The 72,089-nt window shown below is 40.3% G+C and overlaps 1 protein-coding gene across 1 annotated transcript; it reads left to right on the forward strand.

Annotated features, from left to right (window-relative positions):
• The first annotated feature begins 3,380 nt into the window (after nt 1-3,380).
• LOC136873766 (cytochrome P450 4C1) lies at nt 3,381-59,195 on the forward strand. Its single transcript, XM_067146973.2, has 2 exons — nt 3,381-4,512; nt 58,718-59,195. Exons 1-2 carry the CDS (start codon nt 3,424-3,426, stop codon nt 59,123-59,125), a joined length of 1,497 nt encoding a protein of 498 aa, XP_067003074.2. The 5' UTR covers nt 3,381-3,423; the 3' UTR covers nt 59,126-59,195.
• Nucleotides 59,196-72,089: the final 12,894 nt, after the last annotated feature.

The following is a 72,089-nucleotide window of genomic DNA, read 5'->3' on the forward strand; positions in this document are numbered from 1 at the left end:
TTAGGTACTATTGCACAATAAAATACCACCTAATGCAAATTCCTTGTGGTCTCCTCTGCATCTCATAATTATCAACGTATTATCATTGTTCTTTGACCATGAACAGAATGGTTCATTATATTAACAGTATGCACGTTCGTAGCTGACAAAGATTTCAGCCCGCCTGGTGGTCAGGATGGTTAAGGTCTGACACTGTGGTAAGCCCGTCCGAGTCCCGTTGGTCGAAAACATTTTCACCGGCACGGCATGAGAGGTGGTTATATTATTTCTAATCACTAGATTGAGTGCAGAAACCTAGATTCGGTTCCAAACTACTCGTCTGACGGTGTTGATGGTGATTCGTCCGTCGGATGGGGACATTAAAACTTGAGGGTACACTTAGGTGCTATTCAGCGGGGTTATGCTGTGTGCGGGCACCGGGTTTCACCCTCTCCTTTTCTATCATCAGATATCACTTCATCTTATATCAGACGTCAGAAGGGTATCCACTCGTAAAAGATGAATACGAAGATTCATCTCACTTCATACACAAACCCGTAGAGAAACGGGCCAAGTGCTGTACTGAACACACAGTATTTTAGCTTGCATTGTAATCAATTCACATTAAAACCCTGGCAATTGCTGTACTGTACGTGTTCGTACTGTAAAATAAGTTTGGAGAATGTAGAATTATATTCGTGATGTCAACATCCCATTTCCGTTGAAGGACTTTACCATGCACACAAACATCATCAGCTAACTTCTCCGAGCAGCCCAGATAATTACAGTCGAACCTCGGTATCTCGAACCTCCATTAATCGAATTTTCAGTATCTCGAAGTAACTTTCGAACTTCTCGAATCACATAGGGAACTACATTTTATTTCGAGTTATCGAAATTTCGAAATATAGAGAATACCGTTTTTTAGCATGTTTAGCTCATAATTGCGGACATGTGCTGAATACATTATTTAACAGTATTTAAAAATATGCAAGCAATCTCTATTTTATGACATCACTTTAATGATAACCCTTATCACAGTAACTTTTTAGAAGACAGGATACAGTACATACAGTAGTGAAACAAGAACTATACCTCGATTAACACCTTTAGAAAAAATCCGTTACTCTCTTCTGATTTTTACTGTTAACCTTTCCTCCCTTCACGTTGAACCTTCTCGTCAATACTACGCAGCCGACATTCGTAAATGGAGTTTGTCATCCACGACTTCGGGGATTGCTTTCGTACGTGACCGGTAATTAATTCACACCCGAGAAACAGCGAGGCTTCGTCTATTTTCCGATCATTAAAAGTTTTTCGATTTCCGTCATATTATCTGCCAGCATCACTGTGAACCTTTCTTTACTTGTTAACTGTTCCTAACAAACCACAAATGCCGTATTGCACAGTTAATGTTGCACAAAATTCGAGTTACAGAGTATTTTTTTACTTCAAGGGAAGAAATGTTTGCTATAAGAAATCGAGAAATTCATGTACGGTAACCGAATTTCGAGTAATAGCGAAATAAATACACGTGAAGAAAAGGACAAATGGCCGGGAAGTTTAAGTTACTAACAGACAGACATAGTCGTTATCAGCACAATAAATTTTATTTCAGAACCGGTTTTCGGAATCTAAGCTCCATTAGCAGTGTTGTAACATTTTAAAACATGTGAGTTCAAACGAGTTTAAATAATTTTTAAACAGCTACAATGGAGCACTGTTGAGATCAACATAGGAAGGGCAGGCTTATTCTCGTGCTCAGGCTCTTGATCTAGTATTAGACAAACGTTCAGCTTTAAGTACGGGGCTCACTGCAGCACATGTTAATACGTCACCTCAAGGTGGCCTTTCAACCTTGTCAACCTCTTCGTTCCAACACACTCATGTGAAATCAAATGTGTTAAAATATTTCAACACTGATAATGAACCTTAGAGTCGGAAAACCGGGTTTGAAATAAAATTTAGTGTACTGATACGACTGTATATGATTAATTATAATTATGCATTTGGTGTTTTCCCAGAAAAATTACAATGTAAAACTCCGCCATAGTTCACGCAACAGAAGTACGTTTTACTTCTGCATCTTCTGGAGTATATCGGGACGAAATTGACACTGGAGCAGCCTAAATGGCGTTACATCAAAAACCCTCCGCGAGGTAGGTGAGGTCAAAATTATTATTATTATTATTATTATTATTATTATTATTATTATTATTATTATTATTATTATTATTATTATTATTATTATTATTATTATTATTCCAAGAATAACGGCCGAGAGGAAGCGTCGTGCTGACCACACGACACCTCGTAATCTGCAGGCCTTCGGACTGAGCAGCGGTCGCTTGGTAGGCCAAGGCCCTTCAAGGGCTGAAGTGCCATGGGGTTTGGTTTGGTTTTATTATTATTATTATTATTATTATTATTATTATTATTATTATTATTATTATTATTATCTCTTATGCTTCGTTTCAGCTGGATGTGGACCACGTTGTTTCAACGTTTGAATCCTTGAGCTTTAATTATTCCCCAGTATTCCCGCATTCTGCTTTCTGTGAGCCCCACTTCTTGCCTGTTTTCAACTTGGGCTTTTCTTGGAATCGCTGGTATGTTCGAACTTTCTTCTGGAAAGGAACACGTTTCTGGATGCCTTCATGAGTGGTCCTTATTTCTTGAGGGTCTTTTTCAACTTCGGTGTTTACGAAGTAAGAAAAAAGATCCGCTTGGTCTTTCTCTGCGAGATCAAATTATTATTATTATTATTATTATTATTATTATTATTATTATTATTATTATTATTATTATTATTATTATTATTTTCTCAACCCGTTTAATCTGCAGCCTCTACAGCCCCCTGGAGCGCGTGATTTTGGATCGGGTTTACAACTATGGAGGAGGACCAGTGCGTCACCCAGGTGGCCTCACCTGCTATGCAGAACAAGGGCCTCGTGGCGAGGATGGGAAGATTGTAAGGGATAGACAAGGAGGGGGGAAGGAAGCGGCCGTGACCTTAAGTTAAGTACCATCAAAGCATTTTCCTGTAGGAGAAGTGGGAAACCACGCAAAACCAGTTCGATGATGGTTGAGCCGAGAATCGAACCCCCTCTACTCATTTGACCTCCCGAGGCTGAGTGGACCCCGTGCCAGGCTTCGTACCACTTTTCAAATTTCGTGTCAGAGCAGGGAATCGAACCCGGTCCTCCGGGAGTGGCAGGTAATCACACTAACCACTACATCACAGAGGCGAACGTTATTCAACAGGTAGCAACACTGGGTGTCACTCCTTCATTGCTGAAGGCGTGTTCTGAAGCCTTCAAAACCCGCGCGCCTACTGGCAATCAGTTCCCCACTCTCTTCTTCTCCAGTCCCCCGTTTATACAATGGCTTAGAAGCCTGCTTCCGCTTCATTCGTAACCAAGGTGTAGTTGACTCGACCGCAAGATGAGTATTCTCCTGCTGTTTTTGTTGACTGTTTGCGTGTGGTGTATCAAATTCTGGTGGTCGCGTCGACGTCTCCGTGAATTAGCGGCTCAAATTCCAGGTCCTCCCACAATACCTCTTCTGGGCAACATCCATTATTTATTTGAAGGGCCGGAGAAAGCATTCTATCTTATTCGCGATTTAGTTGACCGATACGAACGCAAAGCATTTCGATTTTGGATGGGACATTCACTTTACATATGCACTACAAATGCAGAGGATGTGGAACAAATCTGCGTAAAAGAACGGTTTCTAGATAGAGACCGTATAATCATGGGAGCTTTAGAGAAGTTTTTCGGGAAGGGGTTATTAACCTGTGAAGGTGAATACTGGAAACATCAACGTAAGGTCGTCGCCCCATCCTTCAAAACATACGTATTAGAGAGCTATTATTCAGTTTTTAATATACAAGCTTGCAATTTGGTCAATCAGTTAGAAAAGTTCATCTGCGGGGATGTGTTTGATATCTATGAGGTGCTTTCCCTTTGTACTCTTGATATGGTTTGTGAAAGCACTTTGGGAATTAGTATTAAGGCACAGGAAGGAGAAAATAAGGATATAACGCATTTTATTTTAAATATATTAAATATTGGGTATAAACGTGCTACGAGACCTTGGCTAATGTTAGATACAATCTTCCATCTGACTGATACAGGGCGAAAACATAAGGAAGTGGAAAAAATTCTCTACGACCTCAGTGATAGCGTAATTCTTAATAAACTTCGAGAATCACGCAAGAATAAAGAATCCGAGCAGAATGATGAGAAAATAAATAAAAGATCATTTCTAGATATCTTAATCAATTCCTCTGAAAGTGAAGGTGCTAATCTGTCAAACAAACAATTAAGAGATGAAGTGATTACTATACTATTGGCTGGAATTGAAACGACTGCCAACGCCATGTCCTTTACTCTTCTGCTGCTGGCGTATCATCCCCAAATACAAGAAGACGTATATCAGGAGCTGAAGGAAGTTTTTGCTGACGACTGGGAGCGACCAGTGACACCAGAGGACGCGAAACAGCTGCAGCTTCTGGATCGAGTTTTTAAAGTAAGTAGAATTTTGTTAAATGTGTTTATATTTATTTACGGTACAAGACACAAAAGTGAGGTTTTACATCCGAAGTTCGAACGAATACTTGAAACATTTTCGCCTTTGTAACACCCAGTACTCTACTCTACCGTGTTGAATTTAACTTTTTATTGAAACAACATTTAATGAATTTGTAATAATCAGTTCAGTGTCAACCATTGAATATCATTCAAGAATCAGTATCGACTCGCCTGCATGACGTAACGTAGCCATCCATAGAATATCTAAGTAACAGTTTTATATTCTCTGTAGAAGGGTTCTGGTAGTGTGTTTTAGTTTTGGTAGAAGTTTAGTGACGTAAGTAACTGCAGTATCTTACATCTTTACTTTCCGTGTTATTCCGAATAACGTTAACATATAAAATTCGACTCGATGTGAAATAGAACCAATAGGCACATCGACATATCCGTTTTTCATGCTGAGACAGAAGAGGTATGGAAAAGTGCATGTTTTTAAACCTTCTTCTCGACTGCTCTCGTTATTAGACATTCAACGAAGTGAGGGAATTTCCCTGCAGTAAGGATTTCTTTAAATTACTAGTACGTAAATCGGCCATGGGTCACGCTCATCTACGTCGAGAATCGATCCAAGGAACGTGAGCGGCTCGAAACCTTACACTACACAGCCCAAAGAAGACTCCCGTTAAATATAAGCCACGAACTTGCATGACAAAGTGCAGAAACTCCCTATATCCACTTTTTTGCTAAAATTACTTAAAGGTAGTTTTAAGCTTAGTATACGAAGGCGTACAATTTGTGCAGAAAAACAGTAAAATTTTCACGGAATTCAGAGACACTTCATGTCCTGGGTATGAGAGATTGCTGCACGGTACAAGGCAAATGTTGGCAGGCATGTTATTTATGTCAGCTGAAGGTTTCGTCCGTTTTCTGTTTATTTTGTGTTCTTAGCCTTGTAAACAATGATGTGTGAACCGAGAGTCATTTAATGGATCTTGATTCCAGAGTTTCACGCTGTGCTTGTTTCCATTGCATTGCCCCCCTGAGGGAATCGAAAGTTAAAGACCAGGGCGGCGGACTACCCAGGACAGGCTTCGGACGTTTCAACGCCATGCCCGAAGTCATCCTCCCCGAATGTCACCCGCTCCGATCAGGGGTCTCTGTAGCCGAAGCAAGCAGCCAATGTGGTCATCAGGTATTTCGCGGGATCCGCTCTTGAACGTTGCCTAACATGAGATGATTGAGGCAAAGAGCACCTTGCTCGTAATCTTTCATAATAGCATGTACCCCATGGCGTATACAGAGTAATAAGTATAAATAAATGGATAATAATATCCTCTTCTAAAATTCGGTTGTGCGAGAACCTTAGTTGTCAGGCAGATATAAAAAATGTTGGCAACAAGACATAACGACCTCACCTCACACCACTACACTCCAGCGACAGCTCGGGTCTTATGCCGCTTAAAGGAATTACTACAGCTAATGTAGCCAGAGTTGCCAAACAAGCCAGAGCAAGGAAAAAATAATATGGAATTCATCATTTGTCATTTTGATGTAAATTGAGTTGTTATTATTATTATTATTATTATTATTATTATTATTATTATTATTATTATTATTATTATTATTATTATTATTATTATTATTATAGCTCCGGAAATTAGGCATGAAAAAAATAATGTTAATATTGTATTATTGCGATGAAAGTAGGTTATGAAGTTACGAAAATAACCACCTGAATACTAAAACGCTAATTTAAACCACACATAAAACTGGACTAACTCAGTGATAGGGCGACGGGATAGTAATCCGAAATTGGGAGGCGCCGGGGTACAAATCCCACCGCTGCCTTTTCTTGAAATGATTTATGTGGTTTTACATTTCAACTCCAAAATATCCACAATAATAATAATAATAATAATAATAATAATAATAATAATAATAATAATAATAATAATAATAATAATAATAATAATAATAATAATAATAATAATAATAATAATAATAATAATAATGGCGTATGGCCTCCGGAGAGACATGGTGCAGGTCTTTTTCTAGTAGACGGCCTATTAGGCGATCTGCATGTCTGTGAAGATGAGGGCCCTACCTACGATGATTTCTAATGTTGAATACGCCACACACGCCCAGCCCCCGAGCCATTGGAATTAACCAATTAAGGTTAAAATCCCCGACCCGGCCGGGAATCGAAACCGGGACCCTCTGAACCGAAGGCCAGTACGCTGACCATTCAGCCAACGAGTCGGACATAATAATAATAATAATAATAATAATAATAATAATAATAATAATAATAATAATAATAAATAATTTTTTGTTGTTGCTATTATTATATAACTCTCTACAAAATAAATGATCCAATTACCCAATTTTATCCCACGAATAGGCTGTACACTTTGTAATGTAAACCATTTTTAAAGTAATAATAATACTTCTCCGCCTCTGTGCTATAGTGGTTAGTGTGATAAGCTGCCACCCCCGGAGGCCAGGGTACGATTCGCAACTCTGCCACGAAATTCGAAAAGTTGTACGAGGGCTGGAACGGTGTCCACTCAACCCCGGGAGGTCAACCGAGTCGAGGGGGGTTCGATTCGAACCTCAGCCATCCTGGAAGTGGTTTTCCGTAGTTTCCTCACTTCTCCTCCAGGCAAATGCTGGGATGGTACCTAACGTAAGGACACTCCCAATTCCTTCCCTCTTCCTTGTCTATCCCTTCCGATCTTTCCATCCGCCACAAGGCCCCTGTTCAGCGTAGCAGGTGAGGCCATCTGGTCGAGGTACCTGTCCTACTCCGCAGTTTTATCCCGACCCAAAATTTCACGCTCCAAGACACTGCACTTGAGACGGTAGTGGTGGGATCCCTCGCTGAGTCCGAGAGAAAAACCAACCCTGGATGGTCTACTGATTAAGAAAGAAAGAAAGAAAGAAATACTTTATTTATACTGACTGAAGAGAAAACTGAATTATTATTAATTAATTATTGGCTCCTCCGTGGCGCAGATTTTAGCACGTCGGCCTATGGCAGTTAAGTGAACGCAATACACTTTAAGGCGTTAACTCCCACTTTAGGGTGTTTTGCATACCATGAAAGCTTCAAATGAGTTGGATTATTGTTATTTATTAAATTTTGTTGTTTATAAGTATTTGTTATATGGAAAGAAAGGCATTTTATTTGAAGTGTGGGTCCCTAGAAAGACTATTAACCATTAATCCATTAAATTTCTTCTTATTAAAAATTTACCTTAATCCTTCTCGCAAGAATCTGTTAGCTGTATGCAAATCTTCCTGTCAAAAATACACTCGATGTTCTTGAGCTATTTTCTATTTTATCCACGTGGCTGATGTAATTTCTCCACTTGTCAAGTGTCACGAACATTCAGGCTTCCTTCACTGATTGAATAGTCTCCTCCAATAGTTTCTTTCTTAGATTTTGAGTGCGGTCCTCCTTTTTTTAAAAATCTCCGATCACACCATCTCAATGGGATATAAAATGCAGTGGTGTGGTGGTATGCGCAAGACTCTGTGTCCATAACTGGCTGCCAATTCTTTTACAAACGTTTTTCTTTCTCTCAATAGGCGTGTTCTCCGCAATAATTTAGAGAAGTAGGCCTACTTTAATTATAGGAATAGGCTGAGGTGCAGAAATATTTGTATCGATCATATATTGAAGGATTCGATATTTATTCAAGGATTGATTGGGTTTAAGGTTAAATACACGGATGTGTAGGAGGCATTGCGCATAACTCTCATAGATGGTACTTCTAAGCGTTGTAGTATTCTCTCTTCAAAACAGTTTGCAAAGTTTTCCGATTTCATGGTAATCCGCGGGAGCATCCGCCATTTTAGCTTGTGTGACTAGAAGAGCATCACTAAGAAAACCAAACCGTCCACCGTAATGAGCAATAACAATTCTATCGCCTTCGTTGTTACCGCATGATTCACACAATCGTCTGTTCAGTTCTTCATTCTGCAACAGGTACTGTCGAACCACGTTTCATCCAGCATAACCTTGGGCCAAACGATCTTGAATATCTTGAAGATATCTGTACCGCCAAGCAATTATTTCAGATTTTTCAGCCTTAAAACACTTTTTGGGTACAGACAGCATTTAAACCCCATACTTTTCAGAAAGCGACAAAGTGTCTTCGCCCATACGGAAACTGAAAATCTGTCCAAGCTGTCTTTTGTTTCACTGATTACGTTAGTTCATCTATTGTTGGAGATTTGCCGTCCCTATAATACTAAAAAATTGTTCGACGAAGCAAGTCCGGAGTAAAATAGTCTATTTTATCAAATTTAAATTTCTACTTCTGAACTTTCTTTTTAGTGGGGGTTTCATAAGCAATGAAATCACTGCTTTTAACTACATTTTTCACCGTAGTAGTACAGATTCCTGTCGCTTCCGATGCTAAATTATTTAAATTATTATCAGTGATAACACCACCATTTCCTAAAACACCTCCTAAGAAATTACGGTTTGTTTTCGTAATTTGACACCTCTACCAATCACATTTTCATCACTTTCACTTGGAGTTTTTTGGTGGAAAAGAGGAAGAAGAAGGTCCAGGCAGATGATTCAATTCCGCTTCATTACACTGTGATTCTTGATTTACCCACGGTCGAAAGAAGCCGACATATTGCTGCTCTTGCACGCTAAACTGATAAGTTATAAATATTACAAATGTCACTTATTCCATAAATTACTGTTAATAATGCTCACTGCAGTTATATTAAAGCTTAAGTGCGGCCGCTATGCACTATTCGGGAAATAGTGTGTTCGAACCCCACCGTCGGCAGCCCAGGAGATGGTTTTCCGTGGTTTCCCATTTTGACACCAGGCAAATGCCGGGGCTGTACCTTAATGAACGCCACGGCCGTTTCCTTCCTACTCCTAGCCCTTTCCTGCCACATCGTTGCCATGGGAGCTATCTACGTCGGTGCGACGTAAAGCAACTTGAAAAAAAGTTCTATTAACCTACTGACATACTATTTTTAATGCACCGAGCATGCGCATGTATAAATTTTTTCACGCATAAGATACAGTTTTACACTACTAAGATTTGTACATGTAATCCACAACATACTGAATTCTAATCATGCAATTGATGTGATTAAATGCAGCACCCATAAATACAATCTGAAAGCTTTCAATGGTGTGCAACACCCTATAACACTCCGCGAAATGCAAAGCCACCAAATACTTTTCACACTCGCATCTCATTGCCTTCTCCTTGCCGGTATTGCATTCAACACAGGCACGGCCTGATTTGGGGTTAAAAACCTTGTGAAATGTATCCAGTGAACTCATACCGGGTGAGTTGGGATTTTTTTCTGCGAATAAGTGATCGACAAAACCGTTCCTTTCAGTAGCTATCTCATCACATAAAGAGTTGTGAACCACGTGTTGAGAAATGTCTAGAGAGGAGGGATCTAGAGGGAGGGTCCCGTTTATGATGGATTTTGTTCCAGAATTTCATATAAAACCATATTTGGAAGGTTTATCACCTGCTTTGCTCCATTCCCAGCCATCTTCCTTTGTTTCTTTTGTAGGCAGGGTGGACTTCATATCATCGTCACTTCAAACGCTTCATCACTCTCACGTGAATTTTTTGGTTACCGGTACCGGTATGCTGCTGTAACTTTAATTGCTAGTAAATACAATTGTATAATTTTCTGAAACTATATCACTGCCCAGTTCACTCTGGCTATCCCATATTCTACAGGTACATTCGATTTTATTCCTTGTAATACAATGTTTATTAGGGTCGGCCATTTCTACTGATTATCAAGCTGGTAATCACCCTACTTCGAGAGCGATTGCCTGCTGCGTGATGCATTACATGATGTTCATTCTAAATTCAAGGGAAAGAGCAGATTCTCAGCTTTCAGAAGGTACACAGGATGCCATGCCATCTATGGACAGAAGGCTTGAACTAGTTTTACAAAGCTTACCTCTCAGTAGAGGGGAGGCCTAAGATTCACCGCCATCTAGCACCATTAGTGACGTCACGCAAAGCCGAATATAACCGACTCCGCTCCGACCTAAACAGTCTCTTACTGTATCACCCGACAGGGGCCAGCGGTGCGCGCGCACTGGGACTCACATTAGTGTATCATTTAAGAAAATACTGAAATATACACTTTTACTGCAGTACGCATGATGACATGAGTTCATCCCCAGTAATTATTATTAAAAGTAACTTGAAGTAGGCCTATATTTTAAAATTCGAAGTTCTTTTCAGAAATATAAATACAAAGTACACAATAAATTTGATATAAAATATCACTTTGTCAGAAACATAATGCTGAACTTCAGCGGGATAGGAATATATCATAAAATAATTTTATTCAGAACTGTTGTGTTAGTTTTGTGTCTGCAGTCAGAATCCTTGGAAAACTCTCTGTAAATAAAGAATATTTATTCACTGTTACGAAAAGAATATTTTCATGACAGCAAACGATATGTTTAAAATTCAGTGTAACTTTATTATTGATGTAAAACGAAGATTCGTTTAGATACCATTTTTCAATAAATAATAAAATTGTACAATACAAGACACAGTTATTATTCGTGAATAGCTAGTTATCTCCCTTGATGTCTTTAGTTAATCTCCGTTTCAACCTAAACCTCGTAATTATCTCTATTTCTGTTTGTATCTCCATGACAGTGAGAAGGTGGTGGTGGTGATTATTGCTTTAAGGGAAAATACAACTGAGCAACCATCAACGCTTAACAAACTGATCACAGAAAGAAGTCGGACACTTCGACAAATGAAGAAATCGGCCAAAGAAAGACAAAGGGTCACAAAGGGCGTGAAAATGAAAGACTTCGTAGCATTCGCAGATGTAATACCGCCGGGGTCGGAAGTGAACAGGAGTTGATCAAGAGAGGTTGCACAGGACTGATGAAAGTGTGGAGCCTAGCACAACTAAGTGGAAGCAACGCCAGGTCCCAGCTAAGGGCCTCGTGGTCGCCAACCCACGCTCCCAAGCTGAAAGCCCCAGGGACCCCTTTTAGCCGCCTCTTACAAGCAGGGGATACAGTAGATATTATATTCTATAGACCCTGCAACTTTAGAGGGTACAGGCGCGCAGCTATGAGCTTGCATCCGGGAGATATTGGGTTCGAACCCCACTGTCGGCAGCCCTGAAGAAGGTTTTTCGTGGTTTCCCATTTTCATATCAGGCAAATGCTGAACCTTAATTAAGACCATGGCCGCTTCCTTCCCATTCCTAGGCCTTTCCTATCCCATCGTCGCCATATCTGTGTCGGTGCGACCTAAAGCAAGTGGTAGAGAAACCTCAGAGGGCTCCATGAAAGCCGTCATATATTACCAACAATAAGCCTATACAGTACTTCAGTGTAAATTTAATATTAAAGATTTCTATATTGGATAGGCCTATATAATTCAGAATTTTTAAAAATAATATGCATAGCTATAACACATTAAAATGTTTATTTAACACATATTATTCTACGCTGCTGTTAGCTCCGTAGCTTAATGGTCAGCGTCAAGACCTCCATTTCCGAACTTCATTGGTTCGATTCCCGGCTGGGTCGCTTTTAAACTGCATCTAGTTAATTTAATTCGGGGACTGGGTAGATTCTTTTGATAGTGGTTTAACGTCGCATTAACGCATTTTCAGGGCTGCCGACGGGGCGATTCAAACCCACCATCTGCCGCATGCAAGCTAACAGCTGGCCAACTAACTCGGTACTCGTAATATTAAATACACCCCTCCACATATATTTGGCGTTAGGAAGAGCATCCGGTCGTAAAGCAGGCTCCAGTTCACATGTGCTGCACAGTTGGCACCCGACCTCACAAGGATGTGGGAAAAACGGAAGAAGAATAGGAAAATTCCATGGCACTATTGCTTTCCTATTGCATCTGTTATAGCTATGCACATTATTTTGAAAATTTCAGAAATGTTTATTTGTTTAAAGGGGCCTAACAGCTGGGTCACCGGTCAAATTCAGAATTAGTATCCAATCTAGGAATCTTTAATATTAAAGTTTCACTGAGGTACCGTCCGACTCGTCAACTGAATGGTCAGCGTACTGGCCTTCGGTTCAGAGGGTCCAGGGTTCGATTCCCAGCCGGGTCGGGGATTTTAACCTTAATTAGTTAATTCCAACGGCCCGGGGGCTGGGTGTTTGTGCTGTCCCCAACATCCCTGCAACTCACACATCACACATAACACTATCCTCCACCACAATAACACGCAGTTAGCTACAAATGGCAGATGCCGCCCAACCTCATCGGAGGGTCTGCCTTACAAGGGCTGCACTCGGCTAGAAATAGCCACACGAAATTATTATTACTGAGGTAGCGTACTGTATAGGCTTATTGTTGGTAATATATAAGGTCTTACATGGAGCCTTCTGAGATTGCGGGGTCTGCAGAATATAATATCCATGATATCCCCTGCTGTCGTAAGAGGCGGCTAAAAAGGGTCCCTGGGGCTTTCAGCTTGGGAGCGTGGATTGGCGACCACTATGCCCTTAGCTGAGTCCTGACATTGCTTCCACTTAGTTGTGCCAGACTCCACACTTTCATCAGTCCTGTGCAACCTCTCTTCAGCAACTCTTGTTCACTTCCGACCCCGGCGGTATTACATCTGCGAATGCTACGGAGTCTTTCATTTTCACGCCCTTTGTGACCCTTGTCTTTCTTTGGCCGATTCCTTCATTTGTTGAAGTGTCGGACTTCTTCCTGTGATCAGTTTGCTAAGCGTTGATGGTTGCCCAATTGTATTTTCTCTTAAAGCAATAATCACCACCACCACCTTCTCACTGTCACGGAGATATAAACAGAAATAGAGATCATTACGAGGTTTGGGTTGAAACGGAGATTAACTAAAGACATAATTTCTAGGGAGATAACTAGCTATTCACGAATAAAAACCGTGTATATTTTCTTTTGTACAATTTTATTATTTACTGAGAACTGATATCTAACCGAATATTCGTTTTACTTTAATAATAAAGTTACATTGAATTTTAAACATATCGTTTGCTGCCATGAAATGAATATATTCCTATATTTTTGCAGAGATTTTTCCGAGGATTCTGACTGAAGACACAAAACTAACAGAACAGTTCTGAATAAAATTATTGTATGGCATATTTCTATCCCGCTAAGTTCAGCACTATGTTTCTGACAAAGTGATATTTACAGTAGTATCAAATTTATTGTGTAGACGTACTTTGTATTTATATTTCTGAAGAAAAAACTTCGAATTTTAAAATATACTTCCAGTTATTTTCAACAATAATTATTACTACTGAGGATGATCTCATTTCATCATTTATAACATTCGTGCTACAATGAAAGTATATATGTCAGTATTTTCTTAAATTATGACAATGCGAGTCCCATTGCGCGCGCAACCGCTGGCCTCTATCGGGTGATGGAGCGGAGCGGAGTCGGTTATGTTCGGCTTTGCGTGACGTCACGCGTGGTGCTAGATGGCGGTGAATCTTATAGACCTCCCCACAGTAGACCGCCTGCCAGGCGTCTGTGCAGGACGAATAGAAGTACATAGTGTGACGACTTCTGCTGTTTGATATGTTCCTACACTACGCGGCGCTGGTGTAGGTAAACAGGGATCAGCTGTCCCTGAACATGTGATTTTAAATGAGGTCTGATGTGATTTAATTTGGAATTTATCGTTTAAATAAATTATTTAAAACCGTGTGTTTATTATTATTATGTTTCAGTAATGTGCATTATCTTTACTGACCGATGACTGTGTTTATGTGCGATCTGTGTTTTGTGCAAATTAAGATAATAGTGCTCCTTGTTTTGAAAGTAATATGTGACAAATTCGTAGGAAGTATTTTACATTTAGTAATGGTTTAATGACATTACTTCTGAAATTGGTTCGTCAGTGTCTTAACGAATATGTCAAACGGGTGTGTGTGTGTATAGAGCTATTTCATTAATTCACCACAAAATCAAACTCAGTTGCAATTATCAGCTCTAACCTTTAAAAAACACATGTTCGACTGTTAGTGTACATGCTGCGTAATATAAACACATTAAAACTGCAGGCACCCACATGATGTTACGTACCGGTATGTCATACATATGTAATTCCTACATAACTACTTAAGTTAAATTATATATTAACATGCTCAAATTAATGAATCTTATCAGCACTTCACCCCATCATTCAGTTAACTGGACACCTTGGACATTTTCTGGGTATGTTTTGCGGTCGTACAAGCTTGCATTTCTTTCCGTACTTCTTTTGTTCGGGAAATAAAATCGGCATCGTATGTAATGAAAAATTAATTTTGGTACCAAGTCCTGAGCATGTTCAGTACAGCACCCAAGTCTATAAGAAACAGTAATTGAAGGTAAACTATCCAGGCATTCTTGAAATATTTCACCCCATTATGCTTCTTTTACACTAATATTTCTCACAACAACTTCCTCTACATGAGAAAACATCAATAATAATTCACTCGATGGATAAATAAGATAGTTGGATGCATTAAAATATTATTCTAGACTTGTTAGGTCCTCCCCTGTATTGTTTTGCATAGAACCAATACATACTGTACAGCCTATCACTTCGCTTGCATGTTTAACAATATACCCACTGAACTGATGAATGACATTAATTTTTGAACTGGCGAAAGGAGCTATTTGTTCATCTTCCCAACTTGATAATGGTGGACCGAGCTAGTTGGCCGTGCGGTTAGGGGCACGCGGCTGTGAGCTTGCATCCGGGAGAGAGTGGGTTCGAATCCCACTGTCGGCAGCCCTGAAGATGGTTTCCCGTGGTTTCCCATTTTCACACCAGGCAAATTCTGGGGCTGTACCTTAATTAAGGCCACGGCCGCTTCCTTCCAACTCCTAGGCCTTTCCTATCCTATCGTTGCTATAAGACCTATCTGTGTCGGTGCGACGTAAAGCAACTAGCAAAAAAAAAAAAAAAAAATAATGGTGGCTGATCAAAGGCAAGCGTGCTGTAATTTTTTTCCTGAACTGTACTTGTGATTTTGGCATTCTCTGTGACAACCAGCTTTTGCCATGGCTCTAATCTGACTGAAAAATTATGTTAAGGGTACTATCACTTTAAGGCAGATGTTGACGTGGGATAGCCTTCGACCACTTTGAGAACAGAGTGGGATCTTTTGGGGGTGAAACAAAAATGACGCTTATCATTGGAATGTTTATTGTAACCCGAATTACAACCTGGGACATTGCAAGTTGTAGGCATATTCACATGCGGTAGTAAATTGAAGCATGTGTCAAAGTATACGTCCTACTTCTCAAATGCATAATCTTTTTCACTTTTCAGTTCATGAAAAGTTAATGCCAGCTATGTTGCACTTATACAACTGGAGAATGTATAAAACTACTGAAAAAGACCACAAACCCGTTTGCACACTTCCACAGTAAGCCGACGAAAAGCGCGCGTACTTGGCCCTTTGATCGACAGCAGCGCTGCAGGTGGCGGAGAACATGTACACCGTGTCTGTTAGCATGTGATTCAGAGGGAGTCGTCACACTATTAATTTCTATTCGTCCTGGTCTGTGTATGAATGGTCACTGCACGCGCGCCGTCTGGCAGGCGCGGCAAGGTATGACAATGAGTTAAAACAACGTGCGTGTCCTGACAGCTTTTAGCGTGGTAGTTCCAGTTGGCAGTATGTATGACAACTGGTTTACCCGCTGCTCTCCTGCCAGCCGCAACTTCCGTCACCATCCGTACGTAGCAGTACTGCGGGCGGTCTGACACAGGGACACTCTCTAACTAGCAGTCCATTCGGGCTGATTCACGGCACGCCACAATTCTCATCTCCGCGGCGCCACAACACACACAGCACCGGCACATGGGACTACCCAACGCCACGGTCACTCACCTTATGGGTGACGTAGTTCTGTGAAGATCCAGACAGCTGCACGAACCAGCACAGCAGCCCAGTAGTCAGTTCCTAAAAGAGCAAAATGAAAGAGAAAATAAATTTGTCTTACGGCTACTTTGTCTGCTTTCCGCTGGTCTAGGTGGCTTCTCTGGCTTCCACCGCTCGATTACCGCAACTTGGCTGGTGGCGAGGTACTAGTCTAGTACCAGGCGGCGGCCTTGTTGCTAACAGTAAGCTCTCCCTATTTTTAAGTCGACTAGCAGCCATCATAACTTGCAACGTAGCTAGGTTCGATAGCCGGCCCCACTGTGAGACTCACCGAAACCTGACGGTGACAACATAACCTTGGCTCATAGTGGTAAGCCGTTGCGCGGTTCTTTTGGTCCACCCTAGGGTGTTAGAACCCCCCTCCCTTACACACAGTATTACTTTACTACTGCGGAATGACTGAATTTTTAAACCGACTACCGTAGGCACTGCCCCACACCACCACATGGAGACGCTATTAGCTCTCTTTTTTAAAATTAAATTACTGCCCCCCTAAAGCCTATGATATGGCTAAGTTTGCCAACCGCAACCCCCCTACTGAGGGAAACACGCCCCCCTTCTCTTGTCGCTTCAATTAAGCACATCGGGCCGCCCCGAAAGCGCAATAAAACTACGAATACCCGTGCGGCTAAATAGAGTTACTCTATCAATGAACCGGCCACCCACCCACGATGACAGCCCTAACCAGCAGTCTACGACTACAAACTGCATCAGACCTAAGGGTTCACAATCTCCAGCCTCCATGAGGAGCTTTCCCCATTCGCCATTAGCCAGCGAAGACCGAGGTAGCTCTACTGACACAGACGCCAGCTCCACTGACGTAGAAACCTTCGACTCTCGGGACATGGTTACCATTATCCGTAAGGAGAGGAAGAGTCGAAGGGCCAAAACTCCTCGACCCCCTTCTCTCCCTCAACCTAAGCCTATTCCTACCAAGAACCGGTACGAGGCACTCAACCGCCCCTCAACTAGCGCCATCCACGCTCCACACCTACCTACTAATATCTGTCCCCAGAGGAAACCCTTCACCCCTGCCACCCAGACTCCGAGGCAGCAAGCCACCCCGAGCCAACAGGCAGAAAACCAGGAGCGGAACAACAAAGACCAGCGAAAATCAGGACTCCACCCATGTACGTCTAAGACGTGAAGGACGTCAACGAATTAATCCGGACCCTACGAGAACACTAGGTGAATACTTCCACGACGGCGTTAGGGTGGACACTAAGGTATCAGGAGGACTACGAACTGATTACCCAGATCGTCCGTGCTCGTACATGGTAATACCACTCCAGTGCACTATTAGACAAGCGCTATCGCAAAGCGGTAATCAGAGGGCTGCACTCCACCCAAGATCTAAATGAAGTACAGGATGAACTCGTTGCCCGCGGCTATGACATAGCGTCTATCAAGCAACTCACTTTTCAGAAGTCAAAGCAGAAAATACTCTTATTCCTGGTCACGTACAATGATACGAATTCCCAGGAAAACTCCATCTACGAGATTAAAATCCTCGTAGACAGCATCGTAAAAATAAAGAGGTATCGTGGTCCCTAGGGTCTGGTACATTGTTACCGTTGCCAAGGTTACGGGCACGGTTCATCAGGTTGCCACTGCAATCGGAAATGTGCCATCTGTGGGAAACCCCCCTACGCTACTGATTGTCCTAGGTGCGGGCAACAAGAGTTTAATCCGACCTGCACCAACTGCGGAGAAAAACACACCGCAAATTACAGAAAATGTAATATTTACCTAAAAAATATCAATGGTAATAACAAACAGACTACCCTCCGGTAGGAATGGTGTCCCCACCCCCTCCCGCATCCGTAACACAGATATCAGGAAGGAAGGTGTTTCATTTGCCCAGACTATGAACCCGAACCCTCACCCCTCACAGCCTACCAACACCCCGGCCCCTCCTCACCTCTCAACCGAAAACGTTCCCCCTCCCCCGCTATAATACCGCCCCTACCTCTAAATCCCTGCGAGCTCAAGTAATCGGTCATCGGATTACGTTGAGCTCATAAAAATGCTAAGAGACCCCTCTATCAAGAATACCATCTCCCTCATAATTACCACCCTCAAGCGACTCCGCAGAGCCACAACAGCGGACGATAAGCTTGAGACGGTGTCAGAAGCCGCCCTCTCATGGTTCAGTGATGGGAACTAGGCCCTATACACGACCGCAGCAATTAAGAATCCTCCACTGGAATGCCGACTCACTTCTACACAAAACAGAAGAACTCGCTCTCAGAGCGCAGGAACTACACACAGACATCATCTTGATGGGTGAAACCCACCTCAAACATCCTAACAAAATACACATAGAAAATTACAATCTGTATAGGGACGACCACCCCGGTACCAGAGACGGCGGACGCACGTGCATATTCATCAGAAGAACACTCAAACATACACGAATACCGACACCTGCCGGCCTTGCCACTCTCGCGGCCACGATATTAGAAGTAGAGACCAGTAGAGGACCCTTAACAGTTGCATCGTGCTATCTACCGCCTAAGGTGACGCTTGATACCGAGAACTTTAACAAAGTACTGTGAGTCAAACCAAGAATAAACCTCGCAGGAGACCTCAACAGCAAGAATACTAGATGGAAGAGCCGAATGAACATCTCTCGAGGAGAAGCCCTTGCCAGGTACTGCTATAGTAACAACTTCCTACATGGCTCCACCGACAAACCCACATATTACTCTTATAAACCTAACAATCTACATGACTACCTAGATATAGCCCTTTTCAGGAACCTAAACCTATACCCTACCCTACTCACTCAAGACTTCCCAGATTCTGATCATAAATCGGTCCTCCTCACTCTTGATGCAACTCCTACTCATGAACCTGACGTCATCCCACTCCACCTCCGCTCTATAGAGTGGCAACTCTACCGCAGTACCCTGAGCAATAACATCAACGGCAATCCCAGCATTTGCTCTAAGGAGGATATCGACGTTCTTGCTATACATTTCACAAACTCAGTACGGAATGCAGCTAACTCTTCCACCGTGGAACCGACAATCAGAAAACCTAAGACTAGGACAGGACACGCAGAATGTGGAAAAAAATCAAGGATCTTCGCCTGAAAAATCTCTGGAATCGCCAAAGACGCAACCTACGCGTCATGATGGAACATTACCGTAGAGCTGCATTCCAATCTAGGCTACCTGAATTAAGTGCTACCGACGGCTCTGTTTACCGCATGGCTCGTCTGTCTACAGGTGCTACGACAGGCATACCCGTTCTCCACGGACAGCAGGGACTAGTCTACACAGACAAGGAGAAGGCTGAAGCATTGACAGAGACGTTGGAAACAACGTGCTCTCCCAATACTGAACCTTCTAATGACGACTTTAATGACGAGGTGGAGGAAAATCTGCTCGAAACAGACGACCCCCATCCGCCTATAGAGTCTAAATTTGTCACTCCGTCTGAGGTCATGTCCCACATTAAAGGGCAAGAAAACAGGAAAACCCACGGCCTGGGCGAGATCTCAGCGGTGTTTCTAAAGAACCTCCCTAAGAAGGCAATTACGTATCTGACGAAACTATTTAATGCTATTTTCCGCTTCGCAAATTTTCCAGGTAGATGAAAACCTGCGAAAATTATCATGATTCCAAAACCAAAAACTAACCTGACGTTCCCACAGAACTACAGGCTTATCTCACTCCTAACAATCATCTCAAAACTTTTTGAAATGATTCTCCTATCCTGACTCCAGACGATTATTGACGAGCTTAATCTTGAGCCAGATTAACTATTTGACTTCAGGAAAAAACACGCCAGTACTCACCAACTCCTTAGATGAATAGAGAACATTATTATAAACTACAATGACAATAGTACACCGGACACTGTTTTCTGGATATCTCACGATACGGCACGATGGTCTCATTTTTAAAATGAAGAAATTCGGTTTCCCTTTCTATCTTACGGCTCATCCAGAGCTACCTATCTGAGAGAAAATTTCACGTCTCTGTTAGGAAGGCGCTATCTACTTCCAGGGATATCACAGCTGGAGTGCCCCAAGTTAGTGTGATTGCTCCCACCCTGTTCAACATTTATATATCCGACATGCCTAAACCTCCAAAGGATAAGCTCTACATACATGCTTAAGACACGACTCTCTCCGCGGTCTCATGTCAGGCACCTAGAGTCGAACAGTACCTGCAGGAAAGCCTCTCCACTCTCGAGCCCTGCCTCGGAAAGTGGAGAATGAAAATTAATATAAATAAGTGCCATGCACTTTATTCACTAAGCGCATGGACCGACTCGAAGGCGGTCTGAACTTCATCGGAGAAGTAATCAGATGGTCTTCGAGTGCGAAGTACCTAGGTGTCACCCTAGACCGAGGACCGACCTTTCGACAGCATATTTCACAAGTTGCGCCCATGGCCCACAGTAGGATCTCTAAATTATTCCCTTTATTGAAAGCTGAAAACAGTCTATCTCCAGAAAACAAACTATTACTGTACACTTCACTAGTACGACCGCTACTGAAGTATGCCTGCCCTATACCGGGCACTGCCGCTGATTGGCACCTGGATACGGTGCAATCCGTTCAGAACGGGGCCTTTCCCTTTATTACAGGTGCCGATTGGTACGTGCGTAATGTGGACTTTCACGAGGAGTCTCACATTACAACTCTTAGGGATAGAAGACGGAACATGGCTGCCAAATTATACAGCAAACTACCCCTAGCGAGTAACCTACTAGTAAATACACTAGGTATCTACGAAACCCAAGGCTTCAAATACAAGAGGCCAAATGTTATCTTGGATTAATCAGCGCCTAGCGCTAGGCTACACACTGGTCAGCCATGATTCCAAATTCCGTATTCTAACCCGCAACCCAAACCATTCGGTCAGTGGATAAATTTTAAGAGGACATTCAAGACCGGAACCGGTCCTCAAGCCATAAACTTCACAGCCCTGTGGCGGCAAGACTGTGTAGGGGAAGTCCGTGTAATTTGGACCACTTAAATTTATACGTCCATAACTCTATTGACTGTAATAAAAATTTCTCAAATTGTATACACGACAATTAGTACAATGTATCAAATTATTTGGTGAAAATAAATGTTAATATTGTCTTTAGTATCTTTTGAAAGTAGTATTTGATCCAAAATTTGTTATCGTGTAATTTGAACACTTACAAGTTACTTAATACATTCATTATGAAATGATAAGCAATAAAATACTGCACTAAGAATTGTGTTCGTCACTTTTGGCATGTAGGACGATGACCGAACAAATCATGCTGAAATTTGGCGTCATTTTCATGAGCCCAGTTTTTGCAACTATTGCACTGAATCCAATCACCATCATAATTCTTCTCACATGCAATTCAAACAATTTTTTTGACATTTTTGCGTTTGCAGTGAACAGTTTCTCGACCACTGCTCATCCCGAAGGCCTGCAGATTACGACGCATCGTGTGGTCTGCACGACGAATTATCTCGGCAGTTATCCTTGGCTTTTTCGACTGGAGCCTTCATTTGACCGTGTGATACCTCCTCAATTGTAATCACGTAGGCTGAGTGTATCTCGAATCAGCCCTCAGATCTAGGTTAAAATCCCTAACTTGGCCGAGAATTTTATTTTTAATAATAATATATCTGTCCATTCTCTCTGTTTATAAACAAGTTTATAATTATTCCTCAACCATAAAGTTTACAAGTTTGCACCTGAAATAATTAAAAATTAATAATTAACACATGAGAACATCAAGTTGTATACATAATATTTGAACTGAAAAAAGAAAATAACTTTTTCCCTTTTCACACTCGGAGCAGCGAATGTACAGTGTGTCTGTTGTCTTCGTTGTCGTAAACGTTCAACAGTACTCAGTTATACTAAACGCTTATTCTGTTGAGAAATTTAAGCCCATCGAAATTATTTAATGCCACACTTTGTTCATGTCTCCATTGATATTACATCAAACATTGTATGCAAAGAAGCTCAATAAGTCATAAATAAATTCCACGCGTACGAAGTCGCGGGCACTGCTAGTTTACATATATTACAAATCACGGTTACTAGACTAGACGGTAGGAGTCATCAGTTGGGTGCGCAGTAGCAAGACACGCCTCCTGACGAAACACGGTCCCCATGTTCGCTAAACGAAGCAGAGCGCTGGAAGTTCGCGCTGGTTACCGGTGGCGAGTAGACGTGTGACTATCGGTGACAGAATATTACTCAGTGTGGTGTGCGAGTAGGTTCGGCGTTGGTAACGTGTTTCGCCTTGCTTAGCTTCCTTGGGAGCGGTACGAGAGTTTGTGAGTATTATATGTATTAAATTCCCAACTCACTCCCCATCTCATGGCGGAGTCGAGCGGGGGACAGAGTATGGAGGAGGAGTCTGTTGAAGTTGATAGTCGTGAGTACTCTATGGATAATACCCTTGTGTTAAATGACCCAACCCCATCTGATAGTGAGCGTGCTCCCTCGACTAAGGTTGATGTGTATTCTATTAAATCTGAAACGCAGACATACGATGATACACATACGGGCCCCTATCTAGTGTTTGTGGAGGCCATTGATGAAAGTAAGAAATTGGGCAGCATACATCCCATGGCTTTGGGAAAAAACATTTATGACCGTAAATTTGAGGGTGTAACTCAAATTGCTAGGCGTGGTCACCATAGGATTCAAATTGAGTTTCAGACAAGAACAAAAGCTAATCAATTTCTCACCAACCCTATCTTAAAGGAAAAACGTCCTAAAGCGTTTATTCCTTCCGCGTCACTATATAAGATAGGAGTTATTCGAGGAGTGGATAAAGATTTGTCGGTAGAGGAAATTTGTCAGGTTGCTGAATCGACCGCCCCGATCGTTGGAGCTCAGAGAATGAAACGACGCTCCGTTCAGGAAGGACGGGTCAGTTATATTCCAACTGGCACCATTAAACTCACGTTTCGTAGCCAAACCCTACCTGCCTTCGTTTCCATTTATCGGGTTCGTACCCACGTCGAACCATTTGTCTTTCAACCGTCGATTTGTAGGCGATATCAAAGATATGGCCATACCAGAAAAAATTGTAGGGCTCAAATCCCTCGATGCGCAAATTGCGGACACGATCATGAAACTACAGAATGCATGAATCATAACAGGCTTTGTTTCAATTGTTCCGGGAAGCATTCAGTAGGATCTCCTCAATGCCCAGAACATAAACGACAACAGGATATGAAAAAAAAGGCAGGCTTTGAAAGTTCCTCCTTTATCCTCAGAGTCCTTTTTTACCCTAGTAGCCAATAGATTCAACCTCCTTTTGACCCTACATCAGTTTCCTCCACTCCAGAAATCTGCGCCGGTTCCGCAGAATCAGCAGCCCAGAAAACGTAAATTTACGGCGGTTGTCTCATCACCCACCCCGAGTCCGGATAGGTCGCCAGGTTATGATGTCCAGCGATATCGCGAACTCCTCAAAATACCTCCCTCGGCTACACCTGCAATATCTCCCAAACACTTCGGTTCCGTCCATGCAGGTTGTGTCGCCTGAAACCGCAAAGCCAGAAACATCCCGGGCTTCGCACCCGGTTTCGAAATTAATTACCGTTATTTCAGACAAACTAGGTGCGTATGCTAAAGCAGCTGAGCACGATGCCACATGGTCAAAAAGGCTCCTTACTCTGCACGCGGAAGTTGTGTCTCTTTTATCCGACATAGAATCTGATGTTTCACAGAATAGGTCTTCTAGGAATGCAAGTAGTAATGTCACCAAATAACACGACCTCCCTCCGATAATTGCTTTATGTTTACCTCATATTCTCTTCATTCCCAATTTCGAGGTACCTAATTCATTGACGTGTTAGGTACTCGATATTTCGCCCGTAGTTGCTTTGTTCATTTCTTTTCTGTCACCCATCCAGTCCACTAGTTTAGATACCTTTATTTATTCCCTAGGTGTTGACCCGGTCTGTTTGTGATTGGTAGAAAGTAGCCAAGTATCGGTCGCTTTGGCGTGAAGATTAGTCCCCTTGTGTCCTTGTGTTTTCCTGTGTAGTTGTTTTGTCGTTTCATTCCTTAATTTCCCCCTTTTTTTACACTTTATACTTTATGTGTCCGCCTCCTCCATACTTTGGGTTTGTTTATAGGTTACGTGGCTGGGTATACCGCTCTCAAGCGAAGCCCATTCAATTATAAAGACAAGACAAGCAGAGCGCCATTAGTCTAGTGATGGTGTTTACCTTGTCAACAGCGTAGGGGTTTAATTTTTCTGTGCTGTGCTGTGCCATGGTATGTTGTGCTGTCGCCGGTTGCTCTAACCACGATAGACACCAGAAGGATTTAGACATTAAATTTCATCGTTTTCCAAAGAACAGTGACATTAAATTAAAGTGGATTAATGCCTGTAAACGGGCTGACTCACTAACTATTGAGAATGCTCGCGTGTGCTCTGTACACTTCGTCAACTCGGACTACATAAGGGACTTGAAGGGTGAGTTGTTAAACCTTCCAATTAGACGTGATTTAAGGCCTGAAGCAGTACCAGATTTAAATTTGCCACCGAGTAGTAATGATTTAGCGAGTCCGTCCTGTAAAAATCGTGAAATAAGGGCACAAAAGCGAAATCATCGTAAGGAGATACGGCAAATTTTACTATAGCAGGCGCCAACTGAAGCAGAAAATATTAATAATGCAATCTTGAGGAAGGAATTAGATGACTAAAGTAAACATCAGTGTTTCTGTAATGAGAAAATTGGTGAAGTGACTGCAGAACTGGAGTTAATTAGACTAGAAAATTGTGACTTAAAACAGCAAAATAAGTATCTTCAGGGCCGTCTTAGTGCAGCTAATACCTATATAATAAAATTGAAGTTTTGGGGGGTACTTTTTCTAAAAATCAACAGCAAGCTTTAGTAAAAGGTAGATGCTCAAGCTGGTCATCTGAGGACATTGTTAAGGCGGTAACCTTACGGTCTATATCATATAAAGCATAAAAAAACTTAGGCTCATGAATTCTTACAAGAGGTGTAAACAAACTCCTAATGAAAAAAGGAAAAGGGCGAAAAAAATATTTAAAAAGTTGTTGGACAGACTGATTTAAAAGTAATGTAAAACAACCAAATAACATGTAGATGTAAATATTTTGTGTGGTACCTATATATAAAGTAAATTTATGTGTATAGTTTTACCACCATAATAATAATTAAGACCGGACGAGTTGGCCGTGCGGTTAGGGGCGCGCGGCTGTGAGCTTGCATCCGGGAGATAGTGGGTTCGAATCCCACTGTTGGCAGCCCTGAAGATGGTTTTCCGTGGTTTCCCATTTTCACACCAGGCGAATGCTGGGGCTGTACCTTAATTAAGACCACGGCCGCTTCCTTCCAACTCCTAGGCCTTTCCTATCCCATCGTCGCCATAAGACCTATCTGTGTCGGTGCGACGTAAAGCCACTAGCAATAATAATTAGGTGTATTTATTAAGTGTTTTTAAATATTGAACTTTTGATCGAATTTTCTGACTATGAGGGTTTTCTCCGTAACACAGGTCTATATGGCCTAAGCCTGTGGAAGCCTCTTCCCCCCCCCCCTCCTCCCAAAAGAGTGACCCCTGAAATGGTGGAAGAGGTTGACGTTTCTTCAGGGGCTTTTTACCAACATTCCACCGGAATGTACACATTTATAAATAATTACTTATACATAAATATAATATTAGGTGTTTACAATAATAATTAACACCAACAATCCCCCAAAACAACGGTAAAAAGCATCCCGTGCGATTGGTCATGTTTCTTTAATTTTAGTAATTAATTTTAGAAATAAATCTATGTATAAAATTGTTCTAAAATCACTGGATGGCTAGAAAATACGAAAACCGAACCGTAAATACTTTATTTGCGAGGCGAAAGATAATTTAATACTGAGAAAGCTACCGGAATAGTTCGTTAAGCGCAGTGATTTTATATTACTTGTAATGATCTGAAAAATACTCAAATAAATTACAACATAATTATCTACACATAACAACTGGCAATTATATTATCAAAATTGAAAAAAAAAAGCAAGTGGTTAAATAAAAACAAGCAAATCATTAACAGAAACGCACAATTACAATGGGTCGCGTTCACTGCAAGCCCGGCAGTGGGGATCAGATGACGTCATCAGCCAAAGCCAGCCTGCGCGTGACCCCTACCGTCTAGTCTAGTAACCGTGTTACAAATGGCTGCCCAACGTGAGGCTGAATGATTGGTACATCTGTTAGGCTTATGAGCATAGGTGCACTTGTCAGGTGTGGATGGAATTCTAAAAACTGTGTTAGTGAATAGCCGGCCCCGTGGTGTAGGGGTAGCGTGCCTGCCTCTTACCCGGAGGCCCCGGGTTCGATTCCCGGCCAGGTCAGGGACTTTTATAGTCCGCACACTTTATGTTGGTGCATTTGTGTACGGGGTTGAGGAGTAAGGAGGGAGGTGTCCCGGTATCGATAGTGCTGTCTGGTGCTGCCAACCGAAGGAAAATGAAATCTGAATTGAATCGAGAATATGATCGATCGATACGAAGTTTCTAAACCGTTATCATCTTAAGCCAACAACTATGTCACATACACATTATATAACATTATAAAACATTTCTCGATGCGAATCTTGTTCCTAGCATGAATTCTATACTTTGGCTTTGTTGTGTAAACAACAACAGTACTAGTACGTAAAGTGTACGCCAGATGTCGCACAACGATGCTTAAGCGATTCATAGTTTGTGTTTCAAAGGTTGCCAGTACGAATCTCGAAGATCGCCGAGGTCGACCGATTCAGCACTAGGGTGTAAATGCACCAACATAAAGTGTGCGGATAATACCTAGACCTGAGGGCTGATTCGAGGTCCACTCAGCCTACGAGATTAGAATTGAGGAGCTATCTGACGGTGAGATGGCGGCGCCGGTCTATAAAACCAAGAATAACGGCCGAGAGGATTCGTCGTGCTGACCACACGACACCGCGTGATCTGCAGGCCTTCAGGCTGAGCATCGGTCGCTTGGTAGGCCAAGGCCCTTCAAGGGCTATAGTGCCATGGTGTTTGGTTTGTTTTGGAGGTAGTGAATTGTTTTATACGTACGTGATATGTATTTTGGATGGAGTATGAAGAAGTGTTTTAGCGAGACGAATATTATACAATTGAGGAATAGAGGTGTTCTTAAAGTTTTTGGTACTATGAATCAGGACAAGAGATGTCAAGAGAATTCCACCACATCGGTTCTATCCAATTTAAGGGAGAGTAGCGCAATGGCTAATAGTAGTAAATATTAATCGGCAAGAATAGGTGAGGAATCGAGTAATCCGACTGAAACTCAGCATGCAGGGATTGTTAAGGAAATGGTTGAAGGGGAGGCTTCAATTTTCAGTATGCTTCAATCGCTATTTGATGAGTTGTCCAGTAAGATCGATAATCTGAGTGTTGAATTAAATGAACTGTCTAGTATGATCGATGTGGGAGTAAAGTGTTAAGGGATGCATTTAACGCAGTTGATAAATTGAGGAGGGAAACCGATGATCAGAGAGATTTTGAGAACAGGGGGCGTGATAAAATTAAGGAAGACGTGTCGTATGACCTACTCTGTGCTAGTGGTGATGATAATAGCATTATACGATTGATTTTCTTGCTAAAGTTTCTGAAATTGAAAGTGATGCTTTCGTGAAGGTGATGAAGTTTCTTTAGTGTCTGGAGAGTGTTTCCGGAATATACATCAGAATGAGGATCTTTTTGTTGATTTAGGTATACAATTAGATCGATTATGTGTGAAAATGGTGACTTTGAGATTAATGAAACTTCTGGTAAGAGCATCGAGAGTAGCAATGTTGTTGGCATAAAGGTAGTGAAAGTAGGAACCGATACGGAAGGCGATGAAGATAGATCAATTGTTAGGGCATTGAGTAGTAATGATAGCGATTTCGAAATGAATTATGGTAATGATTACAGTAACAGAGTCAGCGTAAGTGAGGGAACGTGTGCTAAATGTGGTATGAATGAGCTTGAGGTAATTGAAGTAAGTACTACGCCCTTCCCGCGTCCAGTTGGTGTACGTAAAAGGAATCCCAGCCAGCTTTTCAGGGTGCTTGAATATATAAGTTATTTCGCGTGGGATAAGAGAATACGCCTAGTCTTTCAGTCTACTTGATGGACGTCTCCATCCGACGCATCAATGGGTCGACATAATTACTTGAAAACTCCGTGTCTTAACTCTAATATTCCTTGTACTACTGAAGAAATCTATAAATAAGACTTCGAGTAAATTTTAGCTACTACTATTTATTAAAATATAAGCATATTGGAAGAGAACAATTAAATGGCGTTATTGAAATCCAAAATCGATTGAGTATTATACAGCTGACTCATCTGATATATGACCTCATTTACCTCTGTTACCTCTCTTTATCATAACTGAGATAGGCTAGGCTTTATTTTATTTACAACATTGCTGAAATGAAGTTACCAGAAAATACAATCTCATCCTGGGGAATTTAAGTTGCTGTTCTTTATATTTAACATCCATTCCTACCTGAAATAATTCTACCTATTCATATCACAGTTCAATAACAATTATGCTTGATATCTTTATTTCTGAATTGTATCATGAAATTTATTTTTATCGTTAGCATTGGAAACTCGACGAGTTTCTTGTTTAGTTCAGCCAATATTTATTGTTCTTACTATTTTTTATCATTCAAAAGATATGTCCTGAATTCATATTTTATTAAAAATAAGACAATCACAATGCCAAATATGTCATTTATAACCTTATATGATTTAAATAACTATAAGATGTCGCATGTGCCAATTAGTATTAGAGATCTCCTTCTTGAAAACATTAAACAACATTAGCCCATTCATATTCTCTTATTCAGAAGCAATGATCCACTATATTACTCCAATCGTCCCATGATTTACTTAAAAGTATGTGGCTATACGGACATTTATTTACGGTAGGGGTATTATTAGATGACCACGAACTATCATAATTTGTTTTACATTTGGTTAAATACATTGCAATTACTGTGGTAGGCGTTTTATTGATGACATACACGGTTATTCAATTACCAACATGTGTGATTCTAACTTATGTCAATCATTACATAAACATCCCGTTTCTTCTTTTATCTCGACTTTCATTTACTTCACATTTCATTTCATTCTCATAACAACTCTATAACTTCCTAAATTCTGTGTTTCAACGCGCATCTCTTCTCATTATCCACAACTCTTCATAATACAGACTTCCCTCGACGCAATTATTCACATTTTCATGTATTATTCATATCGGAGCCATATCTGCTTATTTTATCATAACCTTCGTCCTGTCTAATGATATATCTATGCTTCATAACCTCTCTCAACAATAAACAACGTATCATCCACTTATAATCTTTGAATATGTCACCTACATTTTATCTCAACTATGGCTTGGAATCTGTTTATTCTTATAACATACCCTTCTTATGAGAACTGCGTCGTCAACTATGGCATAACGTTATTTGGATCTTCAAGAGTCTCCGTGGCTCAGGCTACAGCACACCGGTCTCTCATCACTGGGTTCCGTGGTTCAAATCCCGGTCACTCCATGTGAGATTTGCGCTGGACGAAGCGGAGGTGGGACAGGTTTTTCTCCGGGTACTCCGGTTTTCCCTGTCATATTTCATTCCAACAACACTCTCCAATATCATTTAATTTCATCTGTAATTCATTAATCATTGCCTTAGAGGAGTGCGACAGGCTTCGGCAGCCAGCACAATTCCTATCCTCGCCGTTAGATAGAGGCTTCATTCATTCCATTCCCTAGGGGCCGATGACCTTCGATGTTAGGCCCCTTAAAACAACAAGCATCATCATCATCATCATTCCATTCCTGACCCGGTCGAATGATTGGAAGCGGGCTGTGGATTTTCATTCTCTCTTTTCTAGTAACTGGGATTTGCTTATCTGTGTAGAAGACGGTAGAATACTGAAATCGCTCGCGGGAATCTAACATGTTATAGGGTAATTCTGAAGATTAAAAATTAATTTATATCAAACTACGAAACTTTTGAACAAGAAACTTATCTTATGTCCGCCTCTGGGATGGTTTAGGTCTGGATCATCCTCTGCTGCTGGGAACGACACGCGTGTCTGACAGCTGGATATGCAGTCGTCATCTGCGGTCTCGGGCTGTCATGGCTTGGCTTAAGTAATTCCCGGGCAGTCCGTCGCCCATCTTCTAAAGAGATATCATCTTGTTTTGCTCGTTCATGGAAATGAAATACACATATGTGATCAGCTGATACATGATTAAATATTCAAAGCCTTCTGAGTAAACATTTATGTTTCTTTTAACGATTCTTGCTTGGATGTCTATTTTCTTTGTCGGACCTTGAAATGTCGGCTTTAATTTCAATATTTAAATTATGCTGTTTTACTGTATAGAATTTAGCAATGTTATTCCATTATCTCATCTTCTAGAGCCTTTGGTCTTCAACAATTCCGTTGGAATTTTACGGCAGATTAGTTATCCAGTCTTTTATATAATTTGATACGAATATAATGCGTTTTATAAATATTTCTCCGCTCTGTTTCGCGATAAATCACTGTAGTATTCTCTCTGGTTAGATACTCCTCTTTTCTTGAAGTTTTATATTATTCATTGTGACTCTTACCTTCAATGTGTCTATCTGCTGAAAATGTCAGTCATTTTATCTTATTCTCAGTGTTATCTCTCCTCAACAATTCATGTCTCATGTTTTGTCTTTTTGACACTGCCATCATGATGATACATATTTTCGCTATTGTATCAATCTGTACTTCTGTGACATACTATGAATTCATTCATTCATTCTGTTTAACTTCGCTACGGGTAATCGCGTTTACTCTGACTTGATTGCAATTTCACTTTTGGAACAGTGTAATGGTACAGTACTTTTGATAAGCGTGAGTTATCTATCATCGTTCTTCGTGAATGTCAATTTGAAACGCTTTGGAGGTCATATATTGTGTTTAAGGCGATTTATTGGAAGGGTGGTAAATTGTATGATGATTTAGGGTTTGAAGATTTTGTGTCAGAGATTGTGTGTGTGTATTGGAAGTCAACATTTTCAACAACAGCGACGAAGGCATGAGTAAGACAAAAGAGATCCTCGCGAAAGAACCGAGCTCGATAGCTGCATTCACTTAACTGCGGCCAGTATCCAGTATTCGGGAGGTAGTGGGATCGAACGGCACCGTCGACTGCACTGAAGATGGATTTCTGTGGTTTCCCGTTTTCACATCAACCAAATGCTTAATTAAGGCCACGGTCACTACCTTTCCACTCCTAGCCCCTTCCTGTTCGATCATCGCCATAAGACCTATCTGTGTCTGTGCGATGTAAAACAACTTGTCAAGGAAAGGGAAAAGAACGAGGAAATCAGAGAAAAACTGGCGGCCCACATTCTAAAATATTGAACTTTGATATCTGAGGTTTAAAAATTGCAGCTGAGAGTGGAGTTCTGGAATTGGTACTTTAAGCCATCTAATAGCCTGCAATAGGCAACAATGATGCACTCAGAAGACATGATTGCAATAGTAAACGAGTGAATGCCCATGATTGATGATACATTCGCGTGGCATAGAACCGGCACGACGAATTACCGTGTATTTAGAAATGCAGTATGAGGCAAAATAAACTTCTTCTTCTCCTTCTTTTCCTTCTACTATGAATATCTTGTCGATTTGGCTCTATTTTACAGTCGGATGCCCTTCCCGACGCCAACCCTATGAGGAGGGATGTACTCACTATTGTGTGTTTCTCTGGTGGTAGGTAGTGTGTGCTGTTCCCCAAATGTGATGAGAAGAATGTTGGGCTAATACAAACACCCATTCCGCGAACCAGAGGGTGTGTAATTAGGGCCGTTGAAACAATTGTAATAATGATGTGTTTTCGAAATTTAACTGGTGATTCTAAAAGAAATTGTTTTATAATTTGAAGCCGGCCCTGCTGTGTAGGGGAAGCGTGCCTGCCTCTTACCCGGAGGCCCCGCGTTCGATCCTCTAGCTGGTCGTTGTTAGCGGTGAGAGAAGGTTGTCTACTCCGCATTCTCCCGCTAGTCCCGCGTGTCACGACAAGTGTTATTGTTAAGTAAACAACGAGTTTGTTTCGAGTTCTACTTGTGTGAATTCGTTTCATTATTTTCAGTGAAACGGTGAAACGATAAGTAATATCATGGCAACAAAATTTGCACGGAGAAATACTCTGAAATGCATCTTTGAACGTGAGAACAAGCCATCGGCGTGGGGTTAGATCCAGCCAGTGCTGAAAATCTCATCAGACCAAATCTTTTTTCTGCTATTTGCTTTACGTCGCACCGACACATATGTCTTATGACGGCGACGGGATAGGAAAGGCCTGGGAAGTGGAAGGAAGCGGTCGTGGCCTTAATTAAGGTACAGCCCAGGCATTTACCTGGTGTGAAAATGGGAAACCACGGAAAACCATGTTCAGGGCTGCCGACAGTGGGGCTCGAACCCACTATCTCCCGATTACTGGATACTGGCAGCACTTAAGCGACTGCAGCTATCGAGCTCGGTCAGACCAAATCGACGATTCAGCTGGATAATCTGGAAACTGCAGCATACATTAAAGTAATTTCAACAGTGATTAATGATATGTAACTATCAAGGAATTCTGAAAACAACGTTAACTGATGATCGTATAGGCAAAGTTACTGTGATACCAGCTGACAGGGTACAAAAGAATGTCCGAATATTGAATGTTTCCCCAGAAGTAGAGTCCGTTTAATTAGCGTTTGGTAAATGCGGGAAGGTGGTCGAACACAGGAAAGAGGAGTGGTCACAGCAATACCCCTTCAAGGTACGCAACGGTATACGTGCTATTAGAATGGAGTTAAAAAGGCCCAATACCTTCCTTCTGATACATTGAAGGATTTCGCGCATGAGCAATTTATGACGCCCAGATTAGGACATGCCTTACTTGTAATTCGCCCAGTCACTTAAAGCCGGACTGTCCGCTATGCCAGAATCGCTTAGCAGAGAGAAGGAATATAAATGAATATTGACATTTCACGACCGCATTGTAATCGAAACCGACTTTCAACCTATTAGGTCGTGTTACGTACATTTAGTACGTGTTGAAGAGATGTTAAGTACAGAACAAAAATGGCTAACCAGACACCAGTGGGATCCGAACCCACAACCTCCCACTGAAATGCATCTTTGAACGTGAGAACAAGCCATTTTGCATTTGCAAACACTTCGCCACTCACTGGAGCATACTCGTCGAAATTCACGACAGAGGTTTATCTTGCAAAACCTAGTCCCACCAATAGGTTTAATAGAAATATGAGTTAAGAAATGAGGCTCTGGCAACGCTGTAACGGCGTTGTGACGGAGGTAATGTCATAAATGCCGGTTGTGCGGACGCGCCAATGTTCGAGTCTCGTTCGCGCGATTTTTTTTTCAGTTAATGTATAAAATTGTATCCATTGTACATCTCCACTATGCAATACACTATGTTCTGTCTTACCGTTACAGTTTCCTTTATTTAAACATTCAAACATAACATGAACTTCGTAGAGACGTAAACGACCACTTTGTTTCGTCCATGGCACAAATAAAGCCAATACGTAGAACATAATAGTGGATAGAGTAGCATCGTCCCTATCCAATGCGGTACAAGGAAACACAATTACAGTCCAGTAGGTAGGCTACAATGGATTGCCCATTATGCTTCGCATAATAATTCCATAGTGTACGTGTGACGTCCAGTCTTACCTCCACAGAGCCGGTACGTACACTTACGAGCAACCTTCACTTCACAGCAGATGTTCAAAGCGACCACCTTGCATTTTCAAACACTTCGCCACTCACTGGAGCATACTTTGCGGGACCCTACGCAACTCACCTGCATCCACCATTGCCGATGCAGCATGAACGCGGGCTATTAGGTCTTGTACATCCATAGGTGGAGTACTATAAGCATGTTCCTTTAAGTGTCCCCACAAATAAAAATCTAGTGGATTAAGGTCCGGGGAACGTGGAGGCCAGAACACTGCACCTCCACGACCAATCCATTTCCCTGGAAACGCTTCATTTAATCAGTTACGCACAGTCATTCCAAAGTGTGGCGGTGCACCATCATGCTGAAACCATAGCTGCCGCCGAACACCAAGTGGATCGTTTTCTAAAGCGTCAGGCAAAGTATTGCCCAGAAACGTACGATAGCGGGCCGCAATCAACTTGTCCGGCAATAGGTAAGGGCCTTAAAGCATTCCTCCCACGATTTCAGCCCACGGGTTATTCCAAAGCGTGCCTGAAAGCCACGTTCACGGGTGACATGTGGGTTGTGGTCAGAACAATAATGGCTGTTGTGATGGTTGAAAATACCTTCCCGAGCGAAGCTACATTCGTCACTCCATATTACATTCTTTATAAAATGTTCGTTATCTTCAACGTGTTGCAAAAACCATTCACAGACCTGTACTTGTTGAATGAGGTCTTCTAGCCGCTGGTGTTGAGTTAATGTGTAATGATATGGATGCAGTTTTTCGTCGTGCAACACGTCAACAACCAGTGTTTGAGATACCTGGAAGTGCCTTGCAATATCACATCGCTGAGGTGATTGGTGAACGGCTTCAAGAATGCCGTCCTCTGTTTGTGGAGTACGTCTAGTCCTTGGACGACCTCTGTTCACTACTTGTGGACGAAGATTACCGGTTTCCCGCAGGTGTTCTTATCGGAATGGCGCCTTTAAGGGTACCGTGCTTCATACTCACGAGCAGCAGCAGAAGCTTGGTTATCGGATGAACCCAACACTAAAAGCATATCGACGTATTCGCCGTTTGTGTATCCATCAGGAAGCCTCCCTACATGCACTTGACAGGACCAGTCACTGTTGTGCACCGCGTGGTTAGTCGACTCATGCATTCAGTTGAATGGATCACACTGTCATGTGTTCGACAATTGTCATGTGACAACGGGATGCCATGCTAACAAACACAGTTACACGACGGGAACTAGGGACATGACGTCACCCACACAAAAGAAAAAATCCTGACATAGATTCGAGCCGTAGCTCCATGGTGCATGTGGGTCTTCGTCGTTACTAGGACGTTATGGTGATCGCTAAAGGCCACTGGAATCACATTTCTCTATCATATGCACTCCGTTGACTAAACCGAAGGCCATGCAAATATTTCTTGTATGCATTACAATTGCACAGAACTTCAATTTTAATACACGTGGAGGCATTCCAAATGGCATAATGGAGTGCAGGTATTCCATGGGAATGCTGCTTACAAAATCTGTGTCAGCATCATTATCTGACAACAGAATTATATTCCTGGACCCTTCTCGGGATTAGGTGAAGAACGTTTTCATTTATGCTGTTGCAGTCATCACTGAAGGGCCTTACAATTGATCTGTTATAGTAATATGAAGAATTAAAAGTCTATACAATTGCCGACAACTTGACTTACCAATCAGTTGTTACTTAAGAAGTCATTGGGAACCCTTATTATATAATTCCATATTTTAATTTCATTATTTCGTACATGCCACGAATTCCATTTCGGGAGGCTTTGCACGCATATTCGTTTCCAAGTACAATAATTTAGTTTATGGCCATATTTAAGCATTCTCGCTATATGCCTCAATTACCTGAGCTCTTCAACTTTGGATACCAAAGGAAGAGCTTGTTGAAAATCTCCCCCAAATATGACAATCTTAACACCCATTTCTTTTCCACACCTCATTATATCCTTTAGTAGGTGATCAATGCAGTTTACTGCTAATGCAGGAATCATCAAAGCTTCATCAATAATGATAGGGTTAATGATATAATGATCTACGTAAAAGACAGCCCTTACTAACTTGTTATTTGAAGAGAGCATGAATTAAAGTTCTCAAGGCGCTTCCTAGCCAAGAATAGATAGGCTTGGTACTGGAGGATAGGTTATACCGGTTTATGAAAAAATATTGGCAATTGAAATTCATATCACTTTGGTGCAGTGAACCGCCATCTCGCAAATCATCTTCCCGAATGATCCCCCAAGATCCTGTCGTCACCATGGATTTGGACTCGTACTACAAGATCCTCTCGCCACCCTGTAACTGGACTCGTGCTCCCACGTCCACTTGCCACCATGGAATCGAACCCGAGCCTCGTACATGTAGGTCTCAAATTTCTTCGAGGTCTACGGCGATCTTGATGCGGGGATAAATACTCGTGGTTTAGCTTTATATGAGTTTTCACAGTCGTGCATTCCGCCGACACATTCACAATCACTTGTCAACAAAATTTGCAAAATACTGCATTTAATTGATGTAGGTGGACAACACGCAGTTTGAAATATGGCAACAAACTTCACTCGACACTTGAAGATAGAAATTAATGAATGTCGCTTCACTATGTTGGAGTTGAAAATGCAGATAGCAGTGATGTATGAAGGGAAATGATGGAACACAGTTCATGGTTATATGCCACTGAAAACGATGAAACTAAACACAGTTCACTTGCAATACACTGTCTGTGGTAAAAAAAAAAGAAATGGAATGTCGTATGGCTTTCAGTGCCGGGATATCCCAGGACGGGTTCGGCTCGCAAAGGTGCAAGGTCTTTCTATTTGACGCCCGTAGGCGTTCTGCGCGTCGTGATGAGGATGAAATGATGATGAAGACAACACATACACGCAGGCCCGCGCCGTAGGAATTAACCAATTAAGGTTAAAATCCCCGACCCAGCCGGTAATCGAACTCGGGACCCTCTGAACCGAAGGCCAGTACGCTGACCGTTCAGCCAACGAGTCGGACACTGTCTGTGGTAACTTGCCACAACGAAAAATAATACTGTCGTAATTGGCACACAAAAAAAGCTATTAAGGAGTTTATCCGTAAGACATTGTTAATAGCGATGAAATAAATAATAACTTGTTAGTCACTCTCATCACAGTGAGTCTCGTAAAATACACTGACTGACAGAGCAAATGCAACACCAAGAAGGAGTGGTCAGAACTTTATGCCAATTGCAGGGTAGACTGACGTCACTGAGGTATGCTCATGATGTGAAATGCGCCGCTGTGTTGCGCTCGTAGCGAACGATAAATGGGACACGGCGTTGGCGAATGGCCCACTTCGTACCGTGATTTCTCAGCCGACAGTCATTGTAGAACGTGTTGTCGTGTGCCACAGGATACGTGTATAGCTAAGAATGCCAGGCCGCCGTCAACGGAGGCATTTCCAGCAGACAGACGACTTTACGAGGGGTATGGTGGGTATGGTGATCGGGCTGAGAAGGGCAGGTTGGTCGCTTCGTCAAATCGCAGCCGATACCCGTAGGGATGTGTCCACGGTGCAGCGCCTGTGGCGAAGATGGTTGGCGCAGGGACATGTGGCACGTGCGAGGGGTCCAGGCGCAGCCCAAGTGACGTCAGCACGCGAGGATCGGCGCATCCGCCGCCAAGCGGTGGCAGCCCCGCACGCCACGTCAACCGCCATTCTTCAGCATGTGCAAGACACCCTGGCTGTTCCAATATCGACCAGAACAATTTCCCGTCGATTGGTTGAAGGAGGCCTGCACTCCCGGCGTCCGCTCAGAAGATTACCATTGACTCCACAGCATAGACGTGCACGCCTGGCATGGTGCCGGGCTAGAGCGACTTGGATGAGGGAATGGCGGAACGTCGTGTTCTCCGATGAGTCACGCTTCTGTTCTGTCAGTGATAGTCACCGCAGACGTATGTGGCGTCGGCGTGGAGAAAGGTCAAATCCGGCAGTAACTGTGGAGCGCCCTACCGCTAGACAACGCGGCATCATGGTTTGGGGCGCTATTGCGTATGATTCCACGTCACCTCTAGTGCGTATCAAGGCACGTTAAATGCCCACCGCTACGTGCAGCATGTGCTGCGGCTGGTGGCACTCCCGTACCTTCAGGGGCTGCCCAATGCTCTGTTTCAGCAGGATAATGCCCGCCCACACACTGCTCGCATCTCCCAACAGGCTCTACGACGTGTACAGATGCTTCCGTGGCCAGCGTACTTTCCGGATCTCTCACCAATCGAACACGTGTGCGATCTCATTGGACGCCGTTTGCAAACTCTGCCCCAGCCTCGTACGGACGACCAACTGTGGCAAATGGTTGACAGAGAATGGAGAACCATCCCTCAGGACACCATCCGCACTCTTATTGACTCTGTACCTCGACGTGTTTCTGCGTGCATCGCCGCTCGCGGTGGTCCTACATCCTACAGAGTCGATGCCGTGCGCATTGTGTAACCTGCATATCGGTTTGAAATAAACATCAATTATTCATCCGTGCCGTCTCTGTTTTTTCCCCAACTTTCATCCCTTTCGAACCACTCCTCCTTGGTGTTGCATTGTCACTGTCAGTCAGTGTACGTAGGTCGAGTCATATGTCAAGGCAACTATTTCTTTCTCGCGAACAGGGGACAACATGGAAAATCTAAGATATGCATTTGGAAACGTACGGTATGTACTTGCGTATGATGCCACTAGATGGTATATGTAAACAACAGTGTGCGTCAAAGCATGCCACCAATTTCAGTATGTGAGTGAGAGCGTCACAAAATGGAAGTCAACAAGCTGGAGCAAGGATCGTATATTAAAATTGCAGTTCTCCGTGGTAGAAATGTACGCCAATGCCATGCAGAGCTGCGGGAAGCATTAGGTGTGCATGCCATGCCCTGTAGAACAGTGGCGAGGTGCGTGGAGACGTTAAAGTGGGGTAGAGTATCAACTGCCGATTTGCGCTTGCCCCACCGCTGGCAACGCACAGTGGAAAACTTGGTTGATTATTTCGAAGGTCAAAGGTCTGTTACCAGTAAAGACATGTCCTTTGTACTGAATCCTTTGGTTCACTATGATGGATACCTTCCTTACCTATCAGCAATTTTCATGAGATCTGTCCCTTGGGTCGTTTCGGGTTCTTCGTCACTTGCTTATGTAAAAGGTAGGGTTCAGTAATCCCAATCTATCTACTCAAATGAAAGGTCTATTCATAACATATTTGTATTTTATTTTGGAAAAATTTACTGAAGAAACTAATAATTTGAAATCCATGTATAATTCGGACTCTATCTTGTCCACTCAACAACACAATTATTTTTACACAGAGGGGCCGAACGCTGGTTTTAGCCTTTGACTTAACTGGCTGATGGGCATCCTTACTAGAAACCATTGTCTCAACTATTAAATAAAGAAAGAAAAGTCTGGAAATCCTTAAATTCGGCTTCCATGTGAGACTACATGTACCATCATAATGATTCTTGATGGTCCAGCCCTCGTAACACGAACTCTGGACTCGGGTATAATTAAGGCAGTCCAATCGGTGTGTGCCACACAGTGGTTGTACGGCATGGACCCTTAATCGAATCGATGTGACTTGCGACTATGTCATGGACCGATCTCTAAACTTATAAGTTACTTTAAAGTCATTGTGGATGATGACCGCAAGGAAAATGATGCTACAGTGGCATATGGCCCTAATCTAAGTTCCTGAGGTTGATAACCCCATGACTATCCAAGTTTATAAGCTGGAGGCTAAACACAATTAAGTTACATCGGTTGATAACCAAAGTTTCCACTTTACTAACTCCAGCACATTTACTGCTCAATCAATCAAAGTCAAATAATGCAACAAAAACAACGCTCACAATACTTTGTGGCAGTAAAATCCATTACCTTCGGGTATGTCCTCTTAATCGTTACGTTAACATTTACATATTCCCAGAAAAATAAACTAAGATTTCCCGAATGCATCTTCAAGTTATTCGCTTGGTTTAGGTTATTTCACAAATAGGGTTACCACTGAATTTAATAATTACATAAATTTAAATTATTTAATGAAATCTTAATGAACAACAAATTCTATGTTCACGGACGAATGGTTTCTTTCACAAGTCCCTACTCAAATTCCGACGCAGTTATTTTCAGTTCATGTTTAATGTTTATCCTCTATTGTTATCGTGCAGTTGGAAAAAATTTACATCATTTATTTCCAGTATTATATCTTGTTTCATGCCATCGCACTTTAATCTAATCTAATACTAACCATTATTAATACTCGGATAACCCTAATAATTAAGTACAAAGCCATAAATAACTCGCCCTACAATGTAAGCCGATTACGATGTCATATCTTGTTATAACATTCCATAAAGCTTTGTGCACCCCTTATACACAAACAATCACCACTACCACCACTCTATATTTTGGACAACCCTGAAATTGGCTAACCTCCCTCATTATACTCTAACTTCGTGGCTTCAAACATACATTACGATCTCAATTAAACAAAATCACAGTATCTAATAACCTACACGTTATTTCCGGATGAAAATTTCAAGTAGTTCTCGCAAATAATGATCTCCGCTGCCAAGAATGCAGTTTCATTTTTAACACGTAGCAAGCGCACATCCTCGTTACCTTCGAGCGGCCAACTCCGATAAGCTGGCTGCATTGGACACAAACAACCCTCGCTCTGTCTGTCAGTTTTAATTTGAAACACATGTCTTTCGCCACGCTTGACTAGCTTCTAAGAATGAACCCCTTTGACTTCGCAAAATAGAACAAAAATACGATATTCTGACCAAACAAATATGCACATTGATTTTTTTAAATGTCCTACAATAATTGTACACATCGCAAATTAATACTGGCGTGGAGTCTCGCACTCTACTTTCCATCCCAAACATTATAAAATCTTCCTCGGCCTCACACCAAAGTCCCGGGTTCACTACAGGCTTCCAATCACCTGATTCACAAATCCTATCTCAACTCATACGGAAAATCTAACCTCTTGACAAAAGAACTGGAATAAAAATCCTTACTAGAATCCACGACGCATAATACGCACAAATACTTTAATAATGAACAACCTCACATAAAATGATATTGTATTTTAAAACTTAGATTTTCACAAAAATGACTGACAAATATTACTGTTATTTGTTGTCACATAGACCCAGTTTAAACGGACATAAATAACGTTACACTTCGTGACAAAATTCACCGATCTACATTACTCAACACTACATACAGCGCTTCCACCCGATTGAAAATGGGTAACCACGGATCTTTCTGCACCAATTCCATCAAAATTCCAACAGAAAATGTTACGTCGAATAAACATCTTAATTTGACATCACAAAAATATAGACAATAATTTCACGGAAATGACGATCTACTTTGGACGTAATATCACTTCGAAGCCCTCATTAACAACTTTTTACAACATTACATGTCACTCGCAATACCTTAAAAATTTATCCAAGCAGAAAATGAAACCAATGATCTTTCGTCATATTTCTAACATTCACAAACAACATATGGGTGGCCAACTGCGTCATAAATAACCATTTCAACTACATATAAGTTTGATATCATAAAACAAGATATATGAGGCGGTAAAATGGTATGTCACCTTAGGTTACGTCAGCGTCCATCTTTGGCCTCACTTCTGACCCTCTGTCATTTATTTAGCCATTTTTACAGTTCTGGCTGTACATAGAATTTTCTTCGTGTTTCCTGGAAATAAAGCATAAAAAAGAAAATACCCTTCACTCGGCGTCTTCGTTGATCGCACTCGACTAATTGTGTTTATTTCCCGCACACGAATTACTTTCTTTACAACACAAAACAAATTTATAAATACTTCTTCGGTATCTTGATCGTCTTTTTTTCAAATTACTTCTGCTCAAACAAACTATCTCCACATGGAGCTAAGACCCTGCCACATCGGCAGAATCTAGGTTTGTAGTTACTTACTCTTCTTTTGACGAACGATTTACTTGCACAGTTTTACGCTTCGATGATACAAATACAGGGCTTTCAACATGGCGTCCCTTCTTATTTATAGGCACTACCCCCTCTCTCTAGGCATTTTCCCTTTGCCATCAAGAAAACTTGCGTAACTTTTCCGAATTAAATGAACTGTATTTAAAAGAGTTTTTGATGTAGCCACATACTTGTTAGTTTGCTAGCGGTAGTGTTCATGAACATTTAAAACATTATTATTATATTAACCGGATAAATGACCTCATTTGAAAGGCGCTATTTTCTGTCGCCTTAGCGTGGGTAAGCTAGGCACCCTCGTCCCTCTGAAATAATCCACCGAAATGGCTTAGCAGTCTCAAATCCGTCTTACAAAAGACCAAGTGTCTTATAGATAAATACATGACCCTCATTATATGCGTTCACCACTAATTATTTTATTTAAATATATATATGACGTCACATCTCATTGCGTGGAACGGAAGGTAGCCACCTCCCTTTGCCACGTGTCGCCTCTGAGATATATAAAAGTTCGAGCTTCCTATTACAATTGACATGGGGCCCCTCCTGTAATAATTGTAATACTTAAAATTATTAGGGCACAAAGGTCATGGGTTCAGTACGTAGTCTTGTGTATTTGCTGTCTATATCATAATAAAACAATGTTTACCAATGGCCTGTGTTCTGTCACTTTCCTACGAGAATCTCCTGAAATCAGATTTGTCTTCACGCACTATACATGAGTGCATGCCCTACTGTATATTTCCAAATGCATATCTTAGATTTTCCGTGTTGTCTCCTGTTCGCGAGGAAAAAGAATTGTTGCCATGACTTATGACTTGACCCTCGTAATTAGAAACGATCGATAATATTCTTGAACTATAGTCTTCAGGACTACTGGAACGATTTATACCAAACCTGGTACACTATCAGGAGACAAACTGCGAGGAGGTATGTTAACTCTAGCAACTGTAGGGGTGTGATGGGAGGGGTGAGATGTAAAAAACAATCAAACATAGTGTCTAATCCATAGTTTTCGTGGTCGCTGAGAAGAATAGTGACACTCCGGACTTCGATGAATTCCATGTTCTGCCCCAGTCGGCATGGAGATGAGAAGGGCTAGAAAAGAAATTGTCCATATGGATGTATGTGTATTTCTTCCAGCATAGCCCTCATACAAAATTGGTACACATATGACTTACTATTTGAAAAAAATTACTGAGGGGTAAAACACCTCTAGCAGTCATAGCGGAGGCGGCCATATTTGAAGAACTAAGAAGAAATCATCATATAGCCATTGAAGGAATAAAATTCATCAATTTGTTTAAGTCATCAGTCCATAGACTGATTTGATGTAGCTCCCCATGCCACTCTATCCTGTGCTAACCTTTCCATTTCTACATAAATAATACATTATGTATCTTCTCTAATCGGCTTGTCATATTCATACATTAGTCTACCCCTACCGTTCTTACCACCTACACTTCCTTCAATAATCAACTTAAATACCTGGGTGTCTTAAGATGTGCCCTATCATTCTATCACTTCTTCTGCTCAAATTTAGCCAAATTGATCTCCTCTCACCAATTGGATTCAGTATCTCTTCATTTGTTATTCTATCTATCCATCTCACCTTCAGCATTCTTCTGTAACACCACATTTAAAAACCTTATATTGTCCTTTTTCTGAGTTAGTTATAATCCATGTTTCACTTCCATACAATGCCACGCTCCATAAGAAAGAGTACAGAAACATCTTTCTAATTCTTATATCAATGTTCGAGGTGAACAAATTTCTTTTCTTAAGAAAGGCCTTTCTTGCTTGTGATAGTCTGCATTTTATGTCCTCCTTACTTCTGCAATCATTAGTTATTTTACTACACAAGTAACAATAGTCATCTACTTACTTTAAGACTTCATTCCATAATCTAATATTTCCTGCATTACCTGACTTGATAATATAAAATGACTGATATTAATGTCAAATACATCGTTTACGAGTTCGATGAGTTGAACTGTGACACTCTGGATGGTTAAGTCATATTTCAGTATCAACAGTATAGAGGACGAGAATGTAAAAATAACCGAGATTGTGGATGTATGTGGGTATGTTTCAGAGTTCTCAACGAAACTTCGTACACATATGACTAACCATCTGAAAAAATTTACAATGGAGCTGAAACCCCCGCTGTGGATGGTATATGGGAGGGGATGGCATTTAAAAATAATGGAAATAACCGCTATTAATGTGGAATCCATTGTTTATGTGTCGCTGAGACGAATTGTGACGCTCTGAATACCGTTCAAGTCCACGTTCAGCTTCCATTGAGCCGGGAGGTTGAGAGGGGCTTAATAGTAAATAATCTAAAATGACCAATATTAGTGTTGAATTCGCTGCTTTTGGGGTCGCACGGCTGGTTGGTGACAGTCTCAATGAGAGTTGAAATCGTGTAGATCATATCCAAGCGCGATGGTTAAGTACATAGTTATCACTTATTATTTCTTTTTGAAAGCATCAATTACTTCCCAGTCCACTCGAGTTTCCACAAGGACAAAGTTTTACTCGAAAATTAAATAATCTAAAATTTGAAATCAAACACATCTAAATAACTTTAAAAATAGAAAATAGATGGTAAAAATCAATATAAAATTCTATAAAAATTCACTTCACACATAACAAACTGGTAATAAAGTTCTTACAAGTAAACATTCAAAAACCATCCGAGCAACGCCGGGTACTACAGCTAGTGTATATATACACAAGTTGCTTTACGTCGCACCGACACAGATAGGTCTTATGGCGACGATGGGACAGGAAGGAACCAGGAGTGGGAAGGAGCGGCCGTGGCCTTAATTGAGGTACCCCTTTACTTGGTTCATTTGCCTGGTGTGAAGATGGGAAACTACGGAAAGCAATTTTCAAGGCTGCAGACAGAGGGAGTCGAACACACTATCTGACGAATACTGGATACTGGCCGCACTTGAGTAACGTGCTCCCGCCATAATCTCTGTATCTACGTTTCTACGAGTTTCTGGAATAATCTTCGCATCTACTTCTCTACATATTCCAGCAATACCTTCATATCTACGCTTCTACTGGATCATCTACTTTCTACTTTAAATATTCTAACCTGATTTTGCCATCTACCCTTCCACGTATTACTGGTTTAATCATATTTTGTGCTCACCCGTCTCTTCGCTCCCGTAACTTGCCACATATTGACTATCGCTCTGTGTCTACCTTCTACTACCTACGTCATCTGCTACGTCACCTATACCTTCTCGAAAATACTAGTCTTCGCTCCGTGCGTATATATAACTAGCAAGATACCCGTGCTTCGCTACGGTATTATACTGAAATTTATAATTGAATGTTGTTTTAGAGATATAATCAGCCGAAATTCGCGATCTGAATCGTTTTCTGCGAGAATCCGCCAAAATTCGCGATCTGACTCGTTTTCTAATAGATTACGGCAAGTTTCCTCCCATTTTTCAATCTTTCTTTCCAGCAATCGATTTCGTACTACCCGGGCTAGGTCCAGGTATTCCACCCGGTCAGTTGGGTCCCTAAATCTTTGCCATCTTTTCTTATAAGCATTTATAATATGGATCAAATCCTTCAGGAGATCCGGCGTGGTGTCATCTTGGGTGCCTTGGCGGTACTGAACCCGCGGCCGGACTGCATTCTTAGTCACTACCCGTCCAGGACCCGTTTCCACCGCGGTCCGCACATCTGACGACGGTCCAGAACATTATTATTATTATTATTATTATTATTATTATTATTATTATTATTATTATTATTATTATTATTATTATTATTATTATAGATGTTCTGGACCCCACAGCAAGATGCAAGACCGCTACTTGGCGGTAAATTACATCTGCTGCCATTGTCATTGTTGACAATGTGACCAGCACCATTGCTGCGCGTAGGCAAGTGCGCGGGATTTCTGGCGATACGAATGACTTACTTCCGTGCATTATTGACCTTATTATAGAGGTGAACAATTGGACGGTCAATCTCAAGGTCTGTAAAGGTATTTCAAATGTGTTTAAATTTTTATTCATATTCCAGGAGAATCTACTGTAATATAAGAACGTTCTCCGAAGGAAAAGATGGCTGTTGAAAACGAACCCAGGAAAGATTAAAAAAGATCGGTTTATGATCAGAATAGGTACATCGAAAATCTACAGCCTGTTTCCAGTCATTCACCAGGGTCAGCAATGGAATGAATAAAGCCCCATCTAGCGGCGAGAGTAGGAATTGTGCCGGCTGCCGAAGCACTCCTCTGGGGCAATGATTGATGAATGACAAATGAAATGAAATATTGGACAGTGTTGCTGGAAGGAATGATGACAGGGAAAATCGAAGTATCCGGAGAAAAACCTGTCCCGCCTCCGCTTTGTCCAACACGAATGTCACATGGAGTGACCGGGATTTGAACCACGGAACCCAGCTGTGAGAGGCCGGCGCGCTGCCGCCTGAGCAACGGAGGCTCCTTATAAGTACATTATGGACAGCAAAATCAATTGGTCTCACCTCCTTTTACACCCCACCGCCGTTAAGTTTATTTACCACCCCCCCCAAAAAAAATAAAAGAAGGCGTGTTTCTTTATGTTTAAAGAAGATTCCAAACCCCAATGTTCACGTCTATTACCTTCAGTTTTGAGATATAAGTATCCCCACAATAATAATTCACTTTTTTCACTTCCTTTCACACTTCTCCCCCCCCCCCCCCTTAAGTGAATTTTCCGGCAAAAAATACTTGTTTCTTTAATAGTAAAGGATCTTCTAAATAGCAATTATCACGACTCTAACTTCTTCAGTTTTTGATTTATGTGTCCTCATGAAAGTAATTCAACTCCTTTCCACTCCCGCCCCCGAAGATGGTTTCCCCCCACAAAACGCGTTTTTCTTTGTTTTTAAAGGAGATCAAAATACCAATTTTCACGTCCGTAACAACTTTAGTTTTTATTAGATGTATGTATTCTCATACAATTAAGTCAATTAATTTTTGAATTCTTTCACCCCCCCTTTCATTGGATTTTCCGAGAATACGCGTTTCTTTATTTTTAAAGGAGATCCCATATACAAATTTTCAGTTTTGTAGTAAATTCAGTTTCTGAGATATATGTATCCTCATTAAAGGCATTCAACCCACTATTCACCCTTTTACACCCCTCCTATTGGGATTTACAGAAAACGAAAAAATACGTGATCCTTTACTTTTAAAGGAGATTCTAAATACCAATTTTTACATCTGTAAAGTTTTAAGATATAGACACACTCATTTTAAAAATTCACCGCCCTTTTCACCCCCCATTATTTGGATTTTCTAAAAACGAAAAAAATACGTGTTTCCTTATTTTAAAAGTGGATCTCCAATACCAATTTTCAGGTCTGTAATATCTTCAGGTTCTGAAATATAAGTAACCTCATTAAAGGCATTCAACCCTTTTTTCACCCTTTTCCACCCTTCCTACCGGGATTTTCCGAAAACAAAAAAATACGTGTTTCTTTAATTTTAAAGGAGATTCTAAATACCATATTTTACATCTATAAACTTTAAAAATTTTGAGATATAGATACACTCATTTTTAAAATTAACCCCCCTTGCACTCCCCCCCATTAATTGGATTTTACAAAAACAAAAAAGTACGTGTTTCCTTATTTTTGAAGGAGATCCCAAACACCAAAATTCAGGTCTGTAATATCTTCAGTTTCTGAGATATAAGTATCCTCATTAAAGGCATTCAACCCATTTTTCACCCCTTTTCACCCCTCCTATTGGGATTTTCCGAAAACAAAAAAATACGTGATTCTTTATTTTTTATGAAGATTCCAAATACCAATTTTTACATCTGTAAACTTTAAAAGTTTTGAGATATAGATGCACTCATTTTAAAAATTCACCTCAATTTTCACCCTCCCATTAATTGGATTTTCCAAAAACAAAAAAATACGTGTTTCTTTATTTTTAAAAGAGATCAAAAGTACCAATTTTCAGGTCTGTAATATCTTCAGTTTCTGAGATATAAGTACCTGATAAAAGGCATTCAACCACTTTTTCACCCCTCCTATTGGGATTTTCCGAAAACAAAAAAATACGTGTTTCCTTATTTTTAAAGAAGATTCTAAATACCAATTTTTACATCTGTAAACTTTTAAAGTTTTGAGATATAGATACACTCATTTTAAAATTTCACCCCCCTTTTTCACCCCCTTAGCGACGGAATATCCAAAAATCCTCTCTTAGCGAGCACCTACGTCTTAATATAAATGTATCTCCAAAGTTTCATTTCTTTATGTCCAGTAGTTTTGGCTCGGCGATGATGAATCAGTCAGTCAGTCAGTCAGGACAAGTTATTTTATATAGATAGATGGACAGCCTCGCTCGTCTAACCAGTCTGGCATCGACTTGTGTACAGAGACAGAGACAGAGAGAGAGAGAGAGAGAGAGAGAGAGAGAGAGAGAGAATGTGTGTGTGTGTGTGTGTGTGTGTGTGTGTGTGTGTGTGTGTGAGGAGAGGCAACTGACCTCATGCGGCTTCCCGTGCGATGCGGATTTCTATTCCGTCCAACTGGAAACTTAACATCGTCGGGTCTGGGTGAGCTAAAAATTCCACATGCTAATTATTGGAACTCTAAGCTAAGCCCTACAGGCGTGTTGGCTGTTTATTCACTTATTTATTGAAGGCCTTGATCTGTGCCTTAACTCTTACTATTTTCTCCTGATTTAAATGTTTACGTCATGAAAAGTTTTAATATGGACCAAGGGTGACCAATGTCGACATAATTTACTCAAGTATTCAACCGAGGACAGTAACGGGTGGATGAAATCTCTCAAGCTTGCGCAGTCGGATTCCTACTTTATTTTCCTCTCTTATCCTTGCTATTATTGTTTTTCTTTTTCCCTTCCCTTTTTCTTTCATTTAGATTGTTAGACTTTTGTAAACTCCCTGGAGGTGTTCTGTTTATATTGTGGCCAAATATTTTTGATGTCTTGGTAAAATGTTGTTGTTTGGAAAGTCTACATCTGCTTTTCTGAAAGGCATGTTCTATGACATGACAATGTGTGAACTATTTTGAAATTGATAGTAAACCTGGTTAGTAGTTCTTTTTAACTCCCCTCTTATTTGTGAACTGTCGAACTTTCTTCTCTTTAATAAAAGTAGGAATTGCATTAATGGTCTTCATCCATGTTTGTCTCGGACGTTTTTAGATCCTATATTAATCTGTGTGTACTGTGCAAGGATATTATTCTAATACAGTTGTTTATCTGAGCTATCGAATGGTGGTCCTTGTCTTTTATTGGGTACCTACCACGGAACCTCTCCCTCTATTCCCCCAGTGTTGCTTCCTGTCACTCTGTCGTTGCAATTTTGTTTACGTAAAATCTTGGTGCGATAAACCTTGTTAGAAAAATTGGTGATTTATTATTACCATTGCTTTTGAATCGTCCTGTTTTTTTCTAACAGCGGCGATGAAAATATACTATGCAGAATAAACTTATGTTGTAAAAATCGCCACAAATGATAGCAGACATTTTTTCTCTTCACTCTAACTACACTTTCTTGTCCAAACTAGTACTATTTCAGGTTATTATATTTATTTAAATAATGTCGAATTTTTCCTTTTGTTGTTGTTTCAATATTATGGCCTGCTTTCCGGGTAATTTTCCATTAGTTGAGGATAGTAACTTATCCCCACCCCCATTATATCGAAATTTCTCTTTACCTAATGTTCCAACTGCTGAGTTAATTTATTTTTCTGATACCCCAACATTATCTTCTCATGTTGGTTCTTCCGATTTATTGACTGATTCTGATAGTAAGCCTTCTCCGTTGCTTCAACAACATTCTATGTCTCCGGATCCACATTTTTATCCCCCTTCTTCAGTAACTCAATACAGTTCTGTTGATACCTCCTTGAATGTACAGATAATAAAACAATCTCTTGATCAAGTACCCCAATTACAATTTACTGATCCTCGTAGTTTAACCTTGTGGCTCTTCTCCGCTCGTAAATTTCTAAACATCAAATTAGCTTCATTTCCTCTATTAATGGGATTGCTGTCTCCAAAAACGTCTGTTTTTTCACTAAATTTAGGGTTGATAATATGTTAAGTTTTTCAAATTGGTACCAACTTCGCAATGCCATACATAACTATTTCTTACCTTACGAAATATGTTGTAAGCTTAGCCTTGAATTTATTCATCGTCACCAACTCCCTACGGAACCTGCTCATGATTATCTTGATTCGATTGCAACCTACAGTGATGTTTTAAACATCGCTCACTCTGTAAGTGACTTAATTTCTACTGTCCAATTTTACGCTACTCCTTCATTTCGGCAGCTTTTTAACGCTCTAAGTCCTCCCACGTCCATGCTTCAGCACTATAACCTACCTCAATTTCATGCCATTAATTATTTGGGAGGCATTTCTTATTACTCATCTATCCCACCTCCCGTAGATTATTGTACTCCACCTTCAACTGTACTTCTTTAGCTTTACCTTCTACGTCCGTTTCTTCTGATAATACTCATTCTCCTATTATTTATTCCGTTGCAGAGGAAAGGGTCACATTTCAAGGAATTGTGCTACACCCCCTTCAGGAAACGTGTCTTACACGTGTCGTTAGACAGTAGGCTTGATGATGGGCAAAATCTGTCTTCTGTTGTTCAGTTTCCATCTTTGTTCCCAATAGTCCTTCTTTGCCACTTAAATTTTCTTCTCAAACCTTTTCGAATGAGGGTTCTTCATTCGCACCCCCTACTTCTCATATTGTTTTGACCATTAATAATGCCCTTTCAGTTGCTCTTCTTGATTCTGGTTCTGCTGTTTCCTTAATCAGTTTATTCTTTGTTGAATCTTTGCAAAATATATTTCCCCTCTTCATTTTTCTTCTTCTACTGCCCGTTGTGTTTCGGCCTCAAATCAACCTATTGATGTTCTCGGTTATATTTCTCTTACTGTTAAAATTCAACATTTTTCCTGGCCGTTTACCTTTCTTGTTGTTTCTGACTCATCTTCCCCTATTATTTTAGGGTATGATTTTTTCCCGTACTGGCCTCATTTTTTATTCACTGAATTCTGCGGTTTATTTTCATTTTTCTTCAATAGTTATTCCATTAATTAATAATGCTGATTATCCTTCTTTGACCGCACCGATGTCTCCTAGTATCAATACTATTCATTCTGATGAAATTACCTCTTTGTTAATGGAATTTTCTGACATTATCACTCCTGTTCCTGGTACTGTAAACAATTTCAAGGCTCATATTGACTTAATCGATACTACTCCGGTTTGCTTATCTCCTTATTTTAAGCTTTCCTAGAATGAAAATTTTAAATCAATTAGTTGATAAAATGCTTCAAGATAAAACTATAATTCTTTCTTCTTCTAATTATGCCTCCCGAGCCTTTATCGTCGATAAACTCGATGGATATTCAAGATTTATCGTGGATTATAGAAAATTAAATGCACGGATATTCTACGATCCTTATTCTATGCCCAAATTGCAATCCGCTTTTCAGCATTTTTCCAATGTCAAATATTAATCCATTTTTGACCTTAATTCTGCGTAAAACCAAATTCTCTTAGATGAATTTAGCTCCCGTTGCACTGCTTTTATTACTCCTAATGGTCTTTTTAAGTTTTAAAAAGTTCCTTTTGGCCTAAATTTAGGTTCCCAAATTATGCAACGCTTTTCTTGATTCACTTTCTTCTGACATAAAATATCATTATTTGTCCCCATTTATCGACGATATTCTTATTTATTCCCCTGATCTGCAAACTCACCTACAGCATGTTCGTGAAGTCCTAACACGTCTTCGCTCGGTGAGTTTAACGGTAAATCCTTCCAAAGTCTTAATTGCTCAAACTTCGATTAAGTTTTTAGGACATAATCTCAGTTCTAACGGTGTTGCTGTCGATCCGGATATGGTTTCTGCTGATTACAAGGTGCCTCCTCCTAAAAACTTAAAGCAGTTACGTTCCTCTCTTGGCATGGTGGGATTTTATGGCAAATATATACCAAATTTTTCTCATATTTCTGAACCTCTTAGTTTATTGAAACGCAAAGGCGTAAAGTTTCATTGTGAACCGCAGCAAAATGCCTTTTCCTGTTTAAAGGCCAAATTATCACAAGCTTGTCTTCTACAAATTCCTGATTTTAATATCAAGTTTGAACTTTCTACGGATGCTTCCGATGTCGCGATTGGCGCTGTTTTGAAACAGACTGTTCAGGGTGAAACCCGCCATACCGCCTATTTCAGTCGCTTATTGTCACTTGTGGAACGTAAATATTCCGTATATGAACGAGTCGCACTTGATTTAATCCTCTCAATTGAACATTTTGCAGAGTATCTCGATTATCGAGAGTTTATCGTGAGCACTGATAACCAAGCTCTTTCTTGGTTACTTAATAATGCCTCGAAAATTGGACGCACTGGTCGTTGGCTGCTTCGTTTGTCACGTTTTAAATTCTCTCTGAAATTTGTCTCTAGTTTTCAAAATTCGGTAGCTGACGTGTTGTCCCGCCTCTTTGAAGATTATGAGATTATGAGATAAACCACCTTCCGGTTGCTACTGTCAATTCTGTTTCTTATTCCCCTCATAAATTTCCCTTTAATTTTCAGTCATGTCAAGCCCATCAGAACCTTGATCCATACTGCCAGCAATTAAAAAGATATTTCTTCTAATAATTATTCTAGTCCCTTTCGTATTGCAAATCAAATCATTGTCTTCAAATCTACCCCTTGGGCTACTGCTCGTTTGGTTCTTCCTTCACCTTATGTCCCATGATATTTCAATATTTTCAAGGGTCCTCTACTGGTGGACATTTCGGAATGGCGAAATCTTATTCTCGTATTGCCTCTCAGTTTTATTGGCCCCTAATGCGAAAGGATGTTTTCTTTGAGTCCGATCTTGTAACCTATGTCAAAAGCACAAGCCATCAAATCATCACCCTTTCGGGACATATGCTGCCTCCCCCTCTACTTACCCGGCGAAGAAATTCTACATCGATATTGTCGGTCCTTTGGTTAAATCTTCCAAATCAAACTCCTACATATTAATCTTATTGGATGGTTTTTCGAAATTTCTTGTTGTACGTCCATTACGTAACATTTCTTCTCAGATTATTATTAATTTACTAACTAATCAAGGTTTTACTCTTATAAGCATTCCAAAAATTCTGGTCTCTGATAATGCCGCTATTTTTACATCAAAAGTTTTCATAACATTTGTTTTACCTATGGAATAAAAAAAATGTACCGCACCTTATCACCCTCAACGATAAGATATATATCAGGTTCAACCTTTTCAATACTAATTAGGTACGTGTTTATGTTACAAATACCTTTTATTCAACTTTGGGACCGGTTTCGAGATATATAATGCCATCAACAGCCATAAAATGAATCACAATATATAAGCAAGAAACCAACCCATTAGTTCTACCCAACATCACATTTCGGCTAAGCATTCCCCTCATTGGATTAGCCCATACCGTATCCTTTCTTTCCCCCTCTTCGGTTACTGCGCAATTAGAGTCTATTTCTAACCCTCAGGATATTCGGAAGGCTTTTCTTCTTGAATCCTATTTTTTTTTCTTTTCTTTTCTGTCCTTGGGTACGGAAGGAGAGTTCATTCAACATTTGTTTTATGGTAGTTATGCTTACGTTATGTCCACACTGATTACTCTGGTCCACATTTTTGAGAATTTACCTATTTGCTTTGTGTTTTGGCTCACGCAGTCCCTTTCCCCTCTACCCACACATACTTGATGTCAGACTCTCCCATGCCCTTTTTTGAATTGCAATTTTTTTACTTGGAGTCTCCTATTGGTTTTTTTCACATTTTCTTGGGAAATTCTCTATATATTTATATTGGCCACTATTTAAAAAAAATGTGATTTAATTCGGTCCGGATCGCTTCTCTTGTTGTCCCTCCCCCTTTTCTCTTCTCCTTTCCTTTTGCCTTTTCTCTTTCTCTTTCCCTTTTACCTATTCTACCTGCTTCGCTTGTTTCTTTGTTTATTTTTGTTTCCGATACTGCGCTTCTTCTGGTCGCCGATCATCGATTCCTGAGAAGGGACCGCTCATGGACATCGCTGCTGCTTCGCCGACCTGCTTTCGCCCATCCTTCAGATTCCGCCCGGTGGCAGAAATTTGTAACGTGCTCCTGCCATAACCTCTGTAACTACGTTTCTACCAGTTTCTGGAATAATCTTCGCATCTACGTCTCTACATACCCCGGCAACGTCTTTGTATCTACGCTTCTACTGAGTCATCTGCTTTCTACTTTAAATATTCTAACCTGATTTGCCATCTACCCTTCAACGTATTACTGGTTTAACCATGTATTGTGCTCACCCGTTTCTCCGCTCCCCTAACTCACTACATAATGACTGTCATTCTGTGTCTACCTTCTACTACCTACGTCATCTGCTACGTCACCTATACCTTCTCGACAATACTAGTCTTCGCTTCCGTGCGTATATATAATGGACAACCTCGCTCGTCTAACCAGCCTGGCATCGACTTGTCTACAGTGTGTGTGTGTGTGTGTGTGTGTGTGTGTGTGTGTGTGTGTGTGTGTGTGTGTGTGTGTGTGTGTGTGTGTGTGTGTGTGTGTGTGTGTGTGTGTGTGTGTGTGTGTGTGGAGAGGCCAGTGACCTCGTGCGGCTTCTCGTGCGATGCGGATTTCTATTCCGTCCAACTGGAAACTTAACATCGTCGGTTCTGGGTGAGCTAACTATTCCACATGCTAATGATTGGAACTCTAAGCTAAGCCCTACAGGCGTGCTGGCTGTTTATTCACTTTATTTGTTGAAGGCCTTGCTCTGTGCCTTAACTCTTACTATTTTCTCCTGATTTAAATTTTTACGTCATGAAAAGTTTTAATGTGGACCAAGGGTGACCAACGTCACATAATTTACTAGAGCATTCAAACGAGGACAGTAACGGGTGGATGAAATCTCTCAAGCTTGCGCAGTCGGATTCCTAATTTATTTTTCTCTCTTATCCTTGCTATTATTGTTTTTCTTTTTCCCTTCCCTCCTTCTTTCATTTAGATTTAGACTTTTGTAAACTCCCTGGAGGTGTTCTGTTTATATTGTGGCCAAATATTTTTGATGTCTTGGTAAAATGTTGTTGTTTGGAAAGTCTACATCTGCTTTTCTGAAAGGCATGTTCTATGACATGATAATGTGTGAACTATTTTGAAATTGATAGTAAACCTGGTTAGTAGTTCTTTTTAACTCCCCTCTTATTTGTGAACTGTCGAACTTTCTTCTCTTTAATAAAAGTAGGAATTGCATTAATTGTCTTCATCCATGTTTGTCTCGGACGTTTTTAGATCCTATTGTAATCTGTGTGTACTGTGCAAGGATATTATTCTAATACAGTTGTTTATCTGAGCTATCGAATGGTGGTCCTTGTCTTTTATTGGGTACCTACCACGGAACCTCTCCCTCTATTCCCCCAGTGTTGCTTCCTGTCACTCTGTCGTTGCAATTTTGTTTACGTAAAATCTTGGTGCGATAAACCTTGTTAGAAAAATTGGTGATTTATTATTACCATTGCTTTTGAATCGTCCTGTTTTTTTCTAACAGCGGCGATGAGAATATACTATGCAGAATAAACTTATGTTGTAAAAATCGCCACACTTGAATGCCTGCATCTATCGAGCCTGATAATAATAATAATAATAATAATAATAATAATAATAATAATAATAATAATAATAATAATAATAATAATAATTGTTCCGAGGTATCTGTGGAACAGCAGAGGTGAAAGAAGGTGCGGGGGTGAACGGGTCTCAAACTACGAAATTAAAGTTAAGGTAAAATTTAACAAGGTTATATTTTCTTTTCAAAATCAATAATAAGAAATAACAAATTGAACAGGTACACAGTAGCCGAAACACAATTCGAAAAGGTACAATTACAGAGATTACAGGATTTGGGCTCCGAGAGCCAGACAGCCAATTCTTGAGCTATAAGCCCAACCTTACGATATACAGAAGTCAACAAAGGGGCAGAAGACCCCAAACATGCCTAGGAGCACTTGCTCCTCTTTACACGGTAAAGCCTCCTCGAGGCTTTCAACAACGCACTTTTTCAAGAAAGAGCAACTCGCTCTTAAAATTTAAGCCTATCAAAGGCCACACCAAACTCCACCTTCAAGTTGTCCTCTAAGGACATAAACACAGGGGTAAAATACCCAACCTACTGAGGCCTATCAAGTAAAGAAACATGAAAATTACATGGCCTCAAAAATACCAACTTGAGAGGAGGCGTACTTGCACTCCTAATACATTTTCTTTAAAACCTAATCTGGCTCTAGGCCGCTAATGCAAGGGCTAATCCCCTACTAAAGGGGTGACTTATAGAAGGAACAATTTACATTACGTTAAGGAAGAAAAAGTTGTGAAAATAAGTTCACCTCAATGCAATATGAGTGGGAGCTCGAGAGGGTTAAGCACTCTCTATCCCGATCTGTAATTTAAAAAGATAGAATAGATACCAAGTGTTTTTACATTTTAAGGGAAGTTACATGGTAAAAGGCTTCGGACCTGCCCCGAGAGTTAAACTGCTGAGCTAGCAAGAAAAGAAGTTATTAAACAGCCATTACCTTGTGGATGAACTGCTGCCCGAAGAAAGAGGCGCTTCCCGCCCCCTGCTACGTACTTTACACACTGAAAGATGTTGCTGAAGTGGCGCAGAGACCCTAAAATCAGCAGTTTATATACTCTCGCGGAAAGTTCGAGGCGTTTCAGGAATGAGAACACCCTCCCACAAGAATTTTATTGGTTAACCAAGAAAACCCCTACACAAGATGAAGAAGAAACACATTATTGGTGGAAAATTAATTCGAGAAAATCGGGATTGGCTAAATTCAAAACAAGGGGAAAGAAAGGGTTAATATTGCCAACTTAAACCATGACTGCAAGAAATTTAACAAAGAACAAACTTATGAATTCAAATTTTCTCCAAAAACATAGTTCTTTCACTTCGCACCAGGGTGCACAATTGTAGTTCTTCAGTAGTGTCCTCTAGAAGAGAATGTTCACACTTCTTACTACAGGCAAAACAAAACTACGTCGAAAACGACCCAGTTCAGAAACTTCAAAATTTCCAAGTAGTGACATCTTCTGAGAAACTTGAAAATTAACACTGTAGATAAAGTTCAGACTTCCTCCAGCAGAGGAGTTTCAACTGGCGCAAAGTTTGAATTAGCGGCGTGGAGGTGTACCGCCCGGTACAATAATAATAATAATAATAATAATAATAAACATGAATTTCAAATGCCAGATGGAGAAACTCGAACTAAAAGGAAGAACATTTTTAAGAAAGATCAAAAGACCAACATTTTAGGAAAATAAGGTAGTATACATCAAGAATGAAACAATCTACAAGCAAATTGAAAAAATCTCAGATACCCTGCAAAAGAGAAATATGAAATTTTACGGTCATCTTCTCAGAATTAACTCTAATAGATTAACCAAAAAATATTTGGCTTCTTCCGTAACCGCAAAAAACTGGTTTAAAGAAAGTGAAAAAGATCTTGTAGTATTAAATATTACAGAAAATTTACTATTCGATAGAACAGCTGAAGTAGTAACTAAAGACGAAATTTTAACGTTCCAAGACAAATGTACATGAAAAGTCTAACCTATTATTTCGGAAGACGGGAGGAAATGAAGAGCAGAATGAATGAAGAAATTCTGGACACTAAGAAAAGAACAACACAAAGAGAAATGATTGATTCAACGTACCCCAAAGAGGGTGAGACGAAATAATAATAATAATAATAATAATAATAACGGCTGATTTTTGCAGAGCGTCTGCTTTTGAGCTGTTCCATTTAATACACGAAAATGAACATGCCGTAACTAGAACATCAAACGAGAAGTTTTTTGAATTCTATTACCATCTGGTAATAACAAAGCTGCAATTCCTGTCCATGCATCAGCGATTGCAATATCGCCTCTGCTTCTAATCATATATACTTTTTTGAATAAACAAATGTTTTCCTGCAGCCTCCTGGAGCTTCTAAAGACACGATGTTCTGTCTTTATTTTACAGATCATCTATCGGACTAACATTGAAAGATGTGCATAGGCAACTTTCACAGAGCCCTCTATCGGGCTGGCATACAAAGATCAGCGGCGACAACTTTCATAGAGCCATCTACCGGCGAATACATTTAACTGCAACGACCTAAGCATTGTATTATTCGAATAAATTACTATTTTACGCAAATAAAGGACTTAATGAAATACATAATATTTTTATAGTACTTCTGAGACGGAAACCTTTCTTTTCAAGTATAACTCATAGGCTATAGCATTGTTGTTTTCTTACAGTATTGTGTTAGACATTCAAATTTTATATATTTATTAATTTATAAACTTACTCTTCTACTACTATAACATATACAACACAAAGAATAATCTTTAAAATTGTTGTAAACTCTTGTTTCAGGAATCATTAAGGTTATTCCCTCCCGTCTTCTTCACTGGACGAACAACAACGAAGGAACTGAAGCTCAAGACCTGTACCGTCCCAGAAGGCGCTAAAATTTTTCTACCCCTTTACTTGGTTCATCGAGATCCTCGGTTCTTCTCTGACCCTGAGCGCTTCGATCCGGACCGCTTTCTGCCTGAGAGATCTCACGAACGGCACCCCTACAGCTACGTGCCATTTGGAGCAGGACCTCGCATGTGCATCGGCTACAAGTATGCTGAAATACAGATGGCTGTCACGCTCGCCACAGTACTCAAGAAATACAAGTTTCTTCCGGCGATGCCATACGAATGTCTACAGAAGTTGGAAATTCCAGTCATTACTAGACCGACCTGCGGTTTTAAAATCAAGATAGTACCTCGCTGATAAATTGTAGGAGAAATATATTTTCAAGTAAATACTTCCTTTTATAATACACGGATGGTACAGATTTATATAGAACACATTTGATTTTAATAATCATTTTATTGGTTTTACAGTGAGATAAATGGAATGCTTAAGTAAATAAAATAAAAGTTGTTGCTGTATTGAATAACTGTTAATAAGATACTTTAGGTAAGCAAGCAAGCAAGCAAGCACTCACTCACTCACTTTCCTGTTTGTGAAAAACTATCAAATTTTAGAATAATCTTAACATTTATATTCCCATATATAACACAAAACAAATCACAAACTCTAATTTAGTCGCTCAGTGCACCCTACCACAAAAAGAAAGAGAAAGGAAACATAGTGAAGTGATTCACTTCTTCCCATTATGAAAACAATCGTACATCCTGTCAGATTTTCACGCCTGACCAGAAACTTCATCAGCAGCTTAGGAGAATTCTCTGCTGGATAGTGACGTTAAACATCAGTCTAACAGGACCTTAATGAGGACTTGACTCACCTCCAATATTCAAATACAGTGTGTTCTCTCATCGGTTGGCCGGCAGGCGCGCCCAGTTTACCTGCCTCCCGTTGACTCATCACTCCCCGCTGCGCGGCATAGCAGCAAGGACAGCACTTCACTCACTGTATCCGTGCATGACATGAGATAACAAGTAAAATTAAGAAAATGAGTAATTAAGAATTAAGAAAATAAGCTCGTATCTTTATGACACGAAGTGTTGGAAATATTCTCCTCCTGCATCCACACATTTCTGGCATCGTCTTAGGAAACTCCGATTCACATGCATAAGTTCGTCTTCCGTAATTGAGGCCATTTCAATTTTAACATTTTCGTAGCCTGCCATGCTGAGCTCTTCGAAACCTCGGCTCCTTGTCCAAGTCAACTAAGGGATTTTTAGGTATACATTCTAATCTTTCTGCGATTAATTTAGTTTTCTCCTCGTTAAGTACACGTTTTTAAACTCTTCGCTTCTTATCGAGTAAAGAGCCAGATCCTCTTAATTTGTTTACGAGTTTCCGCGCGGTATCTCTATGTGGAAGGCGTACACTTGGAAATTGTGCTACAAATCGCCTAACGACTTCCCTGAAATACTGTGTTTACACATAATTATAGTACATACATACCCTTACCTGTACCGTATACACATGTGGAGGCATTAAGAGAATTATTCCCCGAAGTAACACTCCACAACTCGAGAATAGTTGGAGCGACAGATCAGCACTTAATACACGTTCTAAGCACGGACCTGAACTGCGAAGTGCGGGCATTCCCGTGCTGTTGCTGCGCTGTGTAACGGGATGTGATGAGGCAGATAAGCTGGGCGCGCTTGCCGGCCAACCGATGAGAGAACACACTGTATTAAAATGAGATTACACAATCACTTTATTACCAAAATGTCTCCTTTATAAAAAATTGTACACAAACAGTTACTTTCCTAAGATAATAGACCTTGACAAGTTTAACGGCAATGTTAAAGTGCACGACAAGAAATATATTACGAAATTTTGTAGCACTAGACAAGGTATATTTCGTTTGACACTGATTTTCCCCACTAGACTCCACTCATATCTTGTGTCAGGAAATATTTAGCTTTCGCCTGTTTGTTCCTTTTCACATAAGATATAACAAGAATTTAATTGTGTAAATTAAAAAGTCTATAAGTTTTCTAAGGTTACGAATATGGCCCCTTTATCTATTAACTTACTCTTGTTCTTCCTGTGCCATATCAGCTCTGCATAGATTTAGTGATAATTATCCTGATTGTGCTATGGTATTTTTCAAATTTAAACAATTCTTCTGTCCTGGAAATTCCGGTCCACACCTTGATGTTTGATATCCAAGAAGTTCCTCTTTTCCAAAAACTTTTCGCCCCTTTATTTTTCTCTTCTTATAACAGCTGCTAGATCTCATAACAATTCTTTCTAAATATGAGGCCAAAATAGGATAGCATTCAATAAAATAAACAAGGTATAAATAACTCGTATGATTATTTGTTTATCCAAATCCTTGTCATACGAGCCGAGGCTTAATGTATCTCTGTGCTCAAAATGCACGTATCATTCAAAGACTGTGAACATTGATAACTTTTCTCTGTTGCTTGTACATATAATTTGAGGTAATTTGCTATTTTGAAGCTGCATTGGTGATATCCTTCACAAAATAAGCCTTAGGTGAAAATAAGAATAAATAAAAATTACAAGAGCTTGTGTCGTATATTTTCTACATTTATGTAAATCTTAGTTGGTGTTAATACCAATATTTGTGCTACTAGTTTTTGATACGATACAAATGTTCACGACTATCCAACATAATATATGATTTGACAAATAAATGCTTGTTAAGTGGGAAGGGAACTCCGGCGAGAAAAATGAAATGACAAATATATATTTGAATGAAATTTATTAGGAGAGTAAAGTTCCACTATCCATTATAAGAGGTTTTCTTTTAGTTATTTTAAAATGCTATTTGATGAGGATTTTATTTGTCATGAACTTTGTGTAAATGTTAAGTGATATTTGCATTCATTAGGAGTTTGAAAAGAAATAACCGTGGCTCAGTTCATTGTTACTACATTGTTTAGATATATACTTGGAAATCATAATCTATACATGTTTAATTTAAAAAATGGAACGAACTGTAAAGGTGAGTTAATCAGACAAGATAACTTATAAACTGTCTTAGTACAAGTGTAGCAGTAATACATCGCAATTAAGAATTACTGACAATGCCACATGTGTGCATTTTCTAGTCAGGAATAAACGCTAATGTATGTTAATATGTGTTTTCGTTGAAAGTGCTTAAATCCTAAATTTTTTCTGATTATATTATCCATTTTTACGAAATTAATAACTAGTTCGATAGAAAGCAGTTCGGGTTTAGGAAAAGTTATTCCAATGAAGCTCATCTTGTAGGACTCCAGCAAGTTATAGCAGATATATTGGATTCCGGAGGTCAAATGGACTGTATCGCGATTGACCTATCTAAGGCATTTGATAGGGTAGATCATGCGAGACTACTGGCAAAACTGAGTGCAATTGTACTAGACAAAAGAGTGACTGAATGGGTGGCTATATTTCTAGAAAATGTCTTAGTACAAGTGTAGCAGTAATAGAACGCAATTACGAATTACCGACAATGCCACATGTGTGTAAAAATTAAGAGGGGAATTCATCAAGGCAGTATTATTGGACCTTTATGTTTCCTTATATATATAAATGATAAGAGTAAAGGAGTGCGGGTGATGTTATTCTGTATAGAGTAATAAATAAGTTACAGGATTGTGAGAAACTGCAAAGTGCCCCCGATAATGTTGTGAGATGGACAGTAGCCAATGGTATGATGATAGACGGGGTTAAATGTCACCTTGTGGGTTTCACAAATAGGAACAGTCAATTTTAATTACTGCGTTAATGAGGTGAAAGTTACATTTGGGGTAATTGTAAGTATCTAGATGTAGATATAAGGAAAGATATTCATTAGGGTAATCACATAAATGGGATTGCAAATAAAGAGTACAGATCTCTTCACATGGTTTGAGGTTATTTTGGGGGTTGTAGTAAGGATTTAAAATAGAGGGCATATAAATCTCTGGTATGATCCCAACTAGAGTGTGGTTTCAGTGTATGGTATCTTCACCACGATTACAAATTCAAGAACTGGAAAATAACAATGAAAAGCAGTTGGATTTGTTATGGGTGATTTCCGACTAAAGAGTAGCGTTACAAAAATATTGAAAAGTTTGGGCTAGGAAGACTTGGGAGAAAGGAGACGAGCTGCTCGATTAAGTGGTATGTTCCAAGATGTCAGTGGGGAGGTTGCGTGGAATGACATTAGTAGACGAATAAAATTGAGTAGGAAAGTAGGAAAGATCATAACAAGTTGTAATTCAACAGGACAAATTGGGGAAAAATATTCGCTTATAGGAAGGGGAGTTGGGGACTGGAATAACTTACCAAGGGAGATGTTCAATAAATTTCCAATTTGTTTGCAATCATTTAAGAAATGGCTAGGAAAACAACAGATAGGGAATCTGCCATCTGGACGACTGCCCTAAATGCAGATCAGTAGCGATTGATTGATTGATTGATTGATTGATTGATTGATTGATTGATTGATTGATTGATTGATTGATTGATTGATTGATTGATTGATTGATTGATTGATTGATTGATTGATTGATTGATTGATTGATTGATTGATTGATTGATTGATTGATTGATTGATTCCTTTCCCAGGATAATCCACTAACAATAGACGTAGACAGTATTTTCTTGAAGACATGATATCGCAGAGAACTTCGCTTTGCGTCATCAGAAGAAAATCTTGACTGTCCACGGGAAAGGCTTCTCAGAAATGAGCTTTGAATTTAGACGTTATAATAGAAGTGTAAATGGTACGTTCATTCGTCACCAGATGGCTCCCCGGACGCGGTACAGTGCTAACGTTCGAAGGGGAAACTGACGGAACCATCAGAATCAGTCTGAGAAGGTCATATAACACAACAGGTGTACGCAACATATGACATTGACAGGTGTATGACACTGACACAAGCACGAAATGAAACATCTGGCGATGAGGAAGGTACGAATTTGGAAAACACCGAAACGAAATAACAACAGTTACTGTTCGCTGCTCCAATGTGGTGTGACAACTTTCATCGATGACTAGGGGCTGCGGTAGGTTGAGCTGAGGCGCTGACAACCATGATGGACCTGACCACCACAGTGTGGACTGTTTTAACTCCTGAGGTTCAACTCCTCGGGAAATTAAATCTGTAGGGTTTTGGTAAGATGAAACATGATGCCAATCTTTGACATTAGTTAACTGCTGAATTTCTGTTATTCTGTTGGCTACAAATGTTTTCCAACGCGACGAAGGAGAAGCCAGCCATGATAAAACAATGATAGAATCTGTCCACAAATGAGGTTCGTTAATTTCAAGATTTAAAATTGGAATGGGTTTTTGAATTAATTGAGCCAACAATGCAGCTGCAAGCAACTCAAGACGAGGGAGTGTAACCACTCTGGATTTTTAGCACAACAACTTGACACTTATTTCCCCCTGCTGATTGACAGATGGAAGGTAGAAGCAAGCTCCGTATGCTGTTTGAGAGGCGTCTGAGAAACCATGCACTTAAGTGTTACAACACACACCTGCTCCTAAAAGATGACTATCCACCTGAATGTTTTCAGTGTGTGCCAAATGGTTCTGAAGCACCTTCCGTTCTGAGGCTAAGTCTTCAAGAAATGTTTGATCCAAATCAAGTTTGTGTAACAACAATTTCTCGAGAAACATTTTGTAGGTTATTACTTACTACTAATGGGCTGATGAGTCCTAATGGATCAAAAATTGAAGCTACTGTTGATGTAGTGGTGCGGTTAGTAATGTTCCTATTTCCTGGAATGTGTTTGATTCTGTTTTCTACTAAGAATTTGATGTACGATGCCATGATAATCCTAAAGCTTGTATGGTGTCATCATTATCGAACTGGAAAGGTAAGTTAATTTCTCTGTCTTCAGTTGGAACAGCAGCAAGTATAGCTTGATGATTTGGGCACCTTCTCCTGATGAGGAAACCACCTTTGTTGAGTAAGTTTATGAGTTCACTTTGCAATTGTAATGCTTCGGCGATGTTGGACGCACCACACAGGGCATCGTTCACCTAAAAATCTCTTTGTAAAACCATTGATGCCAGTGGAAATGAAGTTGCTTCATTTTCTGCCAATTGTTTGAGGCACTGTGTTGCCAAATATGGATCTGAAGCTGTGTCATACGTGACATTCAATGGTTTGTAAGACTTAATAGCCGTTTGTGGCTATTCCCTCCAAAGAATTCTTTGCAACCGCGTGTCAATTTCACGAACCCGAACTTGTCTGTAAATTTTTGTGATGTCTCCAGTAAATGCATTGTTGTGTGTCCTGAATCTCAACACAATGGAATAAAGGTCTTGTTGTATAGTAGGCCCTACTAACAATGATACATACATTGTAATCTTGCGTCCCTTTGTAGTACATAATCGCTAATGAAATATACTTGTACAAATGATTATTTCCCATTATCTACTGGAAGAAGGAAACCAATTAAATGATACACCTGCTCCCGCATTTTAAACGTGGGCATATAATTCCTTTCATGAAATTCTTTTGCCCCGAAAGAAGTAATTTGAAGAGCCGAATTATACGCCTAATATTATTCATGAAATGTTCGATCATGTTTGCCACACAACAAATACTTAAGTGGCTCAGATGGCTGCTGAATAGAGTCCAGGCGCACTATTCCAGAAGAAGAACACAGTCCTTTTAACTCATCTTTCCACCTTAAAGCTTTACAGTATGCATGAAATAAAAATTCATAGGGCCTATCTCTGATGCTGCATAATAATTTATTCGAGCATCATAATTGAACCCACTTTTATGGTTTCCTCGCTACGCAATATTACGTCTATTAGCTCTTCTTATTTGGTCATTACTCAGTCGCTGTCGCCTGTTCTCTATATCCCGCATAGCACCTGTCATTTATCTGGTAGTAACCAGGCGCATTTCTCGATCAAAATTTGTTTCTGACTGACAAATGGTACTCACACTTTTACGGAGCTGTGCAAAGTACTCGATTCTCTGTCCCAGTGATTTATGATATCGATCACATTGTCCAGTAACACGAATATCTTGACTTTCAAATTCACGTTGATTTTGGTAACGACGACTACCACTTTCCAATCCCTGCTCTCTAGAATCATCTGCCAACACAGAGTGTCGAATACGGTGATCTTCTAATCGATGTTGTCTAGAATCGTCCGATTCTAGAGATCGCAACACAGAGTGTCGAATAGGTCATCTTCTATCGCTGCTCTCTAGAATCTTCCGATTCTACGCTTCGCGACACAGAATGTCGAATACGATCATTTTCTATACGCTGTTCTTTAGACTTCTGAGATTCTTGACTCATTAACAATGAATGACGGGCTATATCTAACTGTAATCATTTCTTCCTCTCAGAACTATTTTCATTCGACCTAGACATGGATTGCTTCAATCGACAGTTTGTAAGACGACTTTCTCTATCCTGTTGAGATTCATTTTCACGTTGCAATCTTTGACTTTTGGCCTTTCTCGTGGTTTTAGAGAGATTTGAATTTCTTTTACGCGTGACTAATAACTACTTAATACGAACGAACACAAACACGGCGCGCTTTGAGTCTCAACCATCCGCAATACCCCGCTCGTGCGTACTTTAGTACATGAATAATTAACTTAACTACTCAATACGAACGAACACAAAGACGGCGCACTTTGAGACTCAACCATTCGCAATAGCCCGCTCGTGCATACTGTAGTACAATAAATAACTTCGGAAAAAGAGTACTGGCCATGCTAATTGTTGGCATAATTGTGTACGAATCGGTGGATGCACTAACTGACTGAGCAACTGTTTCTGCATCTTTCTCACCAACAAACTAGAGTCCTTTTCACTTTCATTTCGTGCACGAAACCACTCTGTTCAGTATTGTATATTGAGGAATGGGTGTAGTCTAAAAATCGCTCTGTAAGTCAACCAACTAGCACATGAGCTGAAATTAGTTCGCCCCATTGAAATCTCTCTTGAAATTTCCAAGGCCCACAGTCGCAGGTCTTCATCGCATAAATTCCGCTTCAGTTTTGTTGCTTCTGTAAAGCGAGAAAATAACTTTGTATGCATCAATTTCCTGTGTTCAATGGGGCTGGCTGGTGTAGATTCTAATTGTTTCTTCCACCTGCACAGTTGTAGTGACGTCACTTTATGAGAACTTTTGCGAACAGTGGCTCATGAAGGCCGCTTCTTACCCCTTCCCCTTATTTAACCTTACATTTAGAACTTTTCTCTTGTACACAAGGTCTACAGTTTGTTTCGTTTTCTTCTGTGTACTGGAAGCATAGCTTGAACTAGTAGATTTGCTGGTGACTGCGGTGTCTCTTCACTGGATTGACGGGAATCAGACTCGGGGCTCAAAATCGGATCCGTAACACATCTTGTTCCTATCGCTACTTCCACTATCACTTTCACTGGCACTATTTCTCTCCAGAAACGACTCCGAGACGATGCTGGCACCCATGGGATGATATTTCAATTAGTTCGATCACATGTCGACCCATCTCCCTTTCTTCCGAAGTAATTTCACGGGAAGAGAAGAAATCTTTTTCACAGAAATAATGTAAAGCATACTCTAGAACATTAACCGGATTCATGACTGCTCTCTCAAAGGAACATGTGCCAACTGGCTAGCACAGAAAGCTCAAGGTAACCCGGTCGCTTCAGCTGGTCACCAGAGCTCTCCACCTCGAGTCATACGCTAACGCGTGCAATTGAAGTACGCCACCGAACAACGCTGTATTGCACATTTTCCATTTTTACACTAGAGATAAAAAATGTAAAATAATAAAAATAAGTAATAATTTCCTCCTTATATCAAGGAAACAGGCACGTTACATCATCACAATATATAATAATTATTAATCAGCTGTCTATAATAGAACATTTCAACATCAAAATAGTTTTAAAGCGAATATCAGTCGAACAATGATGTACGTTATTAAGTGGAACAATGCTGTATGGTTTTTACAGATGAATTTACTAATAAGACATTGATTTCTAATCACAAAAAGAAAGCCACAAAATAACAAAATAGATGTAACACTTTAAGGTTATGTACAGTAGCATGTAAGTACCGTAGTTACTTGTGGTAGCACACACTCCTTAAACAATACCAAATTTTACAAGCATATCACTTCAATACTAATATAACAGTTTTAATATATTTAAAAGTGTACGCACTTTTCTTTCCAGTGTCACAAAATGGTAAATCAGTTGGCAGGTAAGGGCCAGTTCATATTACATGTGGAAAGCAGTGCTGAGCAGTCGTGATGCAGTCTTGGCCATGATCGGCCCTGCGTATTTTAAATGGATTTGTTCTCGCTAGGCGTTCCGTGCCGTGGAAACCAAGGTCTGCTCATCCCCTGAATATTAACATTTTCCCTCGTTTATGGGTAAGTATCAGTACGTATGCGCAACAAAATAGGAAATAAGAAGAAACGCTCATTCGTTCAAATGTCGTCAAAGGTAGCATTGCAGCTAAGTGTTAAAATTATAATCCATCTTTCACAATGGTGCCTACATACAATATCAGGCTTAACATTTGAAAAGAACATAAAAATAGCACATACCTTAATGTAAATATAGGAACATAAATATCAAGAATGGAAATCCGGAGATCGGAAATTTTGTGTACTGCAGTAGGAGTAACACTTACAGCGTTGTTCGACTCATGATGAGGTATCTTTCCAAACAATTCCTTGCCTCTTCGGCTTTTGTATGGCATTCCGGAGTCCTTCAAAGTCTCCCATTTCACACCAGTCCACTGAGACACGTAATTTTTCATTTCCTTGACCTATTAAGTCGTTTTATAGTGCTTGGAGAAACATGTATACTTCCAGCGTCCACCATCTTGTTTGCTATACAGTATTATTACACTGAAGTGCTTCAGTTATTTGACTTTTACTGCCACCTAGAGATGGATATTTCACCCTCTCGTGACTTCTCCAAGTGTAAAGCATGCCATACATCATTGTTCCGTTAAAAACTCAACTTCAACAAACAAGTGCCATACAGTGTTGTTCGACGGCGTACTTCAATTCTGTTAGACATTTCCGTATAGATTTCGGGACCTTACAGATCGAAATGGCAGCTGAATTCTTGTTCATTGCTTTCTTATGGACCCGTCATCCTCTCTACCAAATTTAATTGTAGATTTCGAAATGACAGTATGGACAGTTTCCTTGTAAGCATCTGGAGGTGACTGGTAATATACTGCAAAGCCAACTGAGGTAAGGGTTCCGAATTCAAATTCCTATAACCCTAGTGTGATAAAGCCAGATATGATTCCAAACCAAACCAAACCAAACCAGGGCACTACAGCCCTTGAAGGGCCTTGACCTACCAAGCGACCACTGCTCAGCCCGAAGGCCTGCAGATTACAAGGTGTCATGTTGTCAGCACGACGAATCCTCTCCCCCGTTATCCTTGGCTTTCTAGACCGGGGCCTCTATCTCACCGTCAGATAGCTCCTCAAGTCTAATCACGTAGGCTGAGTGCACATCGAACCAGCCCTGAGGTCCAGGTAAAAATCCCTGACCTGGCCGGGAATCGGACCCGGGGCCTCCGGGTAAGCGGCAGGCACGCTACCCTTACACCACGGGCTGGCAGATATGATCCAGTTACACTAACTTCAATTTCTGTCCCTCGGATGTCTATTGCGGGTTCGCTGAATTCATTCTAGGTGGAGAACATATTTCATTCATTCTGCAAGTACTTTTTTTAACAAACACGGAATTCCTTTTTTACTTTATGTTCATCTAAAAATATATAATACTGAAAGAAGAAGTATTTCGATCGTATATTATTGGACTGTAGGTTGCACCACCAGAATGTTGCGTTTTTTAATACGTTATATTCCTTCATTAAGTATACAGTTAAAACTAAAATTATGAATGCATTTGGATTGAATTGTTTGCCCCTTTTGCCCGTTTTAGGTCCTTTTTGAATATTTTAATATCCTTTTACAGGTCACCTTTTAGGCAATGTATAGGTCTTCCACTCCCGTGCGATAATGGTGACAAATATCAGGATACTAGTGAAAGCAGTAGATGTGGATGCAACTATTCAGACCATCGAGCCAGAGCGTTGTAGTAGATCCTACGGCCGTTCGCATGCAATGGGCCAATGAAATTGAAGGTGAAACTTCAAATCTTATGGATATAGAAGAAACGAAATTATTTGGTCCAGAAAGCATTAATGCGAATTAAACATTAATTAAAAAGCTGAAACTTTGAAGAACACATCAAAAGTATAAACAAAATGACCCTCGATGCAGGAAACACAGAAAACATACAACGTAAGAGGCCTGTGGCTACAGGGGCGTAGGGTAGAAGATAGGCAATAGAGATCTTGCCCACACCTCCGTCGAATATATTAGGTGAGGGAAACACCTACAGTATACTCTCATGACGATGCTTTTAACCTGCCCATTTCCGACGGTATATATAAATGAATTAAAATATCATGTAAACATTCACTTCTTATTCGTTACCAGAACGTAGATACTGTTCAATCAATCAATCAATCAATCAATCAATCAATCAATCAATCAATCAATCAATCAATCAATCAATCAATCAATCAATCAATCAATCAATCAATCAATCAATCAATCAATCAATCAATCAATCAATCAATCAGCATTGATCTGCATTTAGCGCAGTCAACCCAGGCGGCAAATGCCCTATCTGATTTTTAACGAGCCTTTTCTTAAAAATTGCAAAGAATTTGGAAATTTATTGAACATCTCCCTTGGTAAATTATTCCAGTCCCTAAATCCTCTTCCTATAAACGAATATTTGCTCTAGTTTGTCCTCTTGAATTCCAACTTTGTCTTCATATTGTGATCTTTCCTACTTTTAAAAACACCACTCAAACTTATTCGTTACTAATGTCATTCCATGCCATCTCTCCACTGACAGCTCGGAACTTACCACTTAGTCGAGCAGCTTGTTTCCTTGTTCCCAAGTCTTCCCAGTCCAAACTTTGCTACGTTTTTGTAACGCTACTCTTTTGTTGGAAAACACCCAAAACAAACTGGGCTGCTTTTCATTGGATTGTTGCAGTTACTCTAACCAAGTAATCGTAATGAGGGTCCCATACATTGGAGCCATACTCTAGTTGGGGTCTTACCAGAGTCTTATATGCCCTGTACTTTATATCCTTTCTACAACCCCTGAACACCCTCATAACCATGTGCAGAGATCTGTACCCTTTATTTACAATATCGTTTATGTGATTACCCCAATGAAGATCTTTCCTTATATTAACACCTCGGTATTTACAGTGATCTCCAAAAGAACTTTCACCCCATCAACACAGTCCTGAGAGGAATTTTCCTATTTGTGAAAGTCACAATCTGGCTTTAACCCCGTTTATCATCATACCATTGCCTGCTGTCCGTCTCACAACACTCTATCTATATATAAAATAAGAGTTTTGTCTGTGCATTGCTCAGAATTTAAAAAGGATGGTATTTCTGTATCGGTCATGTCCATAGTAGCAAGGAAATGCACTTTTTAGTTTTCCGTAATGTCTGTCTGTCTGTATGTATGTATGTATGTAAGTACACGCATCACGAGAAAACGGCTGAAGATAATTTAATGAAAATCGATATATTGTGTCCGGGAAATGAGTCGCTACAATCTAGGCCATAAATAATCTTCTTCACGCTGAGAGAAATGGTAGTTTAGGGGAAGGCCTAAAATTTAATTCTCAAATATTTGTGTTATTAGTGATCCTATATTAATGAAAATCGGTATGCAAAGTCGAGAAATAAGTCGCTACAATCTAGGCCATAAATAATTTTATTCACGAATAGTGAAATGGTAGTTTGGGACAAGGCCTAAAATTGATTTCTCACATATTTGTATTAGTGGTCCTATCGACAAATACTACATTGCTTAAGTTATATAGTATTCAATTTCCGATCATTTATGTCTATACATTTTTACCGTACCGGCTATGATAACAGAGATATTCATGAATTTGGATTTTTTTTTTCTAAGTCTATATCAGCGCCAAGTCACGAGAAAATGGGTAAACAGAATTTAATGAAAATAGTTATGTAAAGTCGGGGAACAAGGAACTAAACTACAGTCTACGGTATAAATAATTTCGTAAGACTCCCTAATATCACAGAGTCGGAAGAAAACCAAATGTGAAGGCCTACAATAGAGAAACCTCGTAACATTGAACTACAATAACATTACATTGACCATTGTTTCTTGTGTCTTCTGTTGTCAGTCATGTCCGATAGATGGGATTGCTGCTTAATACCGAGTATTTGTTTAAAATTTGCTTTACGTCGCACCGA

Source organism: Anabrus simplex, chromosome 1 (genome assembly GCF_040414725.1).
Source record: "Anabrus simplex isolate iqAnaSimp1 chromosome 1, ASM4041472v1, whole genome shotgun sequence".
NCBI lineage: Eukaryota > Metazoa > Arthropoda > Insecta > Orthoptera > Tettigoniidae > Anabrus > Anabrus simplex.

What these genes read in the sequence shown, in the direction of transcription:
- LOC136873766 (XM_067146973.2), top strand. Translation starts at nt 3,424, where the DNA reads ATGAGTATTCTCCTGCTGTTTTTGTTGACTGTTTGCGTGTGGTGTATC. An exon ending in TTCTGGATCGAGTTTTTAAA is followed by an intron (nt 4,513 to 58,717) that starts GTAAGTAGAATT and finishes CTCTTGTTTCAG; the next exon opens with GAATCATTAAGGTTATTCCC.